This window comes from Canis lupus, chromosome 25, assembly GCF_003254725.2.
Source record: "Canis lupus dingo isolate Sandy chromosome 25, ASM325472v2, whole genome shotgun sequence".
Lineage (NCBI taxonomy): Eukaryota > Metazoa > Chordata > Mammalia > Carnivora > Canidae > Canis > Canis lupus.
In genome coordinates this window covers 43,580,964-43,651,599 of record NC_064267.1, presented here as the reverse complement: position 1 = coordinate 43,651,599, position 70,636 = coordinate 43,580,964, and the positions used below count along the sequence as shown (strand labels likewise).

The 70,636-nt window shown below is 48.8% G+C and overlaps 4 long non-coding RNA genes across 4 annotated transcripts in view; 1 reads left to right on the top strand and 3 right to left on the bottom strand.

Annotated features, from left to right (window-relative positions):
- Positions 1–436, bottom strand: part of LOC112669893 (uncharacterized) — an 11,033-nt gene extending 10,597 nt beyond the window's left edge. Inside the window, exon 1 of the long non-coding RNA XR_004818676.2 lies at positions 320–436. This is a non-coding gene — a long non-coding RNA (uncharacterized LOC112669893). The remainder of the gene's footprint in view (positions 1–319) is intronic.
- A 19,306-nt stretch (positions 437–19,742) lies between these two features.
- LOC125753663 (uncharacterized) lies at positions 19,743–22,041 on the bottom strand. Its single transcript, XR_007405990.1, has 2 exons — positions 21,502–22,041; positions 19,743–19,942 (listed from the first exon to the last, which is right to left on the bottom strand). It is a non-coding gene; the product is annotated as an uncharacterized LOC125753663 (long non-coding RNA).
- Positions 22,042–45,933: 23,892 nt separating this feature from the next.
- On the top strand, positions 45,934–48,203 carry LOC125753644 (uncharacterized). Its single transcript, XR_007405936.1, has 2 exons — positions 45,934–46,199; positions 46,705–48,203. It is a non-coding gene; the product is annotated as an uncharacterized LOC125753644 (long non-coding RNA).
- Positions 47,345–51,361, bottom strand: LOC125753643 (uncharacterized). The gene is made up of 2 exons (XR_007405935.1): positions 50,181–51,361; positions 47,345–48,384 (listed from the first exon to the last, which is right to left on the bottom strand). It is a non-coding gene; the product is annotated as an uncharacterized LOC125753643 (long non-coding RNA).
- Between the last annotated feature and the right edge of the window lie 19,275 nt (positions 51,362–70,636).

The following is a 70,636-nucleotide window of genomic DNA, read 5'->3' as shown; positions in this document are numbered from 1 at the left end:
ATACTGACCCATCTAATCCTTACAGCAGCTCTGTGTATAAAGTGAGCATCATACCTGCCATACTGCACCCACAATACCCCCAATGAAAGTAGAATAATGGGATAACCGAGTTCATACAGTTATGGATTAGAGGAGCTAATGCATATCAAAATCCAGAAGAGCTTGGAGCCCAGTACATTCTAGCTCTTATTTTTTGACTCTGCCTCTCCTGCCAAACTTTCGCCCTCTAACCTCCAGTCCCACTGAAGCAAAGGTAAGTGCCTCTTCCTTTGCGCTAACCACCTTTCCCCTCCCCTGCCCCCTCTCTGGGTCCTCTCACCTGGCAGAGAACCGGAGCTTATCACATAGTTAGGAATCCGTGGAGGAGGGTTGGGGAGGAGCCTGGGCTGAAGGGATTAGCCAGTGCTCATGCGCCCCCTTGTGGCTATCCTGGGCCTTCCAGGCCTTGACCCAACCTTTAACATGGGAGGGCGGAAGACCATCTCAAGGCCTGGGAAGGTAGGCGAGGCAGCCTGAGGCCGGAGTCTCACCCACGTTACTCCCAGGGTTTAGGCCCTGGGGGCGGCAGGGATCTGCAGCCCCCTGGCCAGCTCGACATTTCTTCCTCTTCTCTCCGAGAGTTCTGTTTGTGTGTATTCGTCAGTGTGAGCTGGACTGTGCGCCCCAGAGGCCAAGAGTTCAACTGTGTCTCCACATGGCAGCAACAGTTTCTGTTTTTCAGGACATGCCTGGCGGATGGGGCGGGGTGGGGGGGGTAATAGTCAAGCTCACCTTCAGGTCCCTTGCTTGTGTGTGGCTACCACCCGACCCCATCTGGGCTGAGAACACTGAGCCTCTCAGCCTGCCAGTGAGCCAACGGTGAGCTGCAGCCTGTCACTGGAACTTTCTGGATCTTAGTGAACTCCATGGTGTCCAGGTCTCTGTGTTCTGGAAAGACAAATCCCTAAACTCTGTGTCTTCTTGCACACATCGACAGCTATTGGGCTGCTCTGGGCCTGTGTGTGCACCTCGAAGGGGAGCTGGTTTGCTTCTCCCCGTGCTTCTGTGGTCCCACTTGCTTCTGCGTGGTCCTGAGTCGTAGGCCCGCATTCACGAGCGTCTCGGGGGTAGGATACCTGTGTCTCCCCTAGTTATTTTGCCAGATTATCTCCCTGTGCACAGGCAGGCTTGCATAAGAGCGAGGAATTGGAGTCAGACACGGCTGAGTTCAGATTCAGCTGTGACCTAGCTGTGTAATTGTAGACAAGGGATTTAACTTCACTGGGCCCCAGATTCCTCCTCTGCTCAGCGGTGATAATAATGCCTATTTCCTAGGTTGTCGTGAGAAGTAAATGAAATGAATAGAAAGCCGGGGTGTGGTGGTGACGGGCACACAGGAGGCAGGTGATAAATGGTGGTGATTACTGGTGCTGGAATGTTTTTGGCTTCCAGCAGGGCCTCTGTGCTCTGCTTCTGTCCCCATGTCTCTCCGTCCCGTGAGCCACGCCACAAGGCAGATACCCCTCTACCAGTGTTCAGAACGGCTGCAAGCAATTGCCACAGGCTGGCCAAGAAGCCCTTACGGCACCCAGACCGCACGCACCGCTTGTTTCATACACACAGGAACACGCATGCAGGTGACCTCGTTTTCCTGCCCTCGAATTGGAACGCCTGGGCTGACCAGGCAGATGTGTTTATGGGGCTAAAGGGGCAAAATGTCTGAAGCCAGTCCTTGCAGACTCCCCGGCCTTGGCACATGTGGCCACCTGGGGGAGCCCTCTGTCACTCTGGGAAAAGAGGAGTGGAGGGGGATGTGTGGAAAGGGGAGGGGTGCCGGCCGCTTTGGGGACCAGGGGAAGGCTGGGACGGTGGAGGGGGGCGTCCCAGGCCCTGCGAAGCATCTCTTCCAGGAGCCAGGCCAGGAGTTAATCCATCTGCTGCCCCCCTCCACCCCTTATGCCCCAGGGGGGTTCTGAGCAGAGATGTCCAGGGCTGGGGGCGCAGGGAGCAGTGGCAGCAGCAGTGAGAACCTGGAATTCTGGGCCCTCAAATGACTGAGCCCCTCCAAACGTTCCCACCCCGCCCTCAGGAAGAGTAATGCCCGGGCGTGTGTGCATTTGGCTTCTCAAAATCGCCAGGATTCCCAAATCGGCCAAACTGCCTGAAGCCCTGAGAAGCAGGACAGGAAGGGCCGGAGAGGTAAACACTGATGAGAGCAGAGACTGGAGGACAGTGACCCCGACATGGCACAGCAGAGACCAGCCTGAGCCTCAGGATGGCTGTGGGCTAGGGAATGAGGGAAGGAGGAGGAAGTGGGGCCGGGCGTGGGCCTCTCTCTCAAGAGGCTGGCTGTGGGCGCTGGGGGGCTCAGTGGTTGAGCGTTGCCTTCCGCTCAGGGCGGGATCCCGGGATCCCGGGGTCCTGGGATCCGTCCCGTCGGGCTCCCTGCAGGCAGCCCGCTTCTCCCTCTGCCTGTGTCCTGCCTCTCCCTGCCTGTCTCTCATGAATAAATAAATAAAATCTTAAAAAAAAAAAAAAGAGGGTGGCTGTGAGGAAAGGGAGCCCAGAGGGCAGTGGGCTCAGGGCACTCCAGCTAACATGTAGGGACTTGGTAGCTTCAGGGTTGACGGGAAGGATCCAACACTGCGAATACATGGAGTCCGGTGCCCAGAACCACGGGGGGGGGGGGGGGGGGGGCCGCCTCTGCTTCCTCTTTGGGGACCAGAATGTGAGCTCTTAGCAGGTGACAGAGGCAGGAAGTAGGATGCCCTGCTGGAGGGGCTCTCTCTTCTTTGGGACTTGGATGGTGGGGAGAGGGAGCCAAGAGGAGGGAGGGGGAGCGGGAAGGGAGTGGGGCTTTCCAGCTGGCTCAGGGCTGGGGTGGCGGGATCCTACAATGTGAGAGCCCTGGGGGACAGTGCCCAGAGACCTGGTCTCCCAGGTCTGAAGCCCCTCTCCGATGCCTCTTTCCTGAGGATCCCATCCAGCTCTTCAGGGGGACTCCAAGGACCCTCAAGAACTGAGACTCATTGATTTTGGTGAAAAACAAGAGTTTCAGTAAAATGGGGACCCTCTGTCCTTGTCCAGGGCCGGAAGGGGGTTTGAAATTGCCTGGTTGGTGGTCTAGGTGTGAGGTCTTTTTGGTGCCCCCTAGCAGGCAGGCAGGCAGAGAGCGGGACCTGGGGGATGGACCCTCCCATCTTCCCTTGGGGACTGACCCTCTTTTCCGGGGGCCTCGTGTCCTCCTCCCCACCATAATCCCACCTCTTCCTCTATCTACTCAGGATCCCTGGATCCTGAAGCCGGCTTCTGGAGGAGTGAGCCTGGAGGGTGGCCCTGGAGGCCCATGCTGGGAAGCCCCTCCCAGTGGCCCATTTTGCTCCCTGAAGCCTGCAACCAGGGGAACAGATGGCCCCCCTTCCCTGACTGCTCCTTAGTAAACCCTGGGGGCCCCCTCAGCTCCTCCTTGTGGCCTCCCCAGTGTCCCCCTCCTACTTTGGGAAGCAGTGAGCTGAAAAGACAACATCTGGGTCTCCCTAGGGTCCCAGTGGCCCAGCTGCCTGCCTGGCCAGCAGCCTCAAGAAACAGCCACCCCTCCCCCCAGTGCTGGTGTCACCCTGATAAGCATCATTTGAGTACCTGCCACCCTTTGCTGCAGGATCCCAAGCTCAACACCCCAAGCTTGACATCCTAAGGTGCTTCCTACAAGAAAGAGCCTCAGGGGCCTGACCCGCAGAGACCCCTGCCTGGCCAAAGCCACAACTGTCCCTATTATAATGGGTGCCAGTCAGCTTCTCAGTCATATCAGCCACCAGACCCACTGGGCCAACTTAGCCCTGGACTGAAAGACATTTCCCCCCTGAGCCTGGGTAGGTGCCACCAATAGTCTATGGGACAAGTGATGGCAGAGGGGCAGAGTGCTGTGCCTTTGTCAGGGGACCAGGGCCCAGGGCTCAGGCAGAGGAAGGCTGGCTTCCAGCCAGGGCCCTGTCCCCATCACGTGAATGTCACTGTGCCCCCCAGGTGCCCGGCCTGCTCCTCTCTGTGGAGACACCCAGGGGCCAGGCCACAGGCACTCTTGGGAGCATCTGGGTCTCACTGGGCCTTGTCTGAAGAGAAGGAACAAACACTGACTGATTTACATATTGAGTTCTCCTTTGCATTTCCCGCCCAAGCTCTGGCCTTGACCTCCTCCCCGCTGTTCCTTCCCACCTAGGAAAGGCTCCTGTGGTCTACTCTCTGAGAATCAGAACAATTACCTGTGGGCCCCCAAAGCTGGGATCTGAGGACCGAGGGCCAATGGGCACAGTGAGCTGCCTGAGGTCATCCAGCCAGCTAGGTTCAGAGCGGGACCTCACCCCTGCCCCCTGGGAACCCGGGCTCTTTCCCTACACATGCAGCCTGCCTCAGACCCGTAGACAGACCACAAGGGGGTTCAGGAGGCTGTCTCAGGCTCTCCAAGGCTTGGGGCAGGACCCGAGACTCTGAGCATGAGCATGTGGGTGGGGATAGAGTGAAGGTGTGTACCACAGCTGGGTGGAGGGCAGGGAATGTGAGGGTGAGGGTGGGGTCTGGGTGTGGGTCCTGCTCTCCTTGGCACAGCTGGGCCACCCCGGTGAGCTCTCGGGTATGGGGGCCAAGCTGGTATCCCCCTGGAGCAAGACAGAGCCAATGCCCCGAAGCCCTCGGCCAGGACAGCTGAGAGCCTGCAGCACTCTGTGACCAGGAAAGTCACCATCACACGGGGCTTTCCTGCACTTTCCTTCTCAGACTTGGGGGAATTATCCTTTCTATGGTCTTGCACTGATCCTGTTGATTTCTGGGGTTTCCTCTCTGTCACAATGATCCTGCGGTGGTGGGGTACAGCAGGATCCCCCATGGCCTGCCCCTCCTCCACTGGCCTGGCCCTGCCTGAGCTCCCACCACTGCACCACTGGCTCTGACCATCTGGAATGAGGCCTGCAGGTCATCTTGGAGGGTGGGCACTCCGTGTAGCACAAAGTCCCTCCAGGGGAGGAAAACGTCTCTGGGCAGCAGCCCTTGGTCCTTCCCCAGGGGGAACTTGGTGGACTTCACCTCCTACCTGCATTTGGTCTGGAAGTTGAGGCCAGGCCTGATTCCAGCTAGATTCATGGCACACCCGAGTCAGCTCAGGGCCCCAGCCTCCTCTCACCACCCGTCATCAGATCCATGAACTGATGGCAAGAGGTGTGAATTTGCCCTGGCCCCAAACTGCAGAGGGGAAGTAGGGGGTGACAGGTGTCCAAAGTGTGTCCAAGGTGTCCAAAGTGACACTGCCTGGGATGGCTCCCTGCCTCCCAAGCCATCCAGGAGTCAGCCAACCAACACACGGTAACCCACACTATTCACAGCTACTCACTCTGCACCCATGCAGCTTTGTGGGAGGGCAAAGCTGACCCGCAGAATCCAGGAGCCGTAGGGCCTTATGGGGCTCTAACAACCATGGTCAGGGACCTGCCAATTACTAGTCTTAGCTTGGGGACTTGGTGAGAGCCCCAAAGCCAGGTTTTGCTTGCTGAGCAAAGGGCGTATTCCAGCATCTTCTTTGCCCACGATCGGGGTCTCGACCCCATAAGCAGGTATAGCCCAGGAGGACTCAGGCTACCCGTTGCCCAGCCCAGCCTCCTAAGATGCCAGCAGGCACCAAAGGTCCATCCCAGGGCAGGACATTATTGTCTTATGTAGCAAAGAGTCCTCCCCTTTGCTAAAATTGTGAAAGTTAAAGTTCCAGCTGTGGGGGCACCTGGGTGGTGCAGTAGGTTAAGTGCCAGACTCTTGGTTTCAGCACAGGTCGTGATCTCAGAGTCCTGGGATCGAGCCCTGTGTCGGGCTCCATGCTCAGCGTGGAGTCAGCTTGAGATTCTTTCCCTCTCCCTCTGCCCCTCCTGCCCATCCTCACACACACTCTCTCTATTTTTTTTAAATTTTTATTTATTTATGATAGTCACAGAGAGAGAAAGAGAGAGAGAGGCAGAGACATAGGCAGAGGGAGAAGCAGGCTCCATGCACCGGAAGCCCGATGTGGGATTCGATCCCGGGTCTCCAGGATCGCGCCCTGGGCCAAAGGCAGGCGCCAAACCGCTGCGCCACCCAGGGATCCCCACTCTCTCTATTAAAATAAATTAAACTGGGGATCCCAAAAAATAAAAAAATAAAAAAAATAAACTGGGGATCCCTAGGTGGCTCAGCGGTTTGGCGCCTGCCTTTGGCCCAGGGCGCGATCCTGGAGTCCAGGGATCCAGTCCCACATCGGGCTTCCAGCATGGAGCCTGCTTCTCCCTCCTCCTGTGTCTCTGCCTCTCTCTCTGTCTCTCTGTTTATCATAAATAAATAAATAAATCTTTAAAAAATAAAATAAATTAATCTTTAAAAAAAAGTGCCTGTTGTGCTACACAAAGAACCAACTTCTGAGAGAGATGCAGCCCCAGGGTCAGTCCACACAGGGTAGTTGCACAGACACACTATTGCTTAGAAGAAACATGGTGACTACAGAGCCAGGTGGGAAGGATGAAGACTGTTCTGGAAACAGTGTCATATATGGAATGGTGGGAGAAGTTGGTGTGGCTTAGCCCAGAATGGATGATACTCTGGCAAACCTTCAGTGTTATTTCACCATTCATTCCGACAACATAGTCACTGAACACCACTGCGCTCCTGGGAGCCTGGGACCCTGCCTTCACAGAACACGTGAACAGACGAGGACCATGAGATGGACATGAAAGAAGACAGATTTCAAGGGTGCCTGGGTGGCTCGTGGGTTAAGCATCTGCCTTCAGTTCAGGTCATGATCTCAGGGTCCTGGGATCGAGCTCCGCATCCAGCTCCCTGCTCAGCGGGAAGTGTGCTTCTCCCTCTCCCTCTGCCCTCCCCTCAGCCTACTTGTGCTCTCTCTCAGTGTCAAATAAATAAATAAAATCTTAAAGAAGAATTTCAAATCTATGTAAGACAGAACACATTGAAGAAGTGCCTTCCCTGTCCCTGGAAGTAATCCAGAAATGCAGTCGGGGAGATGTCTGCTTTAGGTAGTTGAGGTGACAGAGACGACCACCAAGAGCCCTTCATACTCAAAGATTTGGCCATTTTACCAGCATATGGGTTACAGTGTCTCCTGCTTTTCCCCATCTCCCTTCTCCAGATTCCTTGAGGTCTCTCCACCTGGCAAGGATGGCCATTGTCCTCTTACTCACAGGATTCTTTTTTTAATATTTTATTTTATTTTTAAAAGATTTTATTTATTTATTCATGAGAGACACAGAGACAGAGAGTGAGGCAGAGACACAGGCAGAGGGAGGAGCAGGCTCCTTGTGGGCAGCCTGATGCAGAACTTGATCCCAGGACTCTGGGATCACACCCTGAGCGGAAGGCAGATGCTCAACTGCTGAGCCACCCAGGTGTCCCTTAAGATTTTATTTTTAAGTAATCTCTACACCCAATGTGGGACTCAAACTCATAACCCTGAGATCAAGAGTTGCATGCTCCACTGACCAAGCCAGCCAGGTGTCCCTCCCTGACAGGATTCTTTACTTCAGGTTCTGGAACCTTATATCCTATAGAAGAGTGGTTCTCTAACTGGGGAACTGTCCCACTGAACAAGGATGGGTGAGTGGGCTGGGGCTGAGGGGGACTCTGAGGCTGGAAATTATTTTTTTAAAGATTTTATTTATGAGAATGAGTGAGATAGCCCGAGCGGCGGGGGGGGGGGGGGGGGGGGGGGGAAGGCGGGGAGGAGCAGACTCCCTTCCACTCCCCCCAGGAAACCCAGTGAAGGTGGGCTTGATCTCAGGACCCTGAGATCATGACCTGAGCCAAAGGCAGACAACTGACTGAGCCACCCAGGCACCCCTAGAAATGATTTTCTGGTGTTGGGTAGAAAGGGCAGGGAGAGCCAGGGAAGGCAGCTTGGGCATGAGTACCCCGTGACTCAGGGACAGACCCCAGGGAGCCAAGAATCTTGGGGCTGCAGGAGGAGGGATGGGAGTCACGGGGAAGCCGGCAGGGAGGGCCGAGAGCCAAGCAGTTTCTTCTCCTTCAGCCCGGTAAGGGGGGTGGGGTGGGGTGCTGCATGCAAAGGCCTCCCAGACCAGGATTATCTCTCAGATGCAGCCTGGAATTATACTCTCTGAAATTAGACCAATTAGAGATTCACTAGGGTGGCAAACTTCTTGCTAAAAGCCCCACTTAATAAATATCCCATAGGGAACCTGCCCTATCAGCTATGAAAGTTGGCTCAAAGGCTGTAATTGGCGAGGAGGCCGGCCTGAGGCCCCAGGACAGTTTGGGGGGTCGGAGCAGACACCTGCGAAGCTCGGGTGGGGGTGGGGGTGGGGGTGTCGGAGCCGGGTCGCACTCCTCAGGCTCGGGACGCCCTGGCCGCAGGAAGGCAGCCGCGGGCTCCAGGTTTTGAGGCCGAGCTCTCTCGGGAGGGCTGCAGCCTGGAGCCTGGAGCCTGGAGCCTGGAGCCCGCCGAGAGCCGCGACATTTCCAGTGAGGCACTCGCCGCTCCGGCCCTGGGCCATCCCCCCGCCGTCGCCCCGCTATCCCTCCACCCCCAAATACAGCTCCCAAGGCCAAGGAGGCTGCGGCGCTGGGCGGCTGCGCCGGGGAGGGGCAGGGAGGTGGCGGGCCGGGGGACCCCGCGCCCCCTCTTCGTCCGGACCCGGGAGCCCCCACAAGCGCGGGCCAAGTCGGGGCGCCACAGGGTCTGCTCCTCCTTCAGGGGAACGAGGGACGCGCTGCGGGGGACACGCGGGGCGGGGGCCTCCCCTCTTGGTCTCGTCCAGCAGGCGCGGCGCGGCGGCCCAGCCGAGGGCCAGGGTGGCCGCGAGGCCCCGGGCGTGGCTGCCGTCCCCGCAGCCCCCGGCGCCGCCCCGGCCCCGCGGAGCCACCACATAAGGAAATGTTTGCGCCGGGGCGGCGCGGCCTCCGGGCAGCGGCCCGCTCGCTCCCGCCTCCCCGCTGCCTCTCGCCCGCCTCCCCCCTGCTCCCCCCCGCCCGCCCCTCCCCTCTGTCTCCCCCCTGCCTCCCGCCCGCCTGCCCCCTGCTCCCTCCCCGCCCGCCCGCCTCCCCCTGCCTCCAGCCCGCCTCCCCCCTGCTCCCTCCCCGCCCGCCCGCCTCCCCCCTGCCTCCAGCCCGCCTCCCCCCGCTCCCCCCCCCGCCCCTCCCCTCTGCCTCCCCCCTGCCTCTCGCCCGCCTCCGGACCCGGGACCAGGCTGGGCTGGGGAGGCCGGCGGGGGGCGGGGGGAGCGGGAAGGTTGGGGGGGCTTGGGGGGTCCCCGCCCCGGCCGGTCGGCTGGGTGGGACCGGCCGGAAACCTGCCGCCCCCGCGCCCCGGCCCACGTTGGGGACCCGGGCTGCCCTGCGGGGGAGGGGGCGGACGGGACCCCCGCCTTGGCCATTTCAGACCCTGGGGGCCGCCTGGACGCCTTGGCCATTTCAGACCCTGGGGGCCGCCTGGACGGATGGTCTCCCTGATGAAGTCCCTCCCGCCCTTTGGAAGCTGGCACACCCAGGCCAGCTGTCCCTCTCCGGGCGTCCAGAGCGAAGTGTTCCTTCTCTGCATTGTGACCCCGAGGCATCCCGACTCCCAGTCACCCCGGAGGGAAGACACAGTGTATAACCTGCCTGCTGGGCGGGCAAGGTCAGGCTCGGGCGGACTGCCTCCCTTCCGGACTTTTCCATTAATTTATTTACACAGGCCCAGAACAAGCCCACAGACCTCTGCAGAAGTTGGCAGGCACAAGGTGGCATTTATTCTTCTGCAAACGGTCTCATTTCTCCAGGGACCCCTCCTCTTTTAAATGTGACCTATGGAGGTAAGAAGCCGCCCAAGGGTGGTGCCTTCTAGGTCTCTGTGGTTTACTCTTGGGAGCTAGAGAAATTCCCCACCAGGTGTTTCCTGGGCAAGGACTCGTGCCTTCGGAGGCGGCAGTTCTGGACCTCAGCTCAGGGGCTGGGGTCCGGGGAGCTGGACTCTGAAGCATACTCCAAGAAAGGGCCGTGGAGGGAGAATAGTATCACCCAGATCCTTGGCCTGTGGGAAAAGTGTGAAATGCAAAGCAGTGATCCAGTACAACCTGCTCAGAGCAGGAAAGGGGGTGGGAGCACCTCACCTACTTTCAGGTTACAGATTTGATTGAGATCAGATCTCAGGCTTGGTTTCCTAGGACGAAAGTGCCAGCCTGTGGCCCTGCTAGTGGATTAAAGTGGTGGTGTCACCCCTGCCTGAGTGACACTGGTACAACAGCCATTTATCCCCAAGACCCCACCTCCTAGGCAGGCAGAGCTGCCTAGAAGTTGGCTGCCAGGAGGGCTCAGCAGGATCACCCCCACCCCTAAAGGCAACCCAGAGCATCCTCCATTCCCATAGTCCCCTTCAGAGGAACTGCATGAAGTGCCTCCTGCTCCAAATCATGTGCTCAGTTCTCCCCACCCCCAGTAGCAAGGACTATGGACCATGCCCAGGACTGGGACAACTGTGTATCTATCGCAGGTAACAGAGGGAGGCTGGGTTTGACAAGGTCACTCCTCTCTGTTTGGGGGTGGGTGGTTGTGCACCCATCCAGTCCACACCTCCCCAGAGTTTTTTTCCCCAAAGATTTTATTTTTAAGTAATCTTTACACCCAACATGGGGCTCGAGCCTACAGCCACAGATCAAGAGTCTCTGGCTGTACGGACTGAGCCAGCCAGGCGCCCCCTCCCTAGAGGTTTAATTCAGGATGCACAGGGACAGCCCAGGGGGCTGTAATCTACACTGCGTAGACTTTCAGCATCATATCAAGTGTGAAGAAGCTATTTGCTCTTTCGACCTGGCATCCTGTGATTTGGATCGATAAGGTCCTAGAGGCAGAAAATTTGGCTGCTGCAGGGGTGGTAAAGTTTTCCCTTCTTCCCTTCTAGATTCTTTGGCTGGCCTAATAATTAAATTGATAGAAGACAGAATAACAAGAGAAAAAAAATGAACAAAAGTATACATGAATGGGCAGCTCAGCGGTTTAGCGCTGCCTTCAGCCCAGGGCGTGATCCTGGAGACTCAGGATCGAGTCCCGAGTCCCCTGTCGGGTTCCCTGCATGGAGCCTGCTCCTCCCTCTGCCTCTCTCTTTCTGTGTCTCTCATGAATAAATATTTTTTTAAAAAGTCCTTTTTTGGGGGTGGGGGGAGTATACAGGAGTAACTAAGTCCCCCCAAATGGCCAAAGCCGTCGCCTATCACTTTCAGTTAAAGACAAAAGATGCTGGGGTAGGGAGCCAGTAACAGTAAACAAGTGTTAAGGTTGTTGTACAGATTTAAATTGTTGTCCTCTCCTTTGATAAGAGTTTCCACAGATTTAGAGTCATCCTCCTCTTCCTGGTACAGTGAGGGAGATACCCTTACAAATGGAGATTTCCTTTATAAATGTAAATGTTTCTTACAAAAGGGTAACTTCTACTCGGTTTAGCTTCACCTGTGTCTGCTGTTTCCGAAAAATAACCAGCCTAAAATAATCAGTATGCTAAAGAGGCATAAATTGGGGTAGTATATTTTGCTCCCCTTCACTGTTGTAAGCCTAGCTTTAACACAGGCCTAACACGGCATGTGCACAGAAAGTATCTTTTGGGTGGCCTAATAAAAAGCCTTCATTTCAGGTCACAAATATCTGGGCCTCATAAAGGTAAATTTTACATGCTTCACCGAAAAGTCCGTCCTCTGATGTGGCCCATTCTCCATCATGAGACGCATTCAGATGGGGGTACAATGATCACATATTGGGAGTTGTAGAGGGATTCTCAACCGGAATGCGGAGGTATGTTAGAGGTGATGTATTTTTTCTTTTTTTTTTTCTTTATTTATTCATTAGAGACACACAGAGAGAAGCAGAGACATAGGCAGAGGGAGAAGCAGGCTCCATGCAGGGAGCTCAATGTGGGACTCATCCAGGATCACATCCTTAGCTGAAAGCACCCAAGGCGTCCAGAGGTGATGTATTTTCATGCCCTTAAGGTGTACCTAGGAATAGTGAGCGGAACAAGAAAACATTCATAACCATATGAAAGGTCCACCAAGAGATGGTACTTTATCTGTACAAGGATGGCAGACTAGGGAACTTTAAAAGTCACTCCAGCATAAATGCTCACATCCATGTTTAAGAACTACTTCCCCTGTGCCTGCAGTATTCTGCAAGCAGTATCTCCCTCCATCTCTGCTGACTTAGGTGCCTGCCAGGCACCCAGCCAGTAAAGGTCAGTGCTGAAGCCTTGAGTGTTTGTCTCTCCGAGGAGTGTGCTCAACACAGAAGAGCTGGAAACAGCAGGAAGTGTACATAGGAGGGGAGACCATAGTCCCCCATCCTGCTTTTCTACCCCATTCCCAACCTGGGGAGGCCACTTCTCTGCTGAGCCTGTCCCTGCTCTATTACCCCCTAGACCCCACAAACAGGCCTCTTCTGCTTCAACCCCATCCTCATACACGAATTTGGTGTCATCTCCTGTTTGAATGTCCCGTCGAACAAAGTTCTCAGGCCTGAGCAGAAACTGGGGCTTGACCCCCGATTCCATCTGTAGCCAGGCCCTGGCCATGGCGCTTGGCTTCCTCCAGGAGGCTTCTCTTACTGTAGCGGGCCAGGGGCCTCCTTCCCAGCTTCCTTGTGTTGCCCTTTACTGCTCGTTTCTTTGTTTCTCTCATCGCCTGCCCCTCACTGTCATTGCGTGACCCCATTGCAAAGTGGGGGCCTCAGCAGGAATCCAATGAGCTGGGAGAAAAGAATAGAGAGGTTAAGAATAGCATAGAGTAGCAGGCAGGTGGTTATGCTTTGCATGTAAACTCAGCAAAGGCAAAACTCCAAAACAGGCCAGAAACGTGGTAAGTTTTCGCGGGTGCTCCAGGCTGCGGGAGGCTGAGCTTGCACTCGTGGGTCTGCAACACTGGTGGGTGTGCACACCCCCAAGGGCAAACACAGGTTGGTGCATTCGCCAGGTTCATGAATCCACGCTCCTCTGCACATTTAGGGTTCGTGCGAACACGTGTCCGTACACACGGGCCCGTGTAGACGGCCAGGCGGCGCCAACACAGCTGTGCGCACACTCGGGTGGAAGCATACTCGGGATCAGGCGCACTGGACGTGGAAACCCGCCGGTTCGTGCGGCTGGATGGTGCACACACAAGTCTGGGGATACCGGGGCGTGTGCAGTACCCCGAGGCTGTGCACACACGGTGAGGTGAACACCCAGCGCTGTGCGCACACGAGGCCGTGCGTGCCCCTCCCCGCCCCAGGACGGCGGCCGGGCCCGCTCGCAGGTAGACGCGCCCAAGTCTCCCCACACTCGGGCACAGCTTCCGCGCCTGGGCGCCATCTTCGCCCTGCGAGCAGCGTAAAGATCCGCAGGCCGCGCGGCCCTAGCGCGCGGGCCTTTGTTGTCCCGGCTTCCGGGCGTCCATCATGCGGAGGCCCCGCGCGCCGGAGCACGAAATGGCGGTTGGGGGCGGGGCGGGACGGGTCGGCGCGGAGCAGCGCCCACTCCCGGCTCCCGGCGGGGCGCGCCGTCCCGCCCCCTCGCGCAGGCGCACAGCACGGCGCGCGTTCCCGCGTTCCCCCCGACGCGCGCCGGGACACAAAGGGCTGGAGGGAAAGCACGGAGCGCGGCCGGCGCCTCCGGAGCGGGTAGTGGTCCGGAGCGGCCTGGAGCGGACTCCCGGGGCTGGAGCCGGGCTCGCCGGAACAGCGCGCTCGGGCCGGGTGGGGCGCTGTGCGGCGCTCCTTCCCCTGCCCGCTCTCCCCTCCCCTCCCCTCCCCGCTCTCCCCTCCCCTCCCCTCCCCGCTCTCCCCTCCCCTCCCTCAACGGTCGTAACGGCCTCGCCGGCCGCGGTGGGGCGGAGCGGGCGCGCAGCGCGCAGGCGCCGAGCTGGTGGCCGCCGCGGTGGGGGGGGGGGGCCGGGCCGGGCGCCCCCTCTTCCCCTCGCGCGCCCTAATGGCGGAGCCAGGAGCTGCTTCTCTGCCCGTCCGCGGGGGGCGGCTCGCAGCCCGGACTCCCGGGGCCGCGCGCTCCGGGGCGGGAGCTGGCCGGTGCGGCCCTTACTGGTTGTAGAAGGCGACGGGGAGAGACCCGTCCCCAAGCCGGTGCAACAGTTTGCAACTTGCTGTTCAGATCGGGAATGTGGGTTTGGGAACGGGGGGGGAGAACGCGGATGCAGGAAAGGTGGTTTTTTTGTTTGTTTTCCTGTTCAGGGATGTTTGTTAAACACGGTAATCAATACAGCCTTAGAAAAGTATTTCTCCAGCAGCCCGCGTGGCTCAGTGGCTGAGCGCCGCCTTCGGCCCAGGGCGCTATCCTGGGGACCCGGGATCGAGTCCCGCGTCGGGCTTCCTGCAAGGAGCCTGCTCCTCCCTCTGCCTGTGTCTCTGCCCTTCTCTGTGTGTGTGTCTCTCGTGAATAAAATAAAAAATCTTTAAAGAGAATATTTCTCATAACACAAAGGATACACATTCTTGGTAGAAATTTTCAGGAGAGGTCACGATGGCTGGCATTCACTAAAGACGGTGCCAGACCTGGTTTTAAGTGCTCTAATTATCCTAACCAGGTACAGATGGAGAAATGAATACGGAGAGGTTAAGTACACAAAAGGACTTAAAGGAAAGTAGGAAAAGCAGTAAACCCACTTTCCAACATTACCGCTATGTAATAAACTGGCCTGGTCGCTGCCAGCTTTTTTCTTTTTTAAGATTTTATTTTTTTATTCGAGAGAGAGAGAGGCAGAGACACAGGCGGAGGGAGAAGCAGGCCCCATGCAGGGAGCCTGATATGGGACTCGATCCCGGGACTCCAGGATCACACCCGGGGCTGAAGGCAGAAGCTCAAGCGCTGAGCCATCCGGGCGTCCCTCGCCACCAGCTTTTTTCTATGCGTTAAGAAGTTTGGCTCAGGGGTGGGTGCTGTGTGGCTCCGTGGGTTAAGCATCTGCATTCCCTTTAGGTCATAATCCTGGTGTCCTGGGATCCAGCCCCAGGGGGGCTCCCTGCTCAGCAGGGAGTCTGCTCCCTTTGCCCCTCTCCCTTACCACCCCATTCTACCAACAGACTCCCCTCCCCTCGTGCTCTCCCCCTCTCTAATAAAATCTTAAAGTTTGGTTCAAGTTACACACAGCCTATGGCATCTTGATTAACGAGAGTTAGTTGTGGTTTGGCAAACAGAAAAGGCTCAGAGGGGCCCGGAAGTGCCAGTTCCTGTCTGTCCTTGGGGCAGCTTGGTCCTGCGAGGGCCACGAGACTACTAGGTGATGCCTGAGGAGCACCCCAATTCTACAATATTGGCCTCTAGGGATCCTGGAGGATTCACATGACTCATGATCCTTTCTCAGAGTCAGGAGGAAAAGCCTGCTTATTCTTCCTCTCTTTTTTCCTGCTGTAGCAATTTCTCCGGTCCTAATTGCCTTAACTTTAATTTCCCAAGCCTATTTAAACCTATGAGGAAGGTGATTTTTTGCTGATGAGAGTAGGCTCAGTTTAAGAGAGGGCAGGCCAGCATAACTCTTGAGTTACAGATGAAGCAGCTGCGATTTAGGACTTGAAGTCTGGGCCAAGTTTATCAATTAATAGCGAAGCAGCGATGGTTCATCCAAGTTGAAGCGTCAGCCTTACAACCTCAGTCTCCAAATCCTCAGCTTCCATGGGATTTGTTATGTCTCTGTTTGTCTTTTTATGTCTAAAAACTTTAATAATATAGAGATCCCAACACCCAGCTGATGAACAGTAGGTGCTTCTCTTGCTTGGTGAAAGATTGTCTATTCTGAACAGGTGAGGGCTATGCAGCCAGCTCATCTCTCGTTGCCACTAATCCTTTAAGGATCACCTGTTTATCAAAATCCTTCTTGCCCCATTTTTAGTTTACTGGCGTAAAACAGACTATCTTTTTGATTAGTTTCTTTTCTTGCAAAATGAATTTGGGTTTTTTTACCGTGTAGTAGAAGTCACCTGCTCTTATTCAGTATTACTTCATTCATTAGTATGAGGAAACCCTATACTCTTGGTTTTAGAAGTGGAAAAAGTAGGAAATGGAACCAGAATGTGATTTCAGGTTATACACACAGAACACACAGAAATACCCTGTCTTTTTATTCCCTCTCTTTATTGAATCACAAATTCCTGCTAAGCATTTCAAAATGTTCCCAGAAAATAAAAAACTTCCAGCGACTGAGAAAAGCTTTCTAGATAATTGCCTTTCCTTACATCGTGTAAGAGAAAATACTTTAATGCTAGCTTGTGGCTTTGCCAAGTTACTTATCTCCTGATTCTGTGTTCTCATATATTCAACATGGATAAGAATATGGAAACTCCAAGCAGAGTTTTGTGGGAGGAGATTGGAGATGATATTTGTAAAATGCCTGGACTGTAGTAGGTGCTCAACAAGTAAGTGGCAGCAATTGTGTCTGGTTGCTATTCTGTATTAAGGAAGTGTCAGGATTAACCAGCTGGTTGTCTTTGAGAAAACAATTTAGTTCCCTGCAGATCCTAGACTTGTGCTCAGTTCTACCCTAAACATCCAAGACTTCTCAGAATCCGGTGCTGGTGAGGATGTGGAGAAAAAGGAATCCCCTTGTGCTATTGGTGGGAATGCACACTGGCGCAGCCACTGTGGAAAAGAGTATGGAGGTTCCTCAAAAAATTAACAATAGAACTACCCAAAGATCCAGTGATCACACTACTGGATATTTACCCTTCAAATATAAAAACACTAGGGCAGCCTCGGTGGCGCAGCGGTTTAGCACCACCTGTGGCCCGGGGTTTGATCCTGGGGACCCTGGATCAAGTCCCATGTTGGGCTCCCTGCATGGAGCCTGCTTCTCCCTCTGCCTGTGCCTCTGCCTCTCTCTCTCTCTCTCTATGGATAAATAAAATCTTTAAAAATATATATAAAAACACTAATTCAAAGGCATACATGCACCCTTATGTTTATTGCATTTATTGCATTTATTGTGGCATTATTTATAGCCACATTATGGAAGCAGCCCAAGTGTCTGTCAGTACATGAATGGATATGGCAGCCCGGGTGGCTCAGTGGTTTAGCACCATCTTCAGCCCAGGGAGTGATCCTGGAGACCCGAGATATATAATATCCATATATAGTGGAATATATATATATATATGTTATATATTATATATATATAAAATGAAATATTATTCAGCCATAAAAAAAGAGAATAAATCTTACCATTTGCAATGACATGGGTGGAACTAGAGAGTATAATGCTAAGTGAAATAAATCTGTTAGAGAAGGACAAATACCATATGATTTCACTCATATGGAATTTCAAAAGTAAATGAGCAAAATAAATAAATAAATAAATGAGCAAAAAAAAGAGAAAAACCAAGAAACAGACTCTTGATTATAGAGAACAAACTGGTGATTATCAAAGGTGAGGAGAGGTGAAGGGGTAATAGGGGACGGAGGTTAAAGAGTACATTTATCATCATGAAAATAAAATGTTAAAATATGGGACACCTGGGTGGCTCAGCAGTTGAGCATCTGCCTTTGACTCAGAGCGTGATTCCAGGTCCGGGGATCGAGTCCTGCATCAGGTTCCCTGTGAGGAACCCACTTCTCCCTCTGCCTCTCTCTCTGTGTCTCTCATGAATAAATAAATAAAATATTTTTTTAAAAAAATGATAAAAGACTACTCAAAAGGGGCAGCCTCGGTGGCACAGTGGTTTAGCGCCGGCTGCAGCCTGGAGTGTGATCCTGGAGACCCAGGATGGAGACCCATGACGGGCTCCCTGCATGGAGCCTGCTTCTCTGTGTTCTCTACTCAAAGGATTTTTTTTTTAAATTTAAAGATTTATTTATTTATGGTAGACATAGAGGTTGGGGGGGAGAAGCAGGCTCCATGCCAGGAGCCCGATGCGGGACTCAATCTCAGGGCTCCAGGATCACGCCCTGGGCCAAAGGCAGGTACCAAACCGCTGAGCCACCCAGGGATCCTCTACTCAAAGGATTTGTAAGTGCTGCTTCTGTTTCAGTACTGGTGGCAGGGGATAGAATAGTAAACAAAACAACCCATCCTTGCTTTCATGGAGCCTAGAGTTTATTGAGGAGGCCAGACACTGAGCAAATGACCATGGTGGGGAGTGTAGGATGGTATGGTGCAATATAAGGTGTCAGTGGCCCTGCCTTAGGCAGAAGACCAGGAAGGCTTCCTGGATGCAGGGATGCCTCAGGTGGGCCTAGCCTTGTCTTAGACTCTGAAGAGGGAAGAGACACTTTAAACTTGATCAACTGAATAAGTCCACAAAGGCTGGTCATAGGAGCTAAGAGGTAGGAGAGATAGGAGCTGAGACACAGAAAAAAAGCCAGACCATGGAGATTTCTGTAGGAATATAGAAGAAAAACAATGTCTTTCCTCAACCCACCTTAAATTATCTGAATAAATTAGACTACCAAAGACAGATTACCAAGAGAAAAATAAACAAGTTTATTAAAAAGTATATCATACGTACACGAAAGCACCCAGTGATGAGTAACTCAAAGGAGTGGTTAGAACTTGGGCTTATCGTAGCATATTAACAAAAGAACAATACATTTTTAGAGAAGTGACAAGACAAAGGAAAAGGACTTTGAGTTTCTAGGGTGGCAAATTGTGGGAAGGTATGTATATGGGGGAACTAATGTGGACAAGGATTAGTTTTAGCAAGATTTGTTATATAGGTTCCTCTGGTGCCATCTCCAGGCTGGTAAGGGTCTGGAGTTTTCTCTGATGATTAACTTCTGTCCTTCCTGGTAGAGAGGGGAGTGGGGACACCTCTACAAGTTATGTTCTGCTTTTAGGCAAATAGGAGGAGGGGAGAGTTTTTCTTGTATCTTTTTTTTTTTTTTTAATATTTTATTTATTTATTCATGACAGAGAGAGGCAGAGACACAGGCAGAGGGAGAAGTAGGCTCCCCCAGGGGAGCCCGATGCAGGACTCAATCCCAGGATCATGACCTGAAGGCAGACACTCAACAACTGAGCCACCAAGGTGTCCCTTGTATCTGTTTCTTCTTAATTGCCTTCCAATCAAAATAATCCTTATGCCGATGTGGCATATTTGGGGGTGATATATTTTACAACTCTTCTCCAGTTTTGATGTACTAAATTGTTAAATATTCCTCTCATTAGGGACGCCTGGGTGGCTCAGTGGTTGAATGTCTGCCTTTGGCTCAGGTCATGATCCTGGGGTCCAGGGATCGAGTTCTGTATTGGGCTCCCCTCGGGGAGCCTGCTTCTCCCTCTGTGGGTGCCTCTGCCTCTCTGTGTGTGTCTCTCATGAATAAATGAATAGAATCTTTTTTTTTAAATAAATGAATAGAATCTTTAAAAAAAATTCCTCTCATTAGACCTTTTTTTTTTTTTTTTTTTTTTTACATTTAACTCATATACTATAAACTTTAATCCTTTAAAAGTATGTGTAACTCAGGGGCACCTGGCTGGCTCAGTTGGTAAAGCATGCAACTCTTTATCTTGGGGTCATGAGTTTGAGCTTCACATTGGGTGTAAAATTTACTTCTTTTTTTTCAAAATATTTTATTTATTTATTCATGAGAGTGGCTCATTGAGCTCATTTATTCACTGGGTGGCTCAGTGAGTTAAGCATCTACCTTCAGCTTAGGTCATGATCTCAAGGTCCTAGGTTTGAGCCCCACATTGGTCTCCCTAGCCAGTAGGGAATCTCCTTCTCCCTCTGCCCCTTTTTCCTGCCCTCTCTTTCTCTCAAATAAGTAAATAGCATCTTTTATAAAAATTAAAAAATATTTTTATTTATTTTAATTTATTTTATTTATTTATTCATGAGCGACACACACAGAGAGAGAGAGGCAGAGACACAGGCAGAGGGAGAAGCAGGCTCCATTCAGGGAGCCCGACGTGGGACTCGATCCCGGGTCTCCAGGATCACACCATGGGCTGCAGGCGGCACTAAACTGCTGCACCACCGGGCCACCCTAAAAAATATTTTTAAAGTATGTATTTCAATAGTTTTAATATTCACAAAATTGAGCAGTCATCCACACAAATTCCAGAGTACCTCATCACTTCAAAAAGCAACCCTAGACTCATCAGCAGTCATCATCTGCCCCTTCCTCCAGCCTCTCCAGTAATCTGCTTTCTGGCTCTATGGATTTGCCTATTCTGGACATTATACAAACAGACCCCAAGTTGCCTGGATGGCTCAGCAGTTGAGCATCTGCCTTTGGCTCAGGTCGTGGTCCCAGGGTCCTGGGATCGAGTCCTACATTGGGCTGCCTGCAGGGAGCCTGCTTCTCCCTCTGCCTGTCTCTGCCTCTCACTCTGTGTGTCTCTCATAAATAAATAAGTAAAATCTTAAAAAAATAATAATACAATTCAAAATGTGTGCTCATTGTATTTGGTCTCTTTCATTTAGCATAATATTTTCAAGTTCACTAAGGCTGTAGCATGTATCTGTACTCCTACTCCTTTTCATGGCTGAATAATATTCCTTCTGTGGCTATACTTTTACAAGAGTCTTGAGAGGAAGGCATTTATATCTGCCATGGGAGCAGGTGCCTGGAGGCCTGGCCTCCATGCAAGTGTTGTGCTTTGTGCGGCAGTTCGACTGCCTAGGCTCTCCCCTCACAGGGAAAATCACTTTCTCTGTGCCTCATTTTCCTCTCCTAAATGGGGATAATGTAGAAACTGTCAGAGGGTTGGTGAATTAAATGAGTTTATATATTGAAAGGGCTTAGAAAAGTTTCCGGTGTAAAAGTCCAGTTGTTGCCGTGAAGAAAAACAGGCTGGCAGAAACAGAAATCCCCACGGACTAGCATATTGCCCTTTATTCCAGAATCTTCCAAATGGCTCCATGGCTACTTTATAAAATTTGGAATTATAACCAGGTCTGATTATAAGAGGAAATGAATTGAAGATAGCAGTTTCTCCACCTTTTTTAGGTGGAGGGAAACAGAATATGTCACCCCAAAATGTGCCACTTTGGCATGTAGATTATTTTGACCTGAAGGCAATTAAGTCCCAGCAGATTTAAGAAAAACTTTTATCTCTCCCTTAATTGCCTAAAAGAATTCAGATGGGGAGCCTGGCCCAGAAAGAGCTATTACCAGAGATAACTTTTTTTTTAATCTGAAAGACGTCCCCACATGACAAGGCCAACATCTGCTTAGCAAACATCTGTTCATCTCATCTTCCTGCAAATTGCCCTCCTCCTTTTTGAAGCCCCAGGCCCATCTCTTTCCTTGTTCAGGATGGCATGTGAGCCTCAGTTGCCTGACTGCCTTTGGGTCTCATACTTTTATGGGGCCCCTGTACGTACAAAATAAGATTTCTTTTTCTCCTATTAATCAATCTTATGTCAATTTAGGTGTTAGAGCAGCCAAAGAACCTAGAAAGAAGGAAAATTTTCCCACCCAGACAGTTTGGCGACCTGCAAAGGGACCTTCTCTGGCTGGACACTGCTTGCTCCAGGGCTGCTGCAGCTGAGAGAGCCTTGGGCCTCTGACAAGAGCCAGCAGAAGGTAAGAATTCTTACCAGATGGATCTCCTGGATCTCCCACCTGTTGGATCCAGTGGCAGCGAGAGTGGTGAGAATCCTCTTTCCTTTTCTAAATGCAGATTAGCAGGAGACGGTATTTGTGTGAAGTCATTCCTTGAGTATGGTGATTCTGGTAAAGATTTGTTATGAGTACTCTTGCCTCTATTGATCCTTTTTCTCCCGGAGATAGATATTGTTTCCTTTGGTCTCTGTCACTTGTGTCCTTGGTCATGAGGAAGAGAATCATAGCCCACATGAGCTTTTTCCTTTCGTCCTGTTTCATGTCTTGAGAGCTTAGCTTTGTGACCAAGGAGAATATTCTCACTGGAAGATGCGTGTTCCAGCACGCGTTGGCATACAGCCGAGTAGATTGCAGATCTGAAAAGCAGCACTGTCTTTGTCCACTGAGTCAGCTCTCCGGGGAGTTTGTCTTAGGGGTTTTGGTCCACAAGGGGACCTTGTTGGTGAGGTTAATGGGAAAGTCCCATACCAGTAGTGCCAGACTGGTATCCCAGCAGCTCTGTGACTGGAGGTCATGTTCTTTTTTTTTTTTTTTTTAATTTTTTATTTATTTATGATAGTCACAGAGAAAGAAATAGAGAGAGGCAGAGACATAGGCAGAGGGAGAAGCAGGCTCCATGCACAGGGGGCCCGATGTGGGATTCGATCCCGGGTCTCCAGGATCACGCCCTGGGCCAAAGGCAGGCGCCAAACCGCTGCGCCACCCAGGGATCCCTGGAGGTCATGTTCTTGAGGAAGACCAGAGCCACCATTCTTACTGCCTGTGACACTGAAGGTCTTTGCTTGCTTGCTTGCTTGCTTTCTTTCTTTCTTTCTTTTTTTTTTTGAAGATTTTTATTTATTCATGAGATAGAGAGAGAGAGAGAGAGGCAGAGACACAGGCAGAGGGAGAAGCAGTCTCCATGCAGGGAGCCTAATGTGGGACTTGATCCTTGGTCTCCAGGATCAGGCCCTGGGCTGAAGGCGGCGCTAAACTGCTGAGCCACCCGGGCTTCCCAGGTCTTTGCTTTCTTAGCCTAATTATGGGAGTGAATTTTCTGGATCTTGTGAGGACTGCATCCTCTGCACCCTCTTTTGGAATGCTTCTCTTATCCATGGTTAAACCCCAAGAAGATTTAATTGGTTTGAGTCCCTGTTGAGATTAATATAAGATCCTATTTGTCAATGGCCAGATAATGGATCCTCTGAATTGGCTATATTTGAAAGAGAACATTTTAGAGAGCTCTCCTCAAGCAATGGTCTTATTGGTATCATTTTTGTGGGAAAAAGAAAAAAAAACAATTAAAAAGAGGACACAAGGGGATCCCTGGGTGGCGCAGCGGTTTGGCGCCTGCCTTTGGCCCAGGGCGCGATCCTGGAGACCCGGGATCGAATCCCACTCGGGCTCCCGGTGCATGGAGCCTGCTTCTCCCTCTGCCTATGTCTCTGCCTCTCTCTCTCTCTCTCTCTCTCCCTCTCTCTCTCTCTGTGACTACCATAAATAAATAAAAATTAAAAAAAAAGAGGACACAAAAGAATGTAATGGCTAGTTTCAGGGACTCCCTTAGCAAGGTGAAAGAACAGAAATTAGACTTAGGACAAAAATTAAAGTCCACATTCCACAAAAACTCCCCTCCTCAAAATCCTGCGGCATCTGCCTGTTGTAGCTTCCCTTTTTCTTCGAGATTTACAGAGAGCATTCTGACTCCATCTCCAGGCCCAGGGTACTGGTTACCTGTGTAAATGCTGAGGGCCAGGAAGTGAATTTAGCAGAAGCAGGAGGTGGAGGGAGGGCGGCAGGTTGTAGGGCTCACCTTCCTGTTTCTTACCACTCTTCCTACTCTCCAGGGCTCCGTAATCAGCTCTGCCAGCCTCAGGTCTTCCGATGCAGTGACTTTTGTGGGAATATCCTGGATTCTGACCACAAAGAATTCATGCAAACAGAGACAAGCAGCAGAACTTTAATTATTATTATTATTATTATTATTTTTAAAGATTTTATGTATTCATGAGAGACAGAGAGAGAGAGAGAGGCAGAGACACAGAGAAGCAGGCTCCATGCAGGGAGCCCGACGTGGGACTCGATCCTGGGACCCCAGGATCACACCCTGGGCCCAAGGCAGGTGCTAAGCTGCTGAGCCACCCAGGGATCCCCAGAACTTTAAATTATAAAATCCTTTTAGGGATCCCTGGGTGGCGCAGCGGTTTAGCACCTGTCTTTGGCCCAGGGCGCGATCCTGGAGACCCGGGATCGAATCCCACATGGGGCTTCCTGCAGGGAGCCTGCTTCTCCCTCTGCCTGTGTCTCTGCCTCTCTCTCTCTCTCTCTGTGTGACTATCATAAATAAATAAAAAATTAAAAAAATAAAAAAATAAAATAAAAAAATAAAATCCTTTTACCTCCACTTCCAGAACATGTTACCAAATTTAGAAAAGCCTTAGAAAGATCACCGGCCAATTGCACCCCCCCTCACAGGGACCGAGATTAGCTGCTAAGGGGTGTTCTTTCCACCTGTAATTATACTGTAGTTAACAGGCAAGCCAGATGGCTCCTTGAGGAAAACCACCCTCCTCACGGAGTAAACAGATGACCAGAATTTCCCCTATGTGCTCCTATAAATGATGTTCAGGGACTGATGGAAGCAATAGTAGAGGTTATTTTTCAGTGAATTGGCCCAAGTTTGAATTGTGCACCCAGGAAGAAAGCCTTTGTTAAATTACTTTATACAGACTTTACAAAGGCATATTGCATTAAATCCTGAAGCTCTAGAACATAGAAATCTTTTGATTTCCATCTTAGTTGGACATCTTCTCACTGATAAAAAGAAGCAAATGTAAGATAATGTAGTTGGTCGGGCGGATCAGCACCTCAATATCATTTAGGCTTCAACCCAATTCTTTGAGAAATTAAAAGCAACTGTCATAGGGTGCCTCGGTGGCTCAGTCAGTTAAGCCACGTTTCTTCATCAGGTCATGATCTCAGGGTCCTGAGATCAGCCCCACATCAGGGCTGTCTGCTAAGTGGGGAGCCTGCTTCTCCCTCTCCCTCGGTCCCTCCCTCCACTTGTGCTCTCTCTCTCTCTCTCAAATAAATAAATAAAAAATAAAAAAATAAAAGCAACTGTCTTTTTTTTTTTTCTTTTTTTTTTTTAAGATTTTATTTATTCGGGATCCCTGGGTGGCGCAGCGGTTTGGCGCCTGCCTTTGGCCCAGGGCGCGATCCTGGAGACCCAGGATCGAATCCCATGTCAGGCTCCCGGTGCATGGAGCCTGCTTCTCCCTCTGCCTATGTCTCTGCCTCTCTCTCTCTCTCTCTCTCTGTATGACTATCATAAGTAAAATAAAAGTTTAAAAAAAAAAAAAAAAAGATTTTATTTATTCATGAGAGACACAGAGAGAGGCAGAGACACAAGGAGAGGGAGAAGCAGGCTCCCTGCAGGGAGCCCTTTATAGGGCTCTATCCCAGGACACGGGAATCACACCCTGAGCCAGAGGCAGAAGCTCAACCACTGAGCCACCCACGCGTCCCTTTTTTTTCTTTCTTTTTTAATTTTTAATAATTTGGGATGCCTGGCTGCTAAGTGGCTGAAGGTCTGCCTTCAGCTCAGGTCATGATCCCCGGGGTCCTGGGATCGAGTCCTGCATCCGGCTCCTGCTCTGCAGGGACCCTGCTACTCCCTCTGCCTCTCTCTCTCTCTCTATCTCTCTCTCTCTCTCATGAATAGACAAATAAAATCTTTAAAATATATATAAAAAATAATTTTTAAGAAATTTATTTATTTGAGAGAGAGCAGCAGGGAGAGGGAGAAACAGGCTCCTTACTCATCAGGGAGCCTGACACGGGGCTGGATCCCAGGACCCTGAGATCATGACCCAAGCCAAAGGCAGATCTTCAATTGACTGAGCCATGCAGGTGCCCCACAACTGTCCTTTTCTTACAAATCTTTGCAAAACCAGAAATGCAGCTCTAGGACAGCCCTGGTGGCTCAGTGGTTTAGCACCTTTAGCACCGCCTTTCGTCCAGGGTGTGATCCTGGAGACCTGGGATCAAGTCCCACTTCAGGCTCCCTGCATGAAGCCTGCTTCTCCCTCTGCCTGTGTCTGTGCCTCTCTCTCTCTCTCTCTCTCTCTCTCTCTGTGTGTCTCTCATGAATAAATAAATAAAATCTAAAAAAAAAAAAAATGCAGCTCTAGAAACAATTCAAAGTCCACCTATCTTTACTGTCCCTCAAAGCTCTTCTATTCATCTCAAAATACTTGGCACATATTGTAAAAAATGGGGATATTGGAAACAGAATTGTCCTACACTTAAGAAAATAAGGAGGGGATCCCTGGGTGGCGCAGTGGTTTGGCGCCTGCCTTTGGCCCAGAGCGCGATCCTGGAGACCCGGGATCGAATCCCACGTCGGGCTCCCGGTGCATGGAGCCTGCTTCTCCCTCTGCCTGTGTCTCTGCCTCTCTCTGTGTGACTATCATAAATAAATAAAGAAAAAAATATTAAAAAAAGAAAATAAGGAAATTTTATTTATGTTTATTTAAATTTAATTAACATATAGTGTATTATTGGTTTCAGAGGTAGAGATCAGTGATTCATCAGTCTTATATAACACTCAATGCTTATTACATCACGTGCCCTCCTTAATGCCCATCCCCCAATTACCCCCTCCCTTCCAGCACTCCTCAGTTTGTTTCCTATGATTAAGAGTCTCTTATGGTTTGTCTCCTTCTCTGACTTTATCTTGTTTTATTTTTCTCTCCCTTCCCCTGTGATCCTCTGTTTTGTTTTGTTTTTTCTTTTTTTAAAGATTTTTATTTATTTCAGAAGAGATGAGAAAGAGCTCGAGTGTGTGTGGGCAAGAGCGGGGGATGGGCAAAGAGAAGCATGTGGGAGGAGAGGCAGAGGAAGGAGCAGACTCAGTGCTGAGCAGGGAGCCCAGTGCTGGGCTTCGGGATCATGACCCGAGCCAAAGGTATAGACTCAACCGGCTTAGCCACCCAGGCACCCCTCTCTGTTCTGTTTCTTAATTTCCACATAATGAGTAAGATCATATGATAATTATCTTTCTCTGATTGACTCATTTTGCTTAGTGTAATATCCTCTAGTTGTTCCATCCATGTCATTGCAAAAAGCAAGATTTTTTTCTTTCTTTCTCTTTCTTTCTTTCTTTCTTTCTTTCTTTCTTTCTTTCTTTCTTTCTTTCTTTCTTTTTCTTTCTTTCTTCTTTTCTTCTTTTTCTTTCTTTCTTTTCTTTCTTTCTTTCTTTCTTTCTTTCTTCTTTCTTTCGTCTTCTTCTTTCTTTCTTTCTTTCTTTCTTTCTTTCTTTTCTTTCTGATAGCTGAGTATTCCATTCTATATATGTACCACATCTTCTTTAACCATTCATCTGGATGTGGACATCTGAGCTCTTTCCATACTTTGACTATTGTAGACATTGCTACTATAAACATTGGAGCACTATCTGTCCCTTCAGATCACTACATTTGTATCTTTGTAGTAAATACATAGTAGTGCAATTCCTGGGTTGTAGGGTAGCTCTATTTTCAACTTTATTTTTTTTTTAGATGTTATAATTTATCTGAGAGAAAGAGCATAAGCAGAGGGAGCAACAGAGGGAGAGGGAGAAGCAACCTCTCTGCTGAGCAGGGAGCCTGACATGGGGCTTAATCCCAGGACCTTGGAACCATGACCTGAGCCGAAGGCAAAGGCTTTAACCAATTGAGCCACACATCGCCCCTATTTTCAACTTTTTGAAGAAACTCTATACTGTTTTCCAGAGTGGCTGCATCAGCTTGCCTTCCTACCAACAGTGTAAGAGGGTTTCCAAGAAGGAAAATTTAAATAAAAATTTCTCTAGACCTTTGATAAGAGATAAATATACTCCAAACTTCGTGGAGAAAACTTGGATACTTTCTCTACTCCTTCGTGGTATAGATTTTCTACCCCACCTTCTGTAGGACCTGATAACCAGCTTTTTGAAATGCAGGCTTTAGAATTTTCTTTTTTTTAAAGATTTATTTATTTATTCATGAGAGAGAGAGAGAGAGAGGCAGAGACACAGGCAGAGGGAGAAGCAGGCTCCATGCAGGGAGCCCGATGCGGACTCGATCCCGGATCCTGAAATCACACATACCCTGAGCTGAAGGCAGATGCTCAACCGCTGAGCCATCTAGGCATCCCAAGAATTTTCTAAGAAGATTTTATTATTATTTTTAAAAGATTTTATTTATTTATTCATGACAGACACACACAGAGAAAGGCAGAGACACAGGCAGAGGGAGAAGCAGGCTCCATGCAGGGAGCCCGACGTGGGACCCCGAGATCACACCAGAGCCAAAGGCAGACAGAACGCTCAACCACTGAGCCACCCAGGCGTCCCGAACATTTTATTTTATTTTTTATTTTTTTTAAATTTTTTTTTCTTTATTTATGATAGTCACACAGAGAGAGAGAGAGAGAGAGGCAGAGACACAGGCAGAGGGAGAAGCAGGCTCCATGCACCGGGAGCCCGACGTGGGACTCGATTCCGGGTCTCCAGGATCGCGCCCTGGGCCAAAGGCAGGCGCCAAACCGCTGCGCCACCCAGGGATCCCCCGAACATTTTATTTTTTAAGCTCCACACCCAAAGTGGGGCTCAAACTCGTGACCTGAAGATCAAGAGTCTCGTGCTCTACCAACTGAGCCAGCCAGGTGCTCCTAGGTAGAGATTTTCTATCAAAAAGATAAAAAAGGAACTATTTGTAAGTTAGGCTAATTAAATATCTTAAATGTCCTCTCCACAAATATTAGTAAAAAGCCTTAGCTGTGGCACTTGCTAGCTCAATCAGTGGAGCTTCCGACTCTTGACCTTGGGGTTAGGAGTTTGAGGCCCACATTAGATGAAGAGATAGATTACCTAAAAATAAAAGCTTTATCCATCTGAGCAGGTGAACGTATTTCAACTGCCAAAACAAAATTTGGATCCAATTGTTCTTTTATAAACCAGTAAGTTTTGTAAATATCATACCTGACTCGGCTAAAATTTTAGAATGAAAGCTATACAGTCTCTGTATTTATCTGTATGGTTGTATCTATATTTGTATGTTGCAGATGTATGATATTTTTCTATTTCTTGATGGTATTGCCAATATTAATTTGCAAAAGAGATCTATTCAACTGGTTTAAAATAAGTGCTTATATGAGTTAAGTATTCCTAAACCCTCAGAAATATATTAGGAACAATTTCAAATGCTTTTTTTTTTTTTTTTTTTTAAGATTTGATTTTGTTATTTATTCATGAGAGACACAGAGAGAGAGGCAGAGACACAGGCAGATGGAGAAGCAGGCTGTATGCAGGGAGCCCGAAGTGGGACTTGATCCCAGGACTCCAGGATCACGCCCTGGGCCGAAGGCAGGTACTCAACCGCTGAGCCACCCAGGGATCCCTCAAATGCTTTTTAAGTTCACATGATCTGGGAAAATATTCAGTAACTGAAGCTAATTTAAGTTTATTGTTTTTTTTTTTTTTAATTGGAGTTCAATTTGCCAACATATAGCATATCACCCAGTGCTCATCCCATCAAGTACCCCCCTCAGTGCCCATCACCCAGTCACCTCCACACTCAAGTGTACTGGTTTAATTAAACTAGGCGTGTCTTCAGGGGCACCTGGGTGGCTCAGTTGGTTTGAGCATCTGACTTGATTGCAGCTTAGGTCATGATCTCAGGGTCCTGGGATCAGACTCTGCACTCACCAGGGAGTCTGCTTGAGATCCTCTCTCTTCCTCTCCTTCTGCCCTCTCCCCTCAATCATGCTCTCTCTCTCTCAAATAAATAAATACACTTAAAAAGAAATAGACATGTCTTCAGAATTCTCAGCATTAAATATAATGTAGACATACAACTTTTATTCTACTTGGGTTTACTAGTCAAAAAATTCATGTTATCTCTGTTACAAAATTTTGTTGTTTGGTGGGCAACAAAGCAAAGTTTACTGAGGGGTGGTATAAGGCTTCTGAAGAGGGAGGGGACTTGAGAGGGTTGCCCCTGTTACAAAATTAGTCAGCAAGAAAAATAGCTTAGGATGATGGCTGACTCCATCTAAGAACTTTCACAAAGTTTGTCTGTGTCGTCTAAGCATAATTGTTGGGAACCGTGGCTTAGATAGATGTAATTGGAATAAGAACTTTTAGGTGAAGTTTTCTGCCATAATTATGTTTTATGGTCTGTATACTTAAAAATACCTTCCAAAATCAGGGGTGTCTCAGTGGCACAGTCAATTGAGCATCCAACACTTGGTTTTGGCTCAGGTTGTGATCTCAACATTGTAAGTCCCCTGGCCTCGATCATGCTCTCTCTCATCTATCTAAGTCACTGGTTCCCAACAATTATGCTTAGATGACCCACAAGAACTCTGTGAAAATTAAATGGCTGGCACAGTTTGTGGAGCTAGAGACTCTTGACCTTGGGGTTGGGAATTTGAGCCCAGCATTGGGTGTTAGAGATTATTTAAAAATTTAAAAAATCTTGGGATCCCTGGGTGGCGCAGCGGTTTGGCGCCTGCCTTTGGCCCAGGGCGCGATCCTGGAGACCCGGGATCGAATCCCATATCAGGCTCCCGGTGCATGGAGCCTGCTTCTCCCTCTGCCTGTGTCTCTGCCTCTCTCTCTCTCTGTGACTATCATAAGTAAATAAATAAAAATTTAAAAAAAAATTTAAAAAATCTTAAAAGTCGGGATGCCTGGGTGGCTCAGCAGTTGAGCCTCTCTTTGGCTCAGGGCAGTGATCCTGGAGTCCCAGGATCGAGTTCCACATCGGGCTCCCTGCATGGAGCCTGCTTCTCCCTCTGCCTGTGTCTCTGTCTCTGTGTGTGTGTGTGTGTATCTCATGAATAAATAAATAAAATCTAAAAAAAAAAAGAAAAATCTTAAAAAATATATTATGAGTAATTATAAGGGAAACAACTCTGTATGCAAGGAAAGTAAGATGTGTTTTTTAGTAAGAAGTGGTATGAGACCTGAAGATGTATTTTGTCAAGGGAAAAAAGTAAATTTGTCCCAAAGTAAAACTGGTTATTTCAGAATAGGAAAGAAGAATAAAGGACAAATGGTATAGAAAGTTGGGAAGAGGGACGCCTGGGTGGCTCAATGGTTGAGTGTCTGCCTCCAGCTCAGGGCGGGGTCCCAGAGTCCCCAGATGGAGTCCCACATCAGGCTTCTTGTGAGGAGCCTGTTTCTCCCTCTGCCTATGTCTCTGCCTCTCTCTGTGTGTTTCTCATAAATAAATAAATAAAACCTTAAAAAAAAAAGTTGGGAAGAGGGAAAGGAAAGGAGAGAATTTTATCTCATGTAATCACGATAAAATTTGTGTGTGCCTAAAATTTAATTGTTATTTTAAGGGTTTTAAAAATAAACCTTAATGTCAATAGTATACTTATATAAAATGAACCTAATTTTCTTTCATCTACTCAAAGGAAAAGTTTTGCTGAACTATTTATTGGTCTGCTCTTGATAATAAGAGATTGTAAAAGGTTTCTCTTTACCTTTGTTGTTTTAAAGATTTTATTTACTTAAAAAAAAAAAAAAGATTTTATTTACTTAGAGTGAGAGAGAAAGAGAGCAAGCATGAGCTGGGGGTGGGGGGACAAAGCAGGGGAGAAGCAGGCTCCCTCCTGATGGTCGAGAATCCCCTGGGTGGCTTAACCAACTAAGCCACCCAGGCGCCCCTTTTCTTTACCTTTTAAGTAATCTGTCAAGAAAGCAAAGATTTTGTGTTTTACCAAAATAATTTCCTGTTCTTTAATGTTTTATTTTTCAAGATTTAAGGATACTTTTTTCTCTTTTTTTCTTAAACAAACTATGACTTATAGCAATTTGGTAAATTATACCTTTGTAAACAAAGATGAAACATTTACCTTTTCTCCCTGCTTGATCCCTCCAGAATTGGGAAACTTAGTGAATATTCTTTATGACAGTATATTTGTTTGCTTAAGTTCAATAAGAATCTGTTCTCCTTATAACAGGGCACAGTTTGAAACATTGGTTATATTATCAAGGCTTTCCCTGGAATGTCCTATCTGTGAATAAAATGCATAGATTCAGATATGATCAGATGGCTTTAAGGAACTAATGTTGACTTAATAGATCCAATAAAGGCCCTTAGGAAAATTGGCTTGGTACCCTGATTATGGGGTTCCCACAGTTTTACCAGGTAAGGAAAGAAGATTACTTTCTGGCAGGCTCAGGAAACTTAGGATATTTTGGGGACCTCAGAAAAAGAAGAATCTGCCCAAATCTATGCATATTGCTGATAAAGTCTGATGGTGGCCATTAGCCTTGAAAGGCTTTTAAAAGTCCAATATGAGGGCAGCCCCGGTAGTGCAGCGGTTTAGCGCCGCCTGCAGCCCCGGGGTGTGATCCTGAGGACCTGGGATTGAGTTCCGCATGGGGCTCCCCATGGGGAGCCTGCTTCTCCCTCTGCCTGTGTCTCTGCCTCTCTGTGTGTGTCTCTATGAATAAATAAATAAAATCTTAAAAAAATAAATAAATAAAAGTCCAATATGAGATTCCTTATGCAAAGTTCCAGCAAAGCAGATTTGAAAAAGCCTCTGTGGTCAATAATTATTCTTACTTCACGTAAGTAAATAATCAGGCCAAGTTATTCAAACTAGGCTTAATTTGCAAACAAATTAATCTTACTGTGGTTATTTTTGGTAGAAGGGGGGTGACTCTAGAGAGAAAATTATGTTTCAATGGAAACTATTGTATACCCTTGTGGATATCAGATTCTAGTCCTGCTAATTATCTTTCAGGTTTTTACCTGTAAACTGGCCTGGGTCCTGAATTCTTCTAGTTTCCTCTAATATTTGGCTACAGCTCTTCAAACTAACATTCCCAAATTTCTGACTGTTAATGTATATAAGGAATCCTTTTTCTAATTTTTTTAAAGATTTTATTTTATTTAAAAAAAATTTTTTTTTTAAAAGACACACAGAGAGAGAGGCAGAGACACAGGCAGAGGGAGAAGCAGGCTCCCTGCAAGGAGCCCGATGGGGAACTTGATCCTGGTCCTGGGATCACTCCCCAAGTCGAAGGCAGATGCTCAACCGCTGAGCCAACCAGGCGTCCCTAAAGATTTTATTTTTAAGTAATATCTACACCCAACATGTGGCCCAAACTCACAGGCCCGAGATCAAGAGTTGCATGCTCTACCGACTGAGCCAGCCAGGGGCCCTGTGTAGTCTTCTACTTGTTTGACCCTTCTGACTTGAAATCATTGAGAACTAAAACTGCTCTTTCCCCAAAGCCATGCAAGACTCTAAGGCTGGACAATTTGATATAAACTTCAAAGAAATCATTACAGTAGTTCATGTACGGACAATCTTCATGCCTCATGTCACTCAGAAAGATCACCAGAGACATTCAAACTGCTAACCAGAAAAATCTATCAGGTTACCACTGCCCTTGCCCACTCCATCTGAAGAGGTTTGGAGCCAGATATCTAGAAATCTTCTCAACTGGCTGCCTTCAGAACTCAGAAGCTGGAAGTATAATCTTCTTCAATCATTAACCATTGTTTTTCTTTTGTTTCCATAGAAATGCCTGTTATTAAATATCTTATTGCACAATAGCCCTAACTTAGGAGCCCACCTGCATTTCTGCCTCCTAAAATGAGCCACAACTGTTTAACTGAACAGGTCTATTCTTGGGACTAAGAGACGGGTTCAATGAGGTGGGACAATTTACCAACTCAACTGATGAATTATGGAGCTTCCTGGAAAAGTTTCAAAGGGTGGGACTGGGGGATCCGTAGGTGGCTCAGCAGTTTAGCACCTGCCTTTCCACCCAGGGCATGATCCTGGAGCCCTGGGATCGAATCCCGCATTGGGCTCCCTGCACAGAGCCTGCTTCTCCCTCTGCCTGTGTCTCTGCCTCTCTCTCTGTGTCTCTCATGAATAAATTAAACAAAACAAAACAAAAACAAAGGTGGGACTGAAAGGGAACAGAATATGCCACCCCAAAATGTGCCACTTTGGCATGTAGATTATTTTGACCTGAAAGAAATCAAGTCCCAGCAGACTCAAGAAAAACTTTTATTTATTTATTTACTTACTTATTTATTCATTTAAGATTTAAGATTTTATTTATTCATTCATGAGACACACAGAGAGAGACAGAGACATAGGCAGAGGGAGAAGCAGGCTCCCTGCAGGGACCCAATGTGGGACTCGATCCCAGGACCCCAGGATCACGACCTGAGCTGGAGGCAGATACTGAACCACTGAGCCACCCAGGTGCCCCAAGAAAAACTTTTACCTCTCCCTTAATTGCCTAAAGGAATTTAAATGGGGATCCTGACCCAGAAAGAGAGTTATTGCCAGAGATTTTTTTTTTTTTTTTTAATTTGAAAGACTTACCAATGTGGCAGGGCCAACATCTGCCGAGGAAACATCTGCTCTTCTCATTTTCCTGCAAATTGCCCTCCTCCCCTTTGAAGCCCCAGCCGCATCTCTTTCCTTAACATGTGAGCCTCCATTGCCTGACTGCCTTTGGGTCTCATATTTTTACGGAGCTTCTGTACATACAAAATTCAATTAGTTTTGTTTATTCCTGTTTATCTGTCTTATGTCAATTTAATTATTAAACTAGCCAAAGATGGGGATCCCTTGGTGGCGCAGCGGTTTAGCGCCTGCCTTTGGCCCAGGGCGCGATCCTGGAGACCCGGGATCGAATCCCACATCAGGCTCCCGGTGCATGGAGCCTGCTTCTCCCTCTGCCTGTGTCTCTGCGCCTCTCTCTCTCTCTGTGTGTGTGTAACTATCATAAATAAATAAAAATTAAAAAAAAAAATAAACTAGCCAAAGAACTTAGAAGGGTATAAGAAAATTTTTTCCACCCTCACACAGGCATTTAGGATTTTATAGTTGTGCAGACTTTTTTTTTTTTTTAAGATTTATTTATCTGTTTATTCAGGATAGACACAGAGAGAGAGAGAGAGAGGCAGAGGGAGAAGCAGGCCCCATGCTGGGAGCCCAATGTGGGACCTGATCCCGGGACTCCAGGATCGTGCCCTGGGCCAAAGGCAGGTGCTAAACTGCTGAGCTAACCAGGGATCCCCCCCACTTTTTTTAAAGATTTTATTTATTTATTCATGAGAGGCAGAGAGAGAGAGAGAGAGAGAGTGGCAGAGACACAGGAGGAGGGAGAAGCAGGCTCCACGCAAGGAGCCCAACATGGGACTCGATCCCAGGACCCCAGGATCACATCCTGGGCTGAAGGCAGCGCTAAACTGCTAAGCCACCCAGGCTGCCCAGTTGTGCAGACTTTTAAATGTGTTGTTAGTGATGATGAATCAAGGGACTTTTTCCTGTATATGGATTTCTAAGATCATGTACCTTGAGAATGAACTGCTTTGTTTTTTGTTTCTTAAGATTGTATTTTTGTGTGTTTTTGTGTTGTTGTTTTTTAAGATTTTATTTATTCATGAGAGACACAGAAAGAGAGGCAGAGATACAGGCAGAGGGAGGAGAAGCAGGTTCCATGCAAGGAGCCTGTTGTGGGATTCGATCCCGGGAACCCAGGATCAGGCCCTGAGCCAAAGGCAGATACTCAACAGCTAACTCACCTATATGTCCCCATATTTTTGTTTTTTAAGTAATCTCTACACCCAACATGGGGCTCAAACTTACAACCCTGAGATCAAGTCTCATGCTTTACTGACTGAGCCAACCTGGAGCCCCAGAGAAGAAACTGCTTTATTTTTTATTTTTAATTAATTAATTTGAGAGAGGGAGAGTGTGTGTATGGGGAGGGTGAGGGGCAGAGGGATAGAAAGTCTTAAGTAGACTCTGAGCTGAGCTTCAAGCCTGACAGGGGGGCTTGATCTCATGACCCTGAGATCACGACCCACGCCAAAACCAAGAGTCGGATACTTAACTTAAACTTAAAGTTTAAAAAATTAGGGATCCCTGGGTGGCACAGCGGTTTGGCGCCTGCCTTTGGCCCAGGGCGCGATCCCGGAGACCCGGGATCGAATCCCACATCGGGCTCCCAGTGCATGGAGCCTGCTTCTCCCTCTGCCTGTGTCTCTGCCTCTCTCTCTCTCTCTCTCTCTCTCTCTGTGACTATCATAAATTAAAAAAAAAAAAAAAAATTAAAAAAAAGTTTAAAAAATTATAATGAATTTTCAACATACAAAAAAGTAGGAAAATATGATTCCTCATATACATCCAACAACATTTATTCCCATTTTTCAATTTTTGTTAAATGATTGTTGTTCCACAACTGGATGGGGGAGGCACACCCAACAGGTAGGAACCATCTTGGAAGGATCTGGGGAAACTGGTTTCATGGGCAGGTTGAGAAATGTATGTTTGCCTAGGTAGTTAGGATACTTTGTAAAAGGTAAGGGTGGGGAGGGAAGGCTGTGCTCCACCTCAGCTCTCCACCTGGCCACTCCATGAGGCTAGGCATGGGATAAGCTGGTTCACTCTGGGAAGCTGGCACTAGTACCATGATGAAGTTGTCTCCAAACAGTGACACCAGTGTCCATCAAGAGTAAGGCATACTGGCAGTCAGGCTCATACTTATGACACCAGGAACTGTCTGGCACAAAATTTTAATGGAAATCAACAGGCTGTGTCCCCAGAGGAGCAAGTGCAGGAGGGTAGAGGGCCTCTGGGTCAAGTACTCCAGACTCTCCCTACTCAAGTGGGGCTGTGGGCCAGGGAGCTGGTTAGAAATGCAGAGTCTTGGGCCCTACCCCAGAGCTACCAAACCAGAATCTGCATTTTAACAAAGCTTCCAGTGATTCCTGGCACATTTCACTTTGGAGAATTGCTGCTGTAAAGCACTCAGGGTATGGCCTGTTGGAGGGAAAATTACCCCAAATTTGTAATCTCAGCAATTCTGGGTTGGCAAGCAGTTGGTCCAGCCCTTACCAGAAAATGCATAAATTCCTTTGGCAAGACCCTGGAGAAGGAGTCTCCAGATATCCAGCATCACCTCCATTCACAGGCAGTTCACCAACTAGGCAATACCTCCTTTAGTCTTCAGTAAATCACTGTTGGAAGGGTGTGGGCTGTGGGCATGGCAAGGGGAATCTTCTTAACTGAAGACCCTGCTGAGAATATCCCCTTTCAGTTGTGCTGGTGGAAATTCCAAGCCCTAAAGTTTTAGGAAAATTTTTCCTGTGCTATATATAAACCCATTTTCAGGGCAGCCCTGATGGCGCAGCGGTTTAGCGCTGCCTACAGCTCAGGGCGTGATCCTGGAGACCCGGGATCGAGTCCCACGTCAGGCTCCCTGCGTGGAGCCTGCTTCTCCCTCTGCCTGTGTCTCTGCCTCTCTCTCTCTCCTCTCTGTGTATTCTCATGAATAAATAAATAAAATCTTAAAAAAAAAAAAACCATTTTCAGCCCATGTTCAATGGGCTGGCTAGGCTAGTATTTGAGAAAAAGAAAGTATTTGAAAAAGACTTAGTAGTACATGCTAGTCATTAATTTTTTTTTTAAGAATTTATTTATGTATTCATGAGAGACACAGAGAGAGAAGCAGAGACACAGGCAGAGGGAGAAGCAGGCTCCATGCAGGGAGCCTGATGCGGGACTCGATCCCGGGACTCCAGGATCATGCCCTGAGCCCAAGGCAGGCGCTTAAACTGCTGAGCCACCCAGGGATCCCCCTCATTAAATTTTTTTGAAAAATGCTGACACCCATACAAAGACAATGCAGAAGCCTTGTCTCCTCTCCCTGCTAATGCTACCCTGAAGGTACCCTTAGCCGTTTGCTGTGTATCCTTGCAGATCTATTTTTTTGCATTTAAAAAAGCTACACACACACACACACAAATAACAACAACCGCACACATGCATGTACACACACACACCCATGCTTCCTGCAATCTTTCCACTTTATCTTTTTCTCAGCATTTTGCATTTCCTTCTCAAGAGAGTACTACTTGAGCATTCAAGCCTCTATTGGCTAAACTAACTGATTTTGAAAAAGTAGGTGAGTCTTCCAGGTCAAGCAACTTTAAGTGAGAGATGCGTAGAAGGCAGCATTTTATTAAAAAGAGCTAATGCTGTCCTAAAATTAAAACCTCTATAAAAAAAAAAAAAACCCTCTATGTATAGGAGCACCTGGGTGGCACAGTCAGTTAAGTGTCAAACTCTTGGGATCCCTGGGTGGCGCAGCGGTTTAGCACCTGCCTTTGGCCCAGGGCGTGATCCTGGAGACCCGGGATCGAATCCCATGTCGGGCTCCCGGTGCATGGAACCTGCTTCTCCCCCTGCCTATGTCTCTGCCTCTCTCTCTCTCTCTCTCTCTCTCTGTGTGACTATCATAAATAAATAAAACTTAAAAAAAAAAAAAAACTTAAAAAAAAGTGTCAAACTCTTGGTTTCAGCTCAGGTTGTGATCTCAGGTCATGAGATCAAGCCCCAGGTTGGGTTCTGTGCTCAGCAGAGTCTGCTTGGGTCTCCGTCTCCCTCTACCCCTCCCATGCACAATCTCTCTCTTTCTCAAATAAATACATTTTAAAAATTCTCTATGTATGTAACTCGTGAATCCTCAGAGCCACCTCATGAAGGACTATTATTATCCCCATTTCACAGAGGAGGAAACAGATACAGAGAGGTGGAGACACTTGTCTAAAGTCACTCAGCTAGTGATCAGCTAGCTGGGGTTTGAACCCAAGCAGCCTGGTTCCCAGGTCTGTTCTCAGGACACCTTGCTGTAGTCATGGAGATGTGTAAATCTTGGACTGTATCCCATTTCTGTGTCCTTTCCACCTTAGGGCTCCGAGGTCCTGGGACAACTCCCATGTGCAGCTCATCTACCCTACCCCTCCTGTCCTACCTGTTCCACTCTGGAGCTTGGAGAACTTAGTTGATGTTTTCTAGATTGTGTAGAATGGGGTAACAGCACTTACCTCCTTGGGTTCTTGGGAGGATTAAATGAAGAGATGCGCATAAAATATCAGTGAATGTTGGCCATTGATTTTGTTATTATACATATGAGTTCAATGGTGAAGGAAGAGGCGGGGGAGGGGACCCACCAGTTGAGTAGAGACATCTGGGAGACAAGGGGAGGTATGTTAAATTCCTACCCAGAGTGGGATAAGGAAAAAGGAGTGATGGAGTAGAGATCTTCCAGATATTTTCTTGGACCTCAGAATACTCATGTACCCTAAACCCCTTTGTGAAAAGCTAAGGTGTGGGCGCTTGGGTGGCTCAGTGGGTTAAGTGTCTGCCTTCAGCTCAGGTCATGATCTCGGGGTTGTGGAATGGAGCCCTGCATCAGGTTCCCTGCTCAGTGGGGAGTCTGCTTCTCCCTCTCCTGCTCTACCTACTTGTGCTCTTTCTCTCTCTCCGTCAAATAAATAAATAGAATCTGAAAGAAAGAAAAGAAAGAAAGAAAGAAAGAAAGAGAGAGAGAGAGAGAGAGAAAGAAGAAAGAAAGAAAGAAAGAAAAAGAAAGAAAGAAAGAAAGAAAGAAAGAAAGAAAGAAAGAGAAAGAAAGAAAGAAAAAGAAAAAAGCTTAGGTGATGGGTGAGGGATATATGGATGGTCAATTCATGTTCTCTTTCGTTCCAGTGCTCAGCAGTGTCCTGTCAATCATATGCAGGGATACCCCAGGTAGGAGATCGCTGTAGGCGAGCACCTAGGCTCTAGTGCCTGTGTCCAGGCCTCTAGCACTTCAGGGCCCACTGGCTGGGCTGGACCCAGGGCAGCAGAGCCCCATCTCATCATGGTGGCCCCCAACTACCAGCAGCGTCCTGGGGCGGGGGACACATCCAGACATCTCTACCCCTGCTGCTCCTGTTCCAGGGCTCCATAGGAACACAATAATAGAGGCTGATTTTATGAATATTCTCTGTAGTCTTTCATACAAATACAAATGCGTGTTAGAGAAGAAACAAAACAAAACAAAACAAAACACTAAATTTTGGGACTGGAACTCCTTAAGCCCAGAATCCTAGAAACTACCTCCAGTTTAAACCCATGTTGGCCATTTTAGACTTTAGATGAATCTTAGGTAAGGTGGTCAAATAATGTATCATCCATACTAGTGCTCTTCAGTTTGCTAATATCTGTCTTTTGGTAAGTTTTCTGGAAATAATTCCAAACATACAGAAAAGTTGCAAGAATACAAATAATATAAGATACTCCTATATCTTTTATTCAGAGTTGCCTATTTCAATATTTTCCCTATTTACTTTCAACCTCTTTCTCTCTCTCTCTCTATAAATATATATATACATACATAAATACACACTTGTATACATACATATACCTATTCATATATACATATGTATATATACATACTTTTTAAAGTTTATTTCTTTCTTTTTTTTTTTTTTTTAGTTTATTTCTTTATTTGAGAGAGAGAGAGAGAGCACGTCCACACACATGAGCTGGGGGAGAGGGAGAGGGAGAGAACCTCCAGCAGACTCCTTGCTGAGTGTGGAGCCAATTCAGATTTCAATCCCATAGTCTCGACATCACAACCTGAGACAAAACTAAGAGGTGGATGCTCAACCAACCCAGGCACACCTATACATACTTTTTCCTGAAACATTTAAAAGCTAGTTGCAGGGACACCTGGGTGGCTCAGCAGTTGAGCGTCTGCCTTGGGCTCAAGGCATGATCCCGGAGTCCCGGGATCGAGTCCCACATTGAGCTCCCTGCATGGAGCCTGCTTCTCCCTCTACCTGTGTCTCTGCCTCTCTCTGTGTGTCTCTCATGAATAAATAAATAATAAATAAAATCTTAAAAAAAAAAGCTAGTTGCATATATTATGGCCCCTTACTCTTATTTATTTCCTAAGAATAACAGTTATCCTACATTACCAAAATTTTTTTATCTTCACTAAATATAATTTTGACATAATATTTGTATTTGTTCTATTTATATTTCAACTTTATCAATTGATCCAAAGATATTTCTTTTTGTTTATTTTATTTTATTTTGAGAGAGAGAGAACACAAGGTGGGGTAGGGCAAAGGGAGAAGGAGATAGTTCCAATCAGGTTTCATGCTTGGCGCGGAGCCCCACACAGGGCTCAATCTCGTGACTCATGAGATCACAACTGGAGCCAAAATCAAGATTCAGGCCCTTAACCACTGAACCACCCAGACATTCCCAAAGACTTTTTTAAAAATTTAATTTATTTATTTGAGAGAGGGAGAAAGTGCACAAGCAAGGGGGAGGGGCAGAAGGAGAGGGAGATGCAGGTTCCCATCTGAGCAGGGAACCCCAGGTGGGGCTCCATCCCAGGACCCTGGAATCATGACCTGAGCCAAAGGCAGACACTTAACAAACTGAGCCACCCAGGCGCCCCCCGAAGATGTTCTTTTTTTTTTAATATTTTATTTATTCATAGAGACACAGAGAGAGAGAGAGAGAGGCAGAGACACAGGCAGAGGGAGAAGCAGGCTCCATGCAGGGAGCCTGACGTGGGATTCGATCCCAGGTCTCCAGGATCACACCCTGGGCTGCAGGCGGTGCTAAACCGCTGCGCCACCGGAACTGCCCGAAGATGTTCTTAATAGCAGTTTTTCCCCTTCCAGTGCAGAATCCTGTCTAGGATCAGATACCACATTTAGTTGTCCAAAGCAGGAGTTTGGGGAGTGAAAGAGGGCACTACTAATAATTATGCTAGAAAGAGACAAAGCCAGTGTGGCAAATGATTGGTAACTGTAGAATCTGGGTGAGGGGGTAAATGGGCATCCACTTTGTTTACTTTCATATGTGTTTAAATTTTTTAAAACACAAAGTGAAAAAACAAGCCAAATAAGCAAACTGAAAGGACAAGTACAGAGACATAAAACAAGACTGCTGGTAAACTGAGCATCTGGCTGCCCTGTTTTTCAAGGTTCAGACTGTTAAAGAACAAAAACCCAACTGAATAAATGTGAAGCTCTAATTGGCTTTATTCAGTAATTTAGGAACTGGGCAGGATCCTATTTAGCAAGGGGAGGGGTACCTCCAAGAGTTGTACCAAATGGAAGGTTTTTATAGGAAGGTGGGTGGGGTGAGGAAGTTATTAGCAAAACAGAAGAAAGGATTGCTTCAGGCAAGGTACTTTCCCTGGGGAGGGGGTCTTTTAGGAGGATTGTCTCCTGTTCCTTGTGGTGGGGGTAATGCAGAGGGCCCAGGTGATGGATTACCTCACTGGTGCTTAAAGAAAATTGGGGGGTGGGGTGGCACTGGCTCAGTCAGAAGAGCCGGTGCCTCTTGATGTCAGGGCCCTAAGTTCCAGCCCCACGTTGGTTGTAGAGATTACTAAAAAATAAAAAACTTCAGAGAGACAGGCTAAGGCTGCCATTTCTGGGGGAGGTTCAAACTGCAGTTAGGTTAGGTATTAAGCCCAGTTCGGTAACTTGGCCTTGTGTTGCCATGTTGGGCCTGTGCTTTTCTTTTTCTCCTTTTCTTTTCTTTTCTTTTCTTTTCTTTTCTTTTCTTTTCTTTTCTTTCCTTTCCTTTCCTTTCCTTTCCTTTTCTTTTCTTTTCTTTTTTCTCTTTTCTTTTCTTTCTTTTCTTTCTTTTCTTTTTCTTTCTTTTCTCTTTTCTTTCTTTCTTTCTTTCTTTCTTTCTTTCTTTCTTTCTTTCTTCTTTCTTCATTATGGTTTTTTTATTTATTTAAATTCAATTTGCCAACACTAGTATAACACCCAGTGCTCATCCCATCAAGTGCCCTCCTCATTGCCCATCACCCAGGTACCCCATCCTCCCACCCACCTCCCTTGGGCCTGTGCTTTTCTTTTGATTTCTTTTTATTTTTTTGAGAGAGGGAGAGAGAGAGAGAGAAAGCTCCAGCAGGGAGAGGGGCAGAGGAAGAGGGAGAGAGAGAATCCGAAGCCATGTGGGGCTTGATCTCATGACCTTGAGATCTTGACCTGAAGTCAAGAGTCTGTTGCATGGGGATCTCTGGGTGGCTCAGCAGTTTGGCGCTGGCCTTCAGCCCAGGGCATGGTCCTGGAGTCCTGGGATGGAGTCTCACGTTGGGCTCCCTGCATGGAGCCTGCTTCTCCCTCTGCTTGTGTCTCTACCTCTCTCTCCGTGTGTCTCTCATGAACTGAGACATTCATTCTCGTGAATGAATGAATGAATGAACAAACAAATAAATAAAATATTTTAAAAAAAAAGAGTCTGATGCTTAACCAACTGGGCCGCCCAGGAACCCCTGTGTTTTTAGTAAGACTTGGAGTGTCTGTTAGGATTGAAGCATTAGCAGAGGAAAGAGCTTCCCTCGATCTCCTCCCTGTTGGCCATTGAGGTGAAACGAACTATTTTTTGAAGGGAGGAAGCTCCTGGAGGATTTCTAGGTTTCCCGATTCCAGGTACTCAGGCATAGTCTCCCCAAGAGTGAAGTCAACTGGGGAGGTGTTGAAGGGGAGATGGAGAAATGAGGGGTGAGGAGCCCTGACCAGTCTTCCCAGCCAGGCCCTGATTTTTCATTTGTCACCAGAGGGCCTGGAGGTGTTGGGCGGGGCATCCACTCCTGTAAACTTCACACCTGCTTCCAGCTGGGGCAAAGTATCCTGGCAGAAGCTAGACCAGTCCCCACACCTCCCTGGGCCTCCCAGGGGTCTCCCTTGTGTCCCTGCTACTCCCATTTTTGTTGTTTTTACTTTTGTTTCTGCCAACTTACTTTTTTTGTTGTTGTTGTTTTCAGGTAATTAATACAACAAAGGTTTATTTCCTGCTCATGCTTTGTTTTTAGTGAAGATCAGCAGTGGGTTCAGCTTTACATAATATTTCAGAGACTCAGAACAATTGAGGCAGACTCCACCATACATTACCGTGAACAATGTACTAGAACAAATGGGGTTCTTTTTGGAGAAAGAGTGAAATGAGTTTGTTTCTTTTGTTTGCTCATTTGTTTGTTTAGGGTTAACTTGGTCCAGGGAGGAGAAACGGAATAACTCTGGGTGCTCTTACTATCCATTGACTAGATACAGTCACACAGTCTTATCCAACGTGAATGGGCTTGAGGAATGTAGCTGACACTCACTTTGAGTAGCAGAAGTATACACTGGTTTGGGGAGATGGGCTAGAAATCCATCTGTTCTTCCCCACTTGGTGCTCCTTCAAACCTTCACTCCTCAGTTTCTTAGCCTGTGAGGAAGGTTCTGGGAGTCCATGCTCTTGGGCAGGGAAAAATTTACATGTCTATTTTCGCTAATCTTTCATTGAAATCTAGCATTTCCTTCAATTGTGTGCGTATACATCACAGCACAGTAGCAGAGGCCGTTCCTGGGACTTTGTCCCTAGTGGGAGTCACAGCTCTTTTTAAAATCACACTACAGCTGTTGCCAACGTCGAATATCATCTACTCTCATCATGACTTCAAACTCATAATAGTTACCAGGCCCACCCACCACTATATTGTATTTCAATATAATTTGCTTCCTTTGTAGTCTCGAGTGAGTAGTTTTTACTTTATGCATTTAAAAGTCTTACTCTAAAGGGTGGGTGCCTGGCTGGCTCAGTCGGTGGAGCTTGTGACTCATGATCTCTGGGTTGTGAATTCGGGCTCCACATTGGATATAGAGATTACCTCAAAACAAATAAACAAACAAATAAAAATCTCACTCTGAGAAGGATCCAAAGGCCTCACCAGACTCCAGAGTGGCCTATGGAACAGAAAAGATGACGGAACCTGCTTACTCCTGCCCACCAAGCCTGCCACCCTCAGAGTCACCCAGCCAGTCCTCTCTCCCGCCCCCCTCTCTTGTGCTGTGTGTAGCTGGCACCTTTCCACAGCAGGCCGGCTACACGCTGCCATCTGCTGGGGTTGGCCCACATGGCACCCTGCTGGGGATGCCACTGGGCCAGGGCTGGGGACCCGGAGGGTTCCCTCAGGACCAGACAAGAGGGTAACCACCCTCTCCCAGGATAGAAATCAAACGTGAGCCAGCAGAAGACAAAAGCAGAATTTACTGAAGGGAGAGAGAGCGTATGCAGGTGCAGAGTGTCTAGGAGACTCAGAAAGGAGAGGAGAGAGCCCTGTCTGTGTTCAGGGTCTGGGGTTTTTATTGAGGTGGTCTGGTGTATGGGTCTTCTCAGGCATCCAGGGTCCAGTTAGAACAAAGGGCCTGGGTGTCATTCCTTGGAACCAGGGGGTCTTGGTGTTGAGATGTCTCGCTGGTGGTCTGGAATATGGATATGGTGGCCTCCCTCCGGTCATTCTCACCTGGCCCTTCCTTAGGTGGAACTATTCCAGAGAAATCATGGACTCCTTGCTCTTTATAAGGAAGACATACACTATTTGCATCATGGGGCATGTGTCGAGTGAGGTGGGGATGCAAGTCCTAGCAAGATGGAAGCAGGAAAAAGAGCAAAAGGCAGATTTTTTTTTGAGATTTTATTTATTTATTCATGAGAGACACAGAGAGAGAGAGAGAGAGAGAGGCAGAGACACAGGCAGAGGGAGAAGCAGGCTCCATGCAGGAAGCCCGACGTGGGACTGGACCCCGGGTCCCAGGATCAGGCCCTGGGCTGAAGGCGGCGCTAAACCACTGAGCCACCCGGGCTGCCCCAAAAAGCAGATTTTTATTTTTCAATTTTTTAAAAGATTTATTTATTTACTTATTTATGATAGACAGAGAGAGAGAGAGAGGCAGAAACACAGGAGGAGGGAGAAGCAGGCTCCATGCCGGGAGCCCGACGTGGGACTCGATCCTGGGCCAAAGGCAGGCGCCAAACCACTGAGCCACCCAGGGATCCCAAAAAAAAAAAACAGATTTTTAATGGAGTCCTCCATTTCCCTGTCTCAGTGGCTTTGTTTCAATGCTTGTGGTCCTTTTAGTCCCCCTGGGCATTATGAGGTACAAGCGGAGACACGAACTGTGCCACAAGACTGGCTGGAGGCCCCTCTGTGCCGTTCCCACTCGCCACTTGGTCCCTTGCCAGGGTCCTTGGGTCTCTGCATGCGGACGTGCAGTGCTACCTGGCTGGTGAGGAGGCCCTGCGAGCAGGTGAGCGGCCCAGCACAGAACTAGGTCTGAGAGCTAGAGGCAGGCGCATCTGCACTTTAGTATCAGGCCACATGAATTTTTAAACACCAATTGTTCTTTGAGCACCGGGGCCAATAGTCAAAAGTCGTAAAGGAGATGATGGTAAGAAGCTTCTCTCCCTCCCTGTCCCCTGACCTCAAACTTCACCAGCTTCTCTTTCCTTCCAGAGCCGCTCACCACATCAAAAGCCAAAAGGAAGGTGAGCTGGAACCCTCCCTTTTCTTATTTATTTTTTATTTTTATTTTTTTTAATTTTTATTTATTTATGATAGTCACACAGAGAGAGCGAGAGAGGCAGAGACACAGGCAGAGGGAGAAACAGGCTCCATGCACCGGGAGCCCGATGTGGGATTCGATCCCGGGTCTCCAGGATCGCGCCCTGGGCCAAAGGCAGGCGCTAAACCGCTGCGCCACCCAGGGATCCCTCTTTTCTTATTTAAATCCTAAGATGTTAGGCTCCAGGTCTGCACCTGGCTTTTTACTTTAACAATATTGTCTTGGAAATTGCTTCTATCTACATATAAATAGTTTCCTCCTGGTTCTTTCCCTTTTTATTTCTCTGGTCATTTCCCAGCAGTCTGTTGAAAAAGAATGTCTTTCCATAGAAACAGGAGTACCCAGACAGAGCCAGAATTTTCAGAATAGTTCTAGAACTCATTTGCCCACCTACAAAAGTCCAAGGATCCTGGGTTCAATAGGTCTGTATTCCTCTTTAGGTGGATTTGCATTTCAAAAGAGGCCTCACCGGACTATTGTATCTTAACTCTAAAAATGGCTGCAAGGCAAATTCGGGGCTGGGGGTCAGAGGTAGGTTGGTCTTTGGGTAGAAGACTCTTCGTGGAGCCCCCAAATCTAGGTGTTAGGGAACCAAGAACCTTGTCTTCCCAAGCCGACCTTGGGGTTCTGTATAATAAATGTCACTCCCCTAATGTGGAAATCTCTGGCAACCAACCAACTCTCCTCTCCAGCTTCTCTCCCAGGTGTGTCAGGCAGGCCAGCAGCCATTGGCTGGGGACACTTCAGAAAGATGCTCAGAGGCATGAGTGCTCCCCAAAGCTCCCTGGGGGTGGGCTGGGTAGATGGGCTGCCCTCTCTTCCCACTGGGAGCAGTTCTGAGTTTATTGGTGTTTACACGTCATCCTCCGAAAAAAGCTTTGAGCTGAGGAATAGGTGCTTTCTCCTAACAAATCATATGTCTGGCAGGGGGCTTTTCATGGACGTCTGACCCTTTCATTGCTTTGAGCCACTGAGATACACCAATGGATCCCAGGCCCACCCAGAAATCTCAGTGTAGTATGGTTTCCTGCCAGAGAGAGACTGTCCAGACCTGCCAATGGAAGCATCTTGGCCAGGCAGGTTTCCTGGCAAAATAAGAAGATGGCATTCTGGTTTTTACATCAGCACTTGGTGACTTTGATTACTGTGAGTCAGTCTTGCCAAAAGGGATCCTCTCTGGCCCACAGAGCTAAGGGTTGCCCTGCAGACATTGGTGAATTCCTGAGTGAGCACTCACTTTGCCCTCTAAGACTAGCCGACCGCAGCTTGGGGCCGTGGCTCTTCCTGGTGAGCCTTTCAGCAGGAAGCATATTGATGAGACTGAAGGAGTTTTGAATACTTTAGCTTTGTGTGAAAGAAACTCAGTTGCAGAGACTATAGTGTCCTCGGATGTAGAGTGACCAGGTGGAAGAAAAATTAGCACAAATCCATCCTGGTCAGGGCAAGCGTGTCCCCTTCTATCTGAAAACTGGCACCACCAGCGTATCTCCTTCCAGATCAAACTCAGCATTGTCTGGGAAGAAAACCAGTTCTTGGGAACATGCAAATTAAACTGGCAAAATACAGATTTGCGAAAGAAAAGACAGATTTTTTAATTCACATACATGCATGTGAGTTCAGGAAAATGTGATTCAAGGAGGTGGTTAGAATTTGGGGCTTTTATACCATCCTAATAGGGGAGGAGGAGGGGGAAAGGGGCTTTTCTGGGAAAACAAATGGCTTTTAGGGAAGATAAATGGGCCCTTAGGAAAATGGGAGGAATGGTAGTCTTGTGACAATATGTTTATGTGATTTTTTTTTTTTTTTCAAGATTTGATTTACTTATTTGAGAGAGAAAGAATGAGCAGTGGGGAGGGGCAGAGGGAGAAGCAGGCTCCTGGCTGAGCAGGGAGCCCAAGGCGGTGCTCGATCCCAGGACACCAGATCGTGATCTGAGCTGAAGGCAGATGCTTAACCGACTGAGCCACCCAGGCTCCCCTGTCTTTGTGATTTCTTATCCCAAAGCAAACGTCTCTCCAGTGAAAAGAGTCCATCTTCCTTGTTGCACAACTCCCGGGGAGGGGATTTATGACAGCTGAATTCTTTTGAGAGGCTCTGCTTTTAGATCCAGGGAATTCAGGAAAAACAACTCCTCACAGTGAGAGATTCTGGATCCCCTCAGTATGAATGCACTTCTTCTCCCTGTCCAACGGCCAGGCTGGCTGGGTGGGCTGCAGGGGCGAGGGGTTTGGCTCAGTGTTCCTGAGGTTGGCACAGGGAGCTCGGCGAGAGCAGTAGATTCCCCAGCAGAGGCTGCGCCAGGCTGGTGGAAAGGGCCAAGTCACTATGGTGATCAAGGGTGTGTGTAAGGAGCACAGACTGCCAGGGTCAAATCATATGTCCTTGGGCCAAATTCTCGACTTCTCTGGGCTTCTTCATTCTCCTACTTGGGTAAAAACCCTCCCAGGATTGTAGTGAGGATAAGATTAGTTACTGCATTTAGAGCACACAGTGCCTGGCACATAGCGAATGTTGAGTTCCCGCAGCCAACGTCTCTAGGCCCGGGGGACAGAGCAGTGAGCAAAACCAAGCCCCTGCTCTCCCAGATCTTCCAGTCTGGAGAGGAACCTGTCAGAGGAATACGTGGCACGTCAGCTGACAGTGTGGTCCCCCCGGAGAAAGCACCGCAGGTGAGAGGCAGAGAGGAAGAGGTAGGGGCCGGACCCCGGAGGGGCAGCTGAGCAGAGACCAATGACGTGGTTTCACAGGAATGATCATTACGTTTTGTTGCGTGTTGCCAGTGCACTAAATGCAACCTTCCCTGGCCCAAGTTTCCTATGTCAGGTCCCATCTCAGGTGCCCATGTGGCCGACTCTCCGTGATCATTTCTGGCGGTGGAGTTTGTGGGGCTAGAGAACACCCGGGCCCCAGGTTCTGGATGTGAGTCAGGGTGCTGGCTTTCTGGCCTCGGTCTCTGTCCCATTCCCGAGTACCTCACACTTATTGGGACAGGGCTTGCCCCCTCCAGGAGAAGCGCTTACTCCACGGCCCACCCCCTACCTGGTCTGGAGGAGCAGTGGTGCTTGGGGAGACAGGCGGGCCCTATGGCTTCAGGGCAGGCCGGCCTGCAAGAACCAGAATAGAAGGTCTAAATTTAAACCTGTGTCTGGAGGCTTCAGGGAGCCTGGGGCCTGTGGGCCCTGGGGTGGCTCAGTCCCTCCTCCCTCCCTCTGTTCCCCCTCCTCCATCCAGCCTGCCTCCTCCCTCCCTTCCCCCTCCTCCCTGCCTCCTCCTGCCTCCTCCCTGCCTCCCTCCTCTCTTCCCTCTCAGAATGGAAACTGTTTCTTTCCTGGCTGCCAAGAGCTGGTTTCCTCCCAAGGAAATAATGTCTCACCGCAGCCCGGGCAGGCTCTGCCCCCTGGAATTTCCCTGCAGTGGAGAAACACCCAGCCAGTCCTGAGATGGGACACACCTAGAGCCTGCTTGTGCACAGCCCAGAGGGGGACACGCCCAGAGACACACGGATGTAAACAGAAACAGAAACAGAAATAGGCTGGGAAAACCCGGGGAGAGGAGGGTACCCCTCAGGATCGGGTTCTAGTCTCAACTCTTGTCTCCACCTCCCTGTGAGGCTTGAGCAAATCATCTCCTTTTCTGAACCCGGTTTTTCACCTCCTTAATATGAAAATAGAGATCTCTTGAGAACCAAAATAGAACAGAACGCTAAAGGAACCAACCCAGAAAGTTCTTTGATTATTTCAAAGATGTCACTTTCTTTGTTCAAAAATATTTTTAAATTACCCCCCTTCTCCCCCCTTTCTGAAAAATTCCTTTCAGGACCAGCTTTAGGCACTCTTAGGTCTTGCCTCGTTACTTTTCCAGACATTTCATTTTTGCCCAGAGGGATCACTGCCCATAGTACCAAGAGACTTTGGGCTGGTTCCAAGTATTGAGTTCAAAAGATGCCTGCAAGGACAGTGAAAAGGGTCTGTCATGTGCCACTGCTGTTGCAAAATTCCCCCGGTGCCCCCGGTCGGGCCCCCAGAGAGGGACACAGCCTGCCCGGAGCAGCCAGGAGCTTACAGGCAGAGAGTCCTCCTGGAGCCTTACATGGTCCGGCACTCAGACACAGAAAGGTCTGCACGCACGTGGCCAAGTGGAAACACCCCGTTTCAGCCACAATCTCCAAAGGCAGCAGCTCGGGAGAACCCCAGCCATGCACCGCTTGAGCTTTGTGCGTGTATCTCCGAGGCCGGACACGGGCTGTCACAGACCTGATCACGTGGGCACGGTCACAGCCCAGACGCCCTCCAAGCGGGCTGCGCCCATGGACTTGAGCAGGGGGGAGAGCGCTGGGGGAACACACCCGGACACACTGGGTTGCCGGGTAACACGGAATGCCAGCCCCAGGGACACACACTCACCCTCTGTCCACACAGGCAGGGTTGCACGAAGCCGGCTGCCCCATGCACGCACTCTTCCCGTGCAAATCCACCCACCGGGAAATGCCTTCATTCAGAAACAGCCGAGCAGCTGAAGATCCTGCTCCTCCACACCCCAAAACGCTCACCGGATTTAGATAGCGCCGAGCAAGCCCCCCAAAACTTTCAATCACACTGTGACACACACACACTCAGTGGTCAGAGTCTAGACTCCTCACGTCCTTTTGTTTCCTCCCGGAAAACCTTTGGCTTTTCCATTTTAAGCAGCCAGTGACCAAACTGGTCTATTTCTGTAACTTCTTAGTGTTAAACCAAAGATTGATTGTTCTTTTGAAATGTCTGCAGTAAGTTACAAAGAAGGCTTCTGACCTTTGTTTTCGAATTCAGCTATGCAAAAACACTAAACACAATGTTGAAGACTCAGAAGACAATTTTAACAAATCACAGACAAAGCTTGCTTGAGGGTTTTTTGTTTTTTTCAACTTTTGGATGTAGGAGAAAGGCAAGTTTAAGGACTTTGGAGTGATTTTTAAAGTTCCAGCTTGGTAAACAGGAAAACAACTTGGGAGTCTTTGTAGGGTGAGCAACAGGAACAAGCTCCTCTGGGCAGCACCCCTCTCTCCCTGGGGATGGATAACCCGAGGACTTGCCTTTGACCTGGTTTCCACACCCTGACCTTGATTCAGCAGAACTTCCAGTGTGGTGGTTAGACTGCCGGTCTAGGGATCCCTGAGTGGCGCAGCGGTTTGGCGCCTGCCTTTGGCCCAGGGCGCGATCCTGGAGACCCGGGATCGAATCCCACATCGGGCTCCCGGTGCATGGAGCCTGCTTCTCCCTCTGCCTGTGTCTCTGCCTCTCTCTCTCTCTCTGTGACTATCATAAAAAAAAAAAAAAAAAAAAAAAAAAAGACTGCCGGTCTAGTAGATTAGATGGATGTGCCCTCGCGTGGGTCCAAGGACAGCCCCCTGTGGAGGTTCTGTCCCTTTCTCTGGATGTTTCAGACACTGGGTTGGCTTGGGGATGACATAATCTGGTCTTCCTGGCCACAGCAGGCTTCTTCCCTCCTCCATCACCCGACAAGATAGATCTAAGACATCTTCAGATCTCTACGCTGGGTGTGGCCAGGCCCTCACCTGCCATATAGATCCTTCCTTCCTTTGTTCCTTTTCCCCTTTGCCTTCTTCTTTCCCTCCATCTCTCCATCCCTCACTCCCAACAACTCCTCCTCCTCCCTCCTCCTCCTCCTTTTCTTCTTCTTCTTCTTTTCTTCTTCTTCTTCTTCTTCTTCTTCTTCTTCTTCTTCTTCTTCTTCTTCTTCTTCTTCTTTTCTTCTTCTTCTTCTTCTTCTTCTTCTTCTTCTTCTTCTTCTTCTTCATATTTTATTTATTTATTCATGAGAGACACAAAGAGAAGCAGAGACACAGGCAGAGGGAGAAGCAGATGCCCTGTGGGGAGCCTGATGAGGGACTCAATTCCAGGACCCTGGGATCACAACCTGAGCCAAAGGCAGAAATGCTCAACCACTGAGCCACCCAGGCACCCCACTCATTCCCAACTTCTGACAGGAATTCCAGTGTGAACCTGGTAGGGATCTTGCCACACTCAGCCTTTCCTCCCAGATTAAGTTACTTCCCTCTTGAAAAATTCCTATTCTTACATTTATACAGTAGTTCCCCCTTATCTGCGGGGAATACTTACCAAGACCCCCAGTGGTTGCTTGAAAGGGATGGTGCCAAACCCTACCTATGCTATGTTTTTTCCTATACACACATGCCTGTGATTTATTTTATAAGTTTAATTTATAAATTAGGCACAGTAAGAGATTAACAACAATGACTAATAATAGAACAATTATTAAAATATACAATTTGAAAAAAATAATATAACATAAATAAAAGTTATGTGAATGTGATCTCTTTCTTTCAAAATATCTTACTGTGGGCAGCCCGGGTAGCTCAGCGGTTTAGCGCCACCTTCAGCCTGGGGCCTGATCCTGGAGACCTGGGATTGAGTCCCACGTTGGGCTCCCTGCATGGAGCCTGCTTCTCCCTCTGCCTGTGTCTCTGCCTCTCTCTGTTTCTCTCATGAATAAATAAATAAAATCTTAACAAATAATAATTAAAAAAAAAAAACAAAACCCAAAATATCTTACTGTACTGGGTTCACCCTTCTTATGATGTGAGATGCTAAAAAGCCTACATACGTGATGAGAAGTGAGGTGAATGACATGGGCCGTAACATAGCCTTAGACTACTGTTGACCTTCTGACATTATCTCTGAAGAGGGTCACCTCCTCCCAGGCCACAGTTGACAGCAGGTAATAAGACCCCAGAAAGTGAAATCATGGATAAAGGGACATTACTGAAACTTAGCATCTGCAGACATTTTTTTTCCCTAAGATTTATTTATTTATTTGAGAGACAGTGAGTGGGGGAGAGGGAGAGAGAAACTGAAGCAGACTCCCTGCTGAGTGTGGAGGCAACAAGGGATGGGGTGGGGAATGGGGAGGGGGGTCTATCTCATGATCCAGAGATCACACTACCTGAGCTGAAACCTAGCCTCAGTTAACTAACTGAGCTTCCCAGGTGCTCGCTCCTAGAATTAATTAAAAAAAATTTATTTTAAAGATTTTATTTATTTATTCATAAGAGACACAGAGAAAGAGGCAGAGACACAGGCAGAGGGAGAAGCAGGCTCCCTGCAGGGAGCCTGATGTGGGACTTGATCCCAGGACTCTGGGATCACACCCTGAGCCAAAGGCAGCCATTCAACCACTGAGCCACCCAGGCTCCCCTAGACTTAATTTTTTAATGAAAAATTTCTATATGTCCAAAACCACAAATAAAACATACTTAAAAAATAAATAAATAAATAAAACATACTTAAAGGCAAAAGACAAAATTGGAAAATAAATTTTCCAGACATGTGGCAACAGAGACAAATACCCTCAACATCAAAGGACTTTTCTAAAGCATATGTCACCAAAGAGAAAGATGGACGATGTGAGCAAGCAGATGAATCAAAACAATGAAACTAATGAAGAAAAGAAAATGTTTAATTAACATCCTTCATACTCAAAGAAGTGAAAATAAAACCATTTGAAATAACATTCTCTTATTACTATCAGACTATAGCAAATGAATACCCCCACTGTTGGGCAGGGGCTTTCTTAGGAATTACTTCTAGAAATACAAAATAATTGGAAGAGGCTTTTTGGAGAGAAATTAAGCCTTGAAATTACTAGTATCTTCTAACTTGTCAGTTCTATCTCTACTAGTTATCTGGAAAGAATCTCTAAGGTATCCAAAATATATAGTTGCAAAACTACTCATTGCAGTGCTGTTGCTAAAACAAACTGAAAAAATGTGTTTATAATATTTTCCTCAAAAAAAAAAAATAATAATATTTTCCTCTTTCTTGTGATTATATACCCAATTCTCTTGGGCCTGCTTTTTTTGGTTTGCTTTTGTTTTTTAAGATTTTTAAAAATTTTATTTATTTATTTTTTAAAGATTTTATTTATTTATTTGAGAAAGAGAGAGAATGAGCAGTGGGGAGGGGCGAGAAAGAGAAACAGACTCCCTGCTGACCAAGAAGCCTGACTCAGGGCTGGATCCCAGGACCCGGAGATCATGACCTGAGCTGAAGGTAGGCACTTAAGTGACTGACCCACCCAGGCACCCCAAGATATTTTTTTTCCAATATATTTTTTTAAGTAATCTCTCTACACCCAATGTGGGACTGGAACTCATAGCCCCAAGATCAAGAAGTCGCATGCTCTACTGGGTGCAACTGGGCCTACTGGGCCAGCCAAGCACCCCAGCCTCCTGTTTCCTTCCTTCCTTCCTCCCTTCCTTCCTTCCTTCCTTCCTTCCTTCCTTCCTTCCTTCCTTCCCTCCCTTCCTCCCTCCCTCCCTCCTTCCCTTTCCTCCCTCCCTCCTTCCCTTTCCTCCCTCCCTCCCTCTCTTTTTCTTTTCCTCCCTCCCTCCCTTTCTTTCTTTTTTTTTTTTTTTTATTTTTATTTATTTATGATAGTCACACACACAGAGAGAGAGGCAGAGGCACAGGCAGAGGGAGAAGCAGGCTCCATGCACCGGGAGCCCGATGTGGGATTCGACCCCGGGTCTCCAGGATCGTGCCCTGGGCCAAAGGCAGGCGCTAAACCGCTGCGCCACCCAGGGATCCCCCCTCCCTTTCTTTCTTTTCTTCTCTCCCTCCCTTTCTTTTCTCCCCCTTTCTTTCTTTTCCTTCTTTCCTTTCTTCCTTTTCTTCCTTTCTCTTTCTCCTTTCTTCTTTCTTGCTTTCCTGCTTTCTTGCTTTCTCTCTTTCTTTCTTTTTCTTCATGAGCCAAAGGGAGAAGGCAAAGAGAGAGACAATCTCCAGCAGACTCCACACCAAGCCCTACAAGGTGCTCAATCCCACAACTCTAAGATCAGACCTGGGATGCCTGGGTGGCTTAGCAGTTAAATGCCTGCCTTCGGCTCAGGGCGTGATCCTGGAGTCCTGGGATCGAGTCTCACATTGAGCTCCCTACATGGAGCCTGCTTCTCTCTCTGCCTGTCTTTGCCTCTGTCTCTCTGTGTGTGTCTCTCATGGATAAATAAAATCTTAAAAAAAAAAAGGACTAGACCTGAGCCAGAATCAAGAGTCTGATGCTTAACTGACTAAGCCACTCAGGTGCCCCAACCGGCTTGTTTTATATTATATTTATTTAAGTTTTGAACACACTATGCCAGAATGTTATCCTGTATTTTACTACCTTAACAAAAACTGCAGTTAATAAGAAATATTCTGGGGTACCTGCCTGGCTCACTTGGTGGAGCATGCAACTCTTGATCTCGGGGTTGTGAGTTCGGGTCCCACCCTGGATATAGAGATTACTTAAAACTAAAGTACAAGAAAAGAAAAAAGGAAAAGAGGGGTGCTTAGGTGGCTCAGTGGTTGAGAGTCTGCCTTTGGCTCAGGTCGTGATCCTAGGGTTCTGGGATCAAGTCCCATGTCAGGCTTCCCACAAGGAGCCTGCTTCTCCCTCTGCCTAGGTCTCTCCTCTCTCTGTGTGTCTCTCATCAATAAATAAAGGTACGCCTGGGTGGCTTCTTAGTGGTTGAGCATCTGCCTTTGGCCCAGGGCGTGATTCTGGAGTCCCGGGATCGAGTCCTGCGTCAGGCTCCCTGCATGGAGCCTGCTTCTCCCTCTGCCTGTCTCTGCCTCCCTCTCTCTGTGTGTCTTTCATTAAAAAAAAAAAAAAATCAATCTATAAAATATTTTTTTAAAAAATAGAAAGATGGGGATCCCTGGATGGCTCAGCAGTTTGGCGCCTGCCTTCAGCCAAGGTGTGATCCTGGGGTCCCGGGATTGAGTCCCACATCAGGCTCCTTGCATGGAGTCTGCTTCCTGGCTCTGTGACCCATGGAAGGGTCTTCCTCTTTAGTTTTTCATTCTGAATGTGTGCGACCTTGGGTTGAGTGAGGCTGTGGAGATGAGTAAGGATGCTGTGTGGAGAGAAGTTGTCAGAAAAGCAGGAGGGAAGCTTTTGGGAAGAAGCCTGCAGGTTTGATTATAGGTAACCAGAGACATGATGCTGAGCCATATGTCTGCAGTGGGATGTCCTTTAGAGAAGGATATTGAGTCAACAGATTGCACTGGGGTCCACATGCCTCCCCATAACCCACCTGCTGTTGCCATGGTGAGGGGCTGTCCCAGGCCTTCCAGGGTGAAGGTCTCTTGAAAAGGAAAATCGACCTGGACAATGGTCTTTTATGGAAAAGTTGTCACATCACCTAAACTACCCTCTGTGAGTGGACAGAGCTCCTTCATGTGGCTCAGGATTCTCCAGCCATCCTCACCCCTGCAGGGTAGCTGGATGCTCAAGGTGGCATGAGAGCAGATTTACCCTGAGAAACTGAATAAAGGAAACCTCATTTAAAATGGAATGGAGGGGCACCTGGGTGGTTCAGGCAGTTAAATGTCTTTGGCTTGGGTCATGATCTCAGGGTCCTGGGATCTAACCCTGCATCGGGCTCCGTGCTCAGCAGGGAGTCTGTTTCTCCCTCTCCCTCTGCCCTGCCCTGCTCACAAGTTCTCTTTCAAATAAATAAATAAAATCTTTTTTTAAAAATGGGATTGGTTGCGGGTGTCTGGCCAACTCAGTCAGTGGAGCATATGACTCTTGATCTTGGAGTCATGACTTGGAGCACCACTTTGGATAAGGAAATTACAATCAATCAACCAATCAATTTAAAAAGTAAAGAAAGGAATAAAATGAAGTCAGTGGGCCAGAACTGGGAGCTCTCCCACTCTCCCCCAAGTCCTTAATCACAGACCCCAAGAGGAAGAGACAGTACCTTACATTCCCAGCAGAAAGAAGCCTATGTGTTACCACCCAGGCAGGAGGAAGAAGGATTATCTCCTTGCCCAGCAACAGCCCAGCCAATGAGAGGCTGCAACAACTCAGCCAATGAAAAGCCAGTTGTACTTAGAACCTTCCAGTTTATTCTGATGGACTTCTTGTTTCCAAGAGTTCTTGCCAACACTTCCCTTTTCTCTGCTTTGTGTAAAGCCTGGAGCTCTCCTCACCTAGCAGTCCTCCACCCTGCCTCCCTTACAGAGGTGAATCATCACCTGGTTACTCATCAGATTCTTCTGGGGTGGGCAGCCCGGGTGGCTCAGCAGTTTAGCGCCGCCTTCAGCCCAGGGCGTGATCCTGGAGACCCGGGATCAAGTCCCACATCAGGCTCCCTCCATGGAATGGAGCCTGCTTCTGCCTGTGTCTTCTGTGTCTCTGCCTCTCGTTCTGTGTTTCTCATGAATAAATAAAAACTTAAAAAAAAAAAAAAAAAAAAGGATTCTTCTGGGGGAACTTGAAACCAGTGGGAATTCCAGAGCCCCTCGAAGGCTTCCTGACTTAACATGGGTGTGTGTGGGGGGTGGGGGTGGGGGTGGAGTCTGTGCTTTAAAAATGCCTCCCAGTGACCCTGAAGCCTCAGATTAGCATCTCCTCAGCGGCCAGATCCTCCGCAGTAGAGACCTTGCCCTGGCCATGGGGTCTTGCCCTCTCCAAGGCTGACAAGTGTTCCCTTTTCTCCCTCAGCTTTTCCCCCTGGGGTGCCCCCTACGCTTGGTCAAATCTAGAAACCCCAACTTACCCCTTCGTGAATTCTACACCCGTCTGCCACTTCTCTCAATAACTGACTGCGATGTTCTTTTATTTTTATTTATTTATTCATGAGAGACAGAGAGAGAGAGAGAGAGAGAGAGAGAGGCAGAAATACAGGCAGAGGGAGAAGCAGGCTCCATGCAGGGATCCCGATGGGGGACTCGATCCCGGGACTCCAGGATTGCGCCCCTGGCTGAAGGCAGCGCTAAACCGTTGAGCCACCCGGGCTGCTTTCGTCTGTGTTGTTCATATATTTAATATATTTAAGTTTATTTTTAATTTCACAAGTAGTGCAGGAATACAGCTTTACTGTAAGACAATTCAGGTGACCCAGATGGAGTGAAGCCTCTGGATCTTCCGTTGTCCCCTACTCCCACCCCAGGCTGACTCTAGGGCGGGTGGAGTGTCATGTCCTTCTAGACTCTTGTCCATGTATTTCCCACCTAGTTTCCCAGATCTGGAAAGAGAACAACCATCTTTCCTCCCACCCAAGACCACTCCTCTGCTGTTGCCATACTCTGGACCCTGAAGCCTCCCCCCCAACCCCCAGCCCAGCTTCTCTCTCCCCATCACCCTCCTACCCATAGGCACGTGTGCACACAGATATCCTCAGGTGTTTCTTTTCCTGAAAACCAGTCTCTCTGGATCCTTACATCCCTTTAACCCCCTCTCCTACCAGTGTCACTTCCAGTCAACGTCTTCAACAAATGGCTCCCTTGGCCAGACTTCACGCCTGCACCCATCAGATCTCAGCTGTATCCCCCTGCTGAACTCCTTCTTGGGAGGGCACTGATTCAGGTCAAGGGGTGGAGGCTCCTGTCAGCAAAGCACTGTTGATGGCCCATCTTGCAGAAGTGCTCTGGCCTTGGAGGGAGGTCTGGCTGTCCAACATCTGGAGTCTCCCCAGCAGTCTACACAGCCTCTTCAGGAGGTAGGGAAAAGGGCTAGGGAGCATCAGGGGAGCTCCTCATGCAGTGTTCATGTCTATCTCTGTGGTCACCTCAGATTTCTATGGGCTTCTGGCATCTTTACCTTCCAGGGAGGGAGGAACCTGCTCTAGAAGTTCTCCTGGGGTGTATGTGGCTCACCCCAGTGCTCTGGACAAGTTCTGACAGACACAGCTTCCAGAAACTCCAGAACCTGCCTGAGATGGGCACATTAGTCTCTTAAATACAGGAGCTGGGATGAGGAACGTTCCTGAATAGCAAAACCTCTTCTGAAGGAAGAGGAACAGGAAGACAGGGCTTAAGGCTTTACTCCCCTTCTTCTAACAACTTCTTACTCCCCTTCATAAAAGAAAATCAAACAAATTTTTGAATTATGAAAACACTCCCCCAAAAGTGCTGTATGAGTTTTCTTTTCTTTTCTTTTTTTTTTAATTTTTATTTATTTGTGATAGTCACACACAGAGAGAAAGGCAGAGACACAGGCAGAGGGAGAAGCAGGCTCCATGCACCGGGAGCCCGACATGGGATTCGATCCCGGGTCTCCAGGATCGCGCCCTGGGCCAAAGGCAGGCGCCAAACCGCTGCGCCACCCAGGGATCCCTGTATGAGTTTTCCATTGATGCTAAACCAATTTATCATGAATTTAGTGGCTTAAATCAACACAGATTCAGTCTCTTACAGTCATGGGTGACAGAGTCCAAAAACCAAGATGCTGAAGGGCTGCATTTCTTCTGGAGCTTCAGGGAAGACTCCATTTTCCAGCTTTTGCTGGCTTTTAGGGGCTGTTTGCATTCCTTGGTTAGTGGCCTCTTCTTCCATCTTCAGAGCATATCCCTCCAAACTCTACCTCCTCCCTCTGACTGACCTTCCTGCCTCCCTCTTGTAAGGACGTGGTGATTACATTGGGCCCAGGATAATTCAGAATAACCTCCCTTTTTCAAGATCCTTAATTTACTCATACTTACAAAGTCTCTTTTACCACATGAGGTAGAAAGAATATGCATGGATTCTGAGGATTAGGCATGGAGGGACATTTTTGAGGCCATTATTCAGCCGACCACAAGTATACAATGCAATATGGAGAGACAGCCGAAGGTAGACACTGAGATTACACAAATGCTGATACTTCGCTTTATTTTCTTCAGATTTTTAAAGAGATAAAGCTCTGGGGGCACCTGGGTGGCTCAGTTAAGCGTCTGCCTTCATCTCAGGTCATGATCTAGGGCCCTGCATCAGGCTCTCTGCTCAGCCAGGAGTCTGCTTCTGTCTCTGCTTCTGCTGCAGAAGCCCCTGCTTGTACTCTTTCTCTCTCAAATAAATAAATAAAATCTTAAAAAAAAAAAAGAGAGAGACAGAGAGATAAAGCTCTACAAAAATAGCTAAAGCCCTACGTGGCTTTTCCTTCCTTCTCTCCTCAGAAGTAACCACTTCCCTGAGATTGGTGAAAATCACCCCCAGGTATGTTTCTGTCCTTTGCTACATATTATAAATGCATTTTGTTTTTGTTGTTAAAGATTTTATTTTTAAGTAATCTCTACGCCTGATGTGGAGCTCGATTTTACAACTCTACAACTCCATGATCAGAAGTCCTATGCTCTACCAACTGAGCCAATCAGGTGCCCTAAATGAGTCATACATTTTTAATTTTTTAAAAAGATGTATTTATTCACTTAGAGAGAGCGAGAGAGCATGGGGAGGGGCAGAGGGAGAGAGAAACTAGCAGATGGTTCACTGCTAGCAAAGCCCGATGCAGGGCCTGATCCCCGATTCTGAGATCATGACCTGAGCTAAAGCCAAGGGTTGGATGCTCCGCTGACTGAACCACCCATGGCCCCCCCCCCCATGCATTTTAAAGCAGAACAGTATCATTTTTATGTGTTTTGACACTTTTTACTTAAAAGGAATCACTGTGTGTACCCTATTTGCAACCTGCTCTTCTAGTGCAGTATGTTTTTGAGGGTCTACATGTTGGTACATGAAGACCTCATTCATTTCACCTGCAGCATAGAAGACCTCCCGCCACCAAGTTAGAGTTCATTTTGTTTTTTTGTTTTGCTGAGAGACAGATTGTTTTCACATTTTTTTGCTAGTACAAACAGTACTTCAATAAATATCTTTGTAAAAAAAAATATATATATCTTTGTGCTTGTTTTGTGGAACACCTGTGCTGAAGACCTCGGTGGGGATGCGCCCAGGAGCAGCGTGTCTGGGTCTGGGATATGTACACTTTCGGCTTACTGGGTATTGCCGTGCAGCAATACTGCCAACAACAGAGTTTAAAAATACCCATTTCCCACATATCCTCAGCATCTGGTATTTGCAGATTTACTATTTTTTGAGATTTATTTTCCTTACCTATTTTCCAATCTGTTCTTTTTTGTTGTTGTTAAGATTTTATTTATTTATTCATGAGACACACAGAGAGAGGCAGACACACAGGCAGAAGGAGAAGCAGGCTCCCTGCAGGGAGCCAGATGCAGGACTGGATCCCAGGATCCCTGGATCACGACCTGAGCTGAAGGCAGACGCTCAACTGCTGAGCCAGTCAGGCAGGTGTCCTTCCAGTCAATCTGTCCTTTTGCCAATATTCTTGAATGTTATGCAGCCGCAACCTTTCCCTCCACCTTGACCCTGAATGACAAATCCCCCCAGGACCGTCTTGTGTCCCGTGTGGTCCTTTAAGCCGGTCCCCTGATTCTCTCTGTTGAGTCCTCCACTCAAGCCAGCCCTCCTCCCCCTTCGCTGAGTTTCACTTGGGCCTGCCCTAGGAGGGTTCTCCTCAGTGTGGTTCTGGAGCCTTCTGCTCTCCCCACAGAAGGCGGTGGAATGTGCAGAGTTTATCTACTGGGAGGATCAAAGTCTTCTGCTTTACTACCCTTCAGCCTAAGTGAATGAGGCCAGTCTAGTCTTGGCGATGTGAGTAAATCCACTTGAGAATTACTCTGTCCTGAACTCCCCCAGAAATACATGGCTATTTTTCCTGTCCCCAAGGGTGTTCTGAAACATACCTGCCAATAAACTAAACCATATCCTGGAACATGGCAGCTTGGAGGAATAAATCTAAAGATTGTGACCTTTCTTCTCAGGGCAAGCCTCTTTTATCAGCCTGTGGCTTTTATTTTATTTATTTTATTTTAGTTTATTTTTTTAAAGATTTTATTTATTTATTCAATCCAGTTCAATTCAATCCAGTTCAAGTGGTGGGCTCACCATCTTGAGCTCCCTCAAACACAAGGAAGTCATTTCTGAGTTATCTGGCCCTCATAACCATCTAGGTCTCCTCCTCCTGTTCCCTAAACTAACTGAGAGGGCATTGTCCTCATGTATGGAGGGAGCCAAAGACAGTTCCCAGCCATCTGGTTCCAACCTCACAGTCTCCCGAGCTCTGTATGCTCGTGCTAGCTGTACTTGCCCATTTTATTTTTTCCCATATTCCCATTAGCAATGGCTTTGTCTGAGATATATCCCTGGAAGAGTTGGGGCCTGAAGGATTGTTTCCTAAAGGGGATCCCCCACATGCTTCAAAGGGAGCCCGGGGTGCTGCTGGGGGGTCACCCGTAAGCTCCTGCCGCACACCAACGGCTGGGGGGCTGTGTGTAGCGAAGCTTATACACTAGTGCATCTTAGCACTTCGAATGAATCCCCTGCTCAGTTCTAGGCCGGGGATGGATACTTTGGAAGTGATTCCTCTCCCATAAACTTAACAGTTTGTGGTTGGAATGCTCAACCTGTGTTCCTGTCTCTATTCCTGGGGTTTAGGGCGTGGAGGGGTTCACAGAGGCCAGACCGGCATGAGGCCCCCCTGGGTTCCCAAGGTTACTTTCTGTCATTTGAAATTTCACTTCAACTGTCTATGAGAAGCAGCTTTCCCCGAGGAATGACCCAGACCAACTGAGCCCAGGTGGACACCAGCCCTAATTATCCTCTTTCTGACAAAGACTGCAGGAAGCTCAGAATGCCTGACAGAGGTGCCAGGAGGCTGAGGGACAAGCCAGCCACAGAGGAAGTCACCCAGAAACCCAGGGAGTTGAAATCCCTTCTCAAGTGCTTGTTTTCAAAAAACAAATGTTTCCTAATGGAGCTCAGAGGGAGTCCTGGGCAGCCACCAAAGTGAGTAATTTGGCGGATGTCAGGGCTGGGTTGTCCACGGCTTCTGAAGAGGATCAAGGAAGCCCAAGGTCACACGCCTGCATGTGACTCTGCTCACTTGGCTCCTCTCTCCAGGTTTTTAGATTCCTCAGTTCTCTCTAGCTGTGAAATTTGACCAACCCTCTGAAGGTTTTATTTATTTGTTTTTAAAAATTTTATTTATTTGAGAGAAAGTGAGGGAGAGCTCGAGCAGAGAGGGAGGGGCTGGGGAGAGGGAGAAGCAGACTCCCTGCTGAACAGGGAGCCCCGTAGGGGTAGGGGTGGGGGGCAGGGTGCCTTTCAGCCCCTATCTGAAGTTTTTAAAGGACCTAGGTGAAACATTCCCCCCCCTCCTACTCCTGGCAGAGCAATTTAAATCAAGCCCTGAATTAAGGGTTCATTTAATCCCTAAGTACTTGATTAGAAATTAAGATATTGTTTCCTCATTTACTCAAAGGTTTTATTCTTTGAAAATGAAAAAAAAAAAAAAAAAGAAAATGACATCTCACTAATCAGGTTCTCTCTCTCTTTTTTTAAAGATTTATTTATTTAATCATAAGAACAGAGAGAGAGAGACAGAGACACAGGCAGAGGGAGAAGCAGGCCCCATGCAGGGAGCCCAACGTGGGGCTCCATCCCGGGTCTCCAGGATCACACCCTGGGCTGAAGGCGGCACTAAACCGCTGAGCCACCCGGGCTGCCCCACTAATCAGGTTCTTAAAATCCCTTACCCTGTAGTTTACCTGATGCCCCTTCATAGTTTTCTGTCACACGATTCTCAATGACAGACTCTCCCCATCTATTGTCTTAAATGAGGACCAGATGGGTTGATACATCCATTCCGGTGTGGTGCTTGCTATACTTGGCTTCATCTTCCCGGGAAGTTGGTTCAGGACAATGTAAGAAGGAAAGTGTAGGTGTCAGATGATTCCATTTGTGTGTGTCTGGCTGTGTGTTTAATGATGTACATGTAATTTTACTATGGAGAGTGGAGCTGGCTCTCATCCCTAGCTAATCATGCCTACTTCCTAACTCTGCATTTGCTGACATCACGTTGGTAGCTTGAAATCAGCCATGGTGGGAGTATTTACACCATGAAAATTGGCAAACACCAGAGCTTTTTGTTCCATGGTGGGGATGGGGGGGGTGAAATGGGGTGAGGGCTTAGAAATGTCTGGAAGAAATAAGGAACACCATATATAGTTACTTATACAGAATGGATCTGAAGAACGCGGGTATTGGAGATAATTTTTTTTGGGTGTTTTGAATTTTTGGTTATGTGCATAACTATTTTTTCTTTTAAATAGAACTTTCTTTTTTTAAGAACAAAGACTTCCTGCTGTGTTTATTAATCCCACACCATCAGCTGGAAACTGCCTGGGGCCGAACTGTCTGATGGAGGAAGAGATCAGAGCCTGGAGAGATGTCTTCACTGTGGCCTCTGGAGTGATGTTCCTGGGAGTGGAGTTTGGGGCTGGGCACACACAGAGTACAGCAGCAGGCAATCCTTCTAAATCTCATGCCAAGTCTGAGGGGGGAGTCAAGGCATGCCAGGCCCCCAGCCAAGACATCGGGCTAAAATTCAGGTCACCAAACTCCAAGGATGAAACAGAAAAATAGGTATGAATATAGGACCCTAAAAATGGTCCAGCTCTAGGGAGGCTGCGGTAGGAGACAGGCTAGAAGGGACACCTTTCATGGGAGGGTTTTTTTTTTTTTTTTTTTATGATAGTCACACACAGATAGAGAGAGAGAGGCAGAGACACAGGCAGAGGGAGAAGCAGGCTCCATGCACCGGGAGCCCGACGTGGGATTCGATCCCGGGTCTCCAGGATCGCGCCCTGGGCCAAAGGCAGGCGCCAAACCGCTGCAACACCCAGGGATCCCGGGAGGGTCTTTTAAATTATGGGGCTGAGGAGCAGCTTTTTTTTTTTTTTTAGATTTTATTTATTCATGAGAGACACAGAGACAGAGGCAGAGGAAGAAGCAGGCTCCAAGCAGGGAGCCCCATGTGGGACTTGACCCTGGGTCTCCAGGATCACACCCTGGGCTGAAGGCAGATGCTCAACCCCTGAGCCACCCAGGTGTCCCTAGGGGCAGCTTTTTAGGCCATTCTCAAGATAATTTCCCCCTGCAGTTTAAGTTTAAAGGGGACATCCGCTTTGCCTGGGAGGGAGGGAGGGAGGGAGGGAGGGCAAACTCTGGGCAGTGAGGAAACAAATAAGGCTGGTTCCTCACCGCTGGGGAGAAGGCTCACCACCACTCCCCAGGAGAGGCCTCAGTCCATAGTAAACAAGTTCCAGGGAATGAATCTGGTCGGATTCCAGGAACCTCATCTTACTCCAAAAAAGGACCCTTCGGAGCCCTGTTTGGTGTCTGGGGATTGGGTGGGTGTTCCCACTGGAGGATCTGAGGAGTCTCCTGGAAATTCTAGGCAGAGATTAATGGAGGCCCCGGGTGCAAGATGGGCCACAGCCAGAGAAATCCTGATATACAGCAGGATGCAGGATCTGGAGGGCAGCCCCAGGACGGGCTTCTAGGACCCCACAGATGGGGGAACTTGGGGGCAGCATCCCATCCCTCCCATAGGGCTAGGTTGCTTGGGGAAGGAAACTCTCCAGGAAACAGAGAACAAGGGGCCAAATATCTGTCCAGGATGGCCAGGAGGTTGGGGAGGGGGGCCAGTGAAAGGATGGAGCCGGCCACTCCCCTGGCAACGGCCAAACACCACAGTCTGTGCCCTCCAGGCCCTCAAACATTTCCAAACTTTACCTGATAGCATGGGCAGCAGCCTTGGAAATCTTGTCGGTTAGGGCTGCAGCTAGTTACCAGGGAATTGAAAATCCCATTTTATGAACACCCAGCAGCGGTGCCAGGCAACAAGGACTAAGGCGGTCACGTCTTGGCCCCCTTTCTTTTTAACTTGCTGCTAAGGTCCTTCAATTTTTAGATAAATTAGATGCATACACCTCCTCTCACTGGCACAGGAGATCCTAATCTCCCCATACGGTGGAGCCTTGAACAACCTTAAAATGCCACTGAACCTATTAATGAGTCAGCCCCCAAAGCCCTTTATCAATTACAGGTAAACTAAGTCCATCTCTGTTGACATGTGGAAGGTGGTATTCCCATGGACATCACTAAATCATGATAGCCAACTGATTCAGCTACGTGGGAGCATATTTGACAGTTGACTCACCCCTCAAAAAGTCTGTCATAAGGCCAGGAACCTCTCACGAGATACCAAGGGAAAGCCCGCAGAGCCTGTTATTCACTCAACCAACAGTGGCCAGGTTTGCTGAGTGCCAAGGATGCAGAAGGGGCCTGGCCTAACGCACAGGAGAGGATTGGCCTGTGACTGGGGCCCCAAGGACAGCTCTGTGCTATATCTGGGACAGTATCTCTGGTGCCTAACAGGAGGCCTAACACTTAGTAGATGCTCAGTAAAATATCAGAAACGAATAATACAATATGAGGCCTTTGATAATAAAGATTTGGGAAATCAAAAGGAAGTGGTTAGTTCTGCTGGGGAATTAAAGACAGCTTCGTAGAAGAAGCCACAGACCAAGCTGGTTCTGGAAATGGAGGAGGCAGTGAGCAGGGAAGGGAGAAGAGCAGAAAAGCAGTCCAGAGAGAGGACAGTGAACAAGAGGGTGATGTGGCAAGAGGTCAGGCAGGCAGGAAGGCAGGACCGGGCAGATCTTGAACTACAGGAAGATCCAGGCCCTGCAGACTCTGCGCTCTGTTCAGAATCTACAGTCCATGTGACAAATTCTTAGACTCAGGAAACAAGTGCCTCTTTAGAAACATTACCTTCCTTTTGTCAGAGAGTGCAACCATGCTGTTTCCTTTCTCACCTTGACTGCCTGGAAGCTCCTGAAGCGCTGGATCCCTTACACTTTTTGGAATCTCTTATAACCCCCATGCAGGACCTTTCACCTAACAGATCCTGCATCAGTGCTCTGTTGTTGCTGTGCAATACAGCAATACAACGACAAACGTAGCATCTTGAAACAACACACGTTTATGAGCTTGCATTTTCTCCCCAGAAGTCTGGGCAAGGCTTAACGGTCTTCTGCTGGACTTGGGTCAGGGCTGGGCCTCTTCTGAGGCCCGACTGGGGCAGGATCTGCTTGCAAGCTTGCATGGTGGTCATTGGCAAGATTCAGGTCCTTGCAGGTTGTGGGGCAGAGGGCTCAGTTTCTCGCCTGTTTCAGCTGGTACCTCAGTGTCCCACCCTCTCTACTGTCCACAACACAGCTGCTTGCTTCTTCAAAGACAGTGAGGAGGAGGGATCAGAGAGAGATGGTCCTTGCAATGTCTTATTATATAATCAGATGCACATGATCACAGCCACCCCGGCACCTCTGCCTTATTCTATTGGTTAGAACAAGCCCCACCTCCCCTTGGCAAGCTGGTTTTAGAAAGGCATGATGACCAGGAGGAAGGATCATGGGACCACCTGGGTCTGCCCACCGCGGGTCCTCATCAGGTATTACCGGCTAGTTGTTTTTTATTATTTTATTTTTTTTAATTTTTAAAAAAGATTTTTAATTATTCATGAGAGACACAGAAAGAGAGAGGCAGAGACACAAGCAGAGGGAGAAGCAGGCTTCATGCAGTCCCAGTGTGGGACTCGATCTGGGACTCCAGGATCATGCCCTGGGCCGAAGGTAGGTGCTAAACCACTGAGCCACCCAGGGATCCCGTTTTTTATTCTTTTAAATATTTTATTCATTTATTCATGAGAGATGCAGAGGGAGAAGCAGGCTCTCTTTGGGGAGCCTGATGCAGGACTCGATCCCAGGACCCCAGGATCGGGACTTGAGCCGAAGGCAGACACACAACTGCTGTGCCACCTAGGTGCCCCAAACGACTAATTAAACTAGTCCTGTTAGCACTTTTAAGATATCACCATTACACAGACACACGTATTGTCTCCACAAGAAGGCAGTGGAGTAAGTTCTCTGCCTCCTATGAATGCTCTCCCTGCCTGCATAGCATATGCTTTGATGCTGGGCAAAAAAATAAATATGAAATGAAATGTCATGGGCAGCCTGGGTAGCTCAGCGGTTTAGCGCCGCCTTTAGCTCAGGACCTGATCCTGGAGACCCGGGATCCAGTTCCGCGTCTGGCTCCCTGCATGGAGCCTGCTTCTCCCTCTGCCTGTGTCTCTGCCTCTCTCTCTCTCTGTGTCTCTCATGAATAAATAAAATCTTAAAAAAAAAAAAAAAGAAATGTCATAGTTCATTTGAAATATGAAATAGGATTCGCATTACTGCTAGAAGGACCTGGAGTTTTCTACCATCAAGGTAATTACCGGTTTGTCATAAATTTCCTGATTAACATATGTAATTTAAAAAAGCCATATAACAATTTTAACAACCACAAAGTGGGAACTAGGTCAGACATCACTATTATGAATGTGGCCCTTCCCTAGAAAAATGTCTCATAACCCCCAACACCTGTGATTTTCCCTGACTTTGCGGATGAGCTACGTACATGGGTACTGTTTCCTGATTCTGCTACTGCAAAATTTGACCAGCACAGCATAAGAGCACGGGCTCTGAAACCAGGTGATCTGGGCTGGAGTCAAACTTCCACTTACTGTGTGACCTTGGACAAGTCCCTTACCCTTCAATAACGGTAGCAAATGTTTAGTATTTGCAATGTGCCAGGCTCTATATATTAAGCCCATAGAAATTCATTTAATTCCTATCACCACCCTGGGAAATAGACACAATCATTATATTCCGATTTTAGAGATGAGAGACCTGAGACAGAATAGTTAAGGCCTGGGATTAAGATTCTCAGCCTGGCCAAGAGCAGGGAGGGTGAAGGACAAATGGACAAGGAAAAGGTAGAGCATACGGAGTGCTAGTGCCAGCAGAATCTCCTACTAACCTGCTGCACCCACAGCCATCCCTGGCCAGGTAGGACTGGTGAGAACTGTGGTTAGACAACTTAGGCCTTGTTATCTAAGACCTTGCACAGGACTTGCACCCCTTTGCAAGGTGTAGTGAGAAGGAAGGAGAAGCCAGGATGTCACCATTTGGGGAACTGGATTGTGTTCCTGCTTCCAGCCACCCTTTCAGGGCAGTCAGGTTCCCTCACGACCGTTTAGGACACAAGCTAAGGCACCAGGGAAGGAGGAAAGGAGCGCACTCAAGGGCTGCAGCGACATCCCTCCCACCCCAGCGAGAGAGCCCTGGGCCTCCTGGATCTGGACGTTCCTTATCCCTCGGCCTCCTCCCACCTCTACCTCTTGATCTTTGGCCACGTGGGGCCGCCTCCGGTTGGGCCGCGGGGAGGGGCCAGCCAGGGCTTCCCAAACCCCCACGTGGCCAGGCACCCGCTTAACCCAGAACCCCTTCCTCCGCCCAGTCGGTCCCCTCGCCACCATGCCCCGGGCTGGAGGCCACCCGGAGCGTCTGCCTTGCGTGCTAGGGCGTAGCAAGCCTCGCTCCGAGGCAAACACGGTTCCCTCCGCTTTTCCCGCCAGCAGGGCCGAGTAACGGCCGAGGCTCCCCGGCGCGCAAGGCCCCGCCGCGCAGAGACCACACCGAACGGGGCGCAGCTGGACAGGATGGGGCTGCGGGCACAGTGCCCGCCCTCACCCCCAGGACACCCCCTTTCCGCCTCTCTCCCCTTCCTTCCTGAGGCTGGGGAGGGGGTTCGCGGCGCAGAGGAGCTCACTGCCGCGAGGGTGCCCGGCTTCCCGCGGGGGCTGCGTCCCGGGGCGGTTCCCGGCCTCCCACCGCCCCGCCTGCGCCCCTGCCCCGCGGGAGAAACGCGAGGCCCTTCTACAGCCGGAGGAGCGGCGGCCCGGCTCCGCGGACCCCGCCGCCATCCGACCTCGGCCCACAACGCGCACCCCCGGCAGGGCCACGGGGCGCCATCTGCGCTTCCCCAAGAGACGGGGCGCGCGGGCCGGGGGGTCAACTTAGCGCACAAATGTAGGGCTCGGGGGTCGCGGGTCTTGGCTTTGGGGACGGGGCGGGGGGACGGAGCGTTGCGGCCGGAGAGGGCTCGGCCTCCCGCTGGGGATCGCGGGGGTCCTGCCGAGGGCGCCGCTCCTCCATGCTCCAGTGGGGCCCTGGAAAAACCCCGCGCGCGGGGGAGAGGCGGGCCAGCTCGTAAGGACGGCGGGAACAAAGGCGGCCCGCGGCCGGATGCAGTCATGGAAAAACCCAACGGGGCGCCGGGGCGGGGGCGGCAGGGGAGAGGCGGCGCGCGCCCCGCAGCCCTGCCACCCCCGCGGCCGGCCCGGGCGGGGCTGCTCTCGGCCCCCGCCCCGGAGCGCTCCCGGCCGGCGGAGCGCGGAGGCCCGGCAAAACCGAGGCCGCTGGACCGGGAGGGGAGGCCCGCGCCTGGGGCCGGAGAACCCGGGGCCCCCACGCTCCGGATGCTTTCGGCCGCGAGGCGAGGGCAGGGTGGCCCGGGCTGGTACCCGCCTGGCACACGCAGCGGCGCACACGCCACCTGGCAGCTGCGGCACCCGGGGCGGCCGGCCCGTAGGGGGCGCACGGACCCCCGCGCGCAGGCCCGGACGCGTGTTCGGCGGCGCGCACGCTCCTCCTGCACACACAGGATCACTTACACGCACGTGCGCACTGACACGCGAGCTGCCCCTCGCTCCCGGGGCAGAGCGAGGGAAAGGGTCCGAGCGAGAGGGGCCCGAGTGGTTGTTGGTTAGGGCGCTCCCGGGGTGGAGCAGGAGCAGCTCAAGCCGGGGGCGGGGCCTGAGCAGAAGCGGCCGTTGGGCTCCCACCCCCGCCCCGCGCTGCAGGTGTGGGACTGGGCCACCTGGGCCGACGGCGTGCCCAGGTTCCGCCCGGGGCTGGAGTTTCCCGCCGGCGCGGGGTGCTTCCTGCCCTGGTCTCGTGAACCTGCCTGCAGACAGGGAGGCAGCACGGTGGGGGTGGGGGGATGGGTTTATGCATTAAAGGAAAGTGTTGGCTCGAGTTGGACCTAGTGACTCCTGAGGCCTTTTCCAGCTCTGACTTGTTATGAAGAAGGAACTGGACCCAGAGGCCATAAAAGGAGTTGGTGGGAGCCGAGAAGAAAGTCGTTGGCCCCAACCACAGCTCTTCTCGGTTCAAATGTCCCCTTGTTTATTTGCGCTGCCCCTTGCCGCAGGGTGCCAAGGGGCCAAGCCGAATCTGTGGGGTCTCTGGGGGTGGGGAAGGGATGTTGAATTTGAGGCT